Here is a 72,089-nt window from a genome sequence, read left to right as displayed (position 1 = left end):
AAGTGCAATGGAGACACTTTAGGCCCGATGAAGCTACATGTGAGATGGTTGATTAGATGTAGTCTATCCTTCTCTATTTCTTGGTTGAGCGGATGTCTTTTGGTATATGTTTTGATGTTGTGTTTTGGTTATGTCTATATATGCATATCTATGATGTAAATACCACATAAAGTTGTGTTATAAAGATCCAATAAGCGGTATGGTGTTCATGATATGTTGGTTATGTCTTTAGTAGTATTATATGATGTAAATGTTGCACTAGGTTGTGTTATAGGGATCAATGAGCAACATGTGTTTTTATGGATTATAGGTGTCATTGAACACCGAGGATAGATTTCCCCCAAGGGGAGGTTCTGTAATAACCCCGGTTAAAAATCCATGTAATAAAGTTAATAAAGGAAAAATAAGACCAAGGACTTATGACATGTATTCCAAGATGAACGTTAGGAAAAAACATAGTGATGGGGATTGCTAGTGATTAATTAATGGCTATGGAAATTGGGAAAGGATTTGGAAAGGAAAAGTGGTATTTATTGGCATTTTATTTATGAAAATAATGGAAAATGGGAGAAAAGGAAGGTGAAAGGTCACATAATTACATGTGAGGAAAAATAAAAGAAAATGAAGAAAATAGAGCCCTCAATGATAAAAAGGTTTTTGAGGATCAATTCATAGATTTTGTCCATTTTATCTTGGAGCTCTCTCCTATTATCTCTCTCATACTCTTGCACACTTAGAAAAATCTTGGAGCATTATGGCATAATTTGGATTTGGAAAATGAAAAGCAGGAAAGCACAAAGGGGCAGTGGGTTTAGTAGCTATATTGGGATTTCTTTATAGGTATCGAGTTGCATATATGATTTCCTTGCTAGTTTTGGCATGCATGGTATATACATGTGGTTATTTAGTTATGATCTATTATTGGCATGGAGGATTTCCTAGATTAACAGTGGTTTTGCGTAGCCTTTTTGTTTCTTGGATAGCCATGGTGTTGTGGATTTCCCACTTGATTGTTATGATTGGTGCTCACGTTACTTATGGCTATGGGTTGAGTTACTAATTCGTAGAGCCTTAGTTGGATAAATTCCCTGGAATCCATAGAACAATTTGGGTTGAGTTACTAGTCTTGGAAGCCTTGGTTGGACAAATCCTCTGGAGCCCTTGGTGGGTTGAGTTACCAGTCTTGGAGCCCTGGTTGGAAAAAAACTCTAGAGCCTTGTGGTAGTTGTGGGTTGAGTTACTAGTCCCATATTAGGATTGGAACAAATGCTCTGGAGCCCTAGATATATTTGGTGGATATTGATTTGGTGATGGTTAGTGATGTCCAATCATGAGGTGGAATTACTCGTTAAGGGTTGAGGTGGTTTGGCCTCTGAAATCCCTAGTTTGTTTTTTCTTGGTTTATTCATTGAGATCCCATATTCATGCTTGAAATATGGTGCGGGGGTGATTGGATGAAAGAGTGATTTGGTTCAACCCAATATATGGTTAGGTGGTACGTGGAAGTCCCTGATTTGGTTGGATTTTTCATATGCTAATAAGAACTATTTTCCTCTTGTATTTTATGAGTAAATGTACTCATTATTATGTGGATTTGATGGATTTTATATCATTATTATTATTTTGGTTATATGTTGGTTATAAGCATGGTTTTGTGAGAGATTCTAGTTATGGATCTTATCATGTTTTGATTAGTAAATGGTCGGTTATTAAATTCATGACCTAATAGATGTTACTACAGCTATTATGAGATGGAATTATACCTTATTGATGATTTTCAGATAAGTATCAAAACCCTATATTCAGATATGAATTTATGACCCATAAATTACACGTTCACAATGTATTTGATGAAATGTATGTCATGGTCTGGCCTGGTGTAGTACCGGCTACAACCACCGTCCAAAATTTTTCCTTCGCTTTTTTTTGGAGCCTCCCTAACGACCATCCTTAGCATCATGTCTTTCACTATCAAGCACATTAGCTTCAGTTGTTTCATATAGTCCTGTCAGCCTATGCATGCAAGTTTGTTTCACCCCCTTCACAAGTTTCTTTACAGAATCAGTGTCAGTTGTTGGTTGAGAAGCTCCCTTTGGGAATTGCATAATTCTGGAGGGGAACCAACCTTCCCTCCAAAAATTTGACAAACCCAGTTGGGCTCTAGAATTGCGCAATTCTTCCTGATAGTATTCCTTTCAAAAATTGCACAATTCATCCCAGGAGAGCTGCTCAGCCGAGAAATTGTGCAATTTTGGGCAGTAGTCACCTTCTACTCCCAAAAATTGTGCAATCCTTTTGGGACATCCAACCCAACAACTATTAGAAATTGTGCAAATCCATATAGGCAGCCTGCTAGGTTTAGCAGTTGCGCAATACAGTCAGACAGGCTTCCTTGATAAAATTGCAAGGTCTGACCCAGGACAGCTGCTCAGCTCAGAAATTTTGACACAAAGTCAGACATGCTTTCTTGAGAAAATTGCATGGTCTGACCCAAAATAGCTGGTCAGCCTAGAAATTGTGCAATCCTGGGAGATAATCACTGTTGGCCCTCATTTTTGATCAAATTTTGCTTATTAAAATCCACCTAATTTCCATCATTTTCTACCATATACCATCCATATACACCTTATTTTGACCTTATTATGCATATTCAAGCAAATATATGTTTTTCAATTTTTAGTTGTTTTTCCAAAAATTGGGTTTTAAGAGTATTTTTGGACAGAATCCAAAATTCCCGTAATGGCTATGTGGATGACATATTTTCAGAACACTTGGGCTCGAGCTAGATATATTAATGGAAAGCTTGGGAACTAGGACTAAACTAATTTCAATTGGTTCGGTCAAAATAATCTAAAAAAAGCTCAGTTAAGGCTGGTCAAACATGATTAGTCAACTAGAAAATCCCTAGGAAATAGGGCAGTTTTAGGATTTCATGGGATTGTCCATATTTTTAGTGATGGATTGGATGGATTCGACTTAGATAGATGGATATGAATAGATATAGTTGTTAGAGAGACTTTAGATCAATTTGTTTCATGATCTTCTATTTAAGCCAAGACTTTGAAGGCTGATGATATGTAATTTTGATATAACTTTATGCTGAGACATTTGAGTATTGGAGATTAATTAGAAGAAATTGTTCTACTTTCATTTTTCTGTTCATTAGTGTGGATGAGTGCTTGAAGTTTCAGCATTTGATATCAGCCTCAAGTGTGCAAGGCAAGGTTGGAGGGCCCCCACTCGAAGCTAAATACACTTCATTGTTAAACTAGCTTAATTTTCATGAACTAGTTGCTTTAGATTTGTTACTTGTTTTGTTTCAGATTTGCTTATTTGAATTAATGTGTGATGATTGCTGAATGGATATTGGTTTAATTCTAATCTACATATGAAGGGACACACAGGAATTTAAGTTAAACTCCCCTTCTATTTGATCTTGAACTAAAACTGAATTTCATTCTCCTTTTCTTATTTGAAATTATTTATGCATTTCTGGTTTGAAGCAATGGTGATTATGATAGATTAGAATTGTGATGAAGGACAACCTGGTCCTCCTTAGTTAGGAGCCTCTTCTTTTACATATTTTGCATCATAAACCATTGCTAATTAGTTCTTTTAGATTTCTCTTCATGAAAGTAGTATTGCAGGGAAGGACAACCTAGTTCTCCTAAGTTAGGAGCCTCATCCCTCACATATTACATAAGTGAATTATAAATTGTTAAAATAGGTTTATATTTGTAATATGTACTTCCTTAACTCTTCAAAATTTATCTTCTAAGCTTGGCTACATCTGATATCCATATACTGTGGACTTGCCTCCAAGTTTTATAGACCCGAATTGATAATTAAATACTTATGTTAATTTGTGTTAATAAATTAGCTCACTATTTTGGCGTCGTTGCTAGGGAGGCAATTATCAGCATAGTCAAATAGAAGATAAAGAAAAACACTAAAAAATTGATAAAAAATTTAGTTAATATACATTTCTCTTAGTTATGCTCCTTTACGCCTAGAAATAGAGATCCTAAAAGTAGATTCCCAAAACAAAACCCCCAACCAAAAAAAAATAAAAATAAAATAAAAACTGCAAAATCCATTTGCAAGACAAGATCTAAAAAATGATGTTAAAGAAATCATTTAGAGAAGGAGGGTATGCCACCACAAAACTATTCTCAAGTCCTTGTCTTCAATTTAGAATGCTCACTAGGGATGAATCTTTATGTCAAAGGATAGAAGAGCAACAAAACATCCATGAAGATGATCCACAGGAAAAGAATCTAGAACTTTCTTCTAGCGATCTTTGTGAGGAGGTGAATGAGTCATGGATCATATGCAATGAATATCAAACATTAGAGTCAGAAATTGAAGAATTTCTAGGATGTATATCACAAGATCCCTTGTGCATACAAGACTTTGAATAAGTACCACAAGAAGAGTTTTGTGCTATGACAATTAATGAGAGCCAAGAAAACAAAGATCATCTTAAAACTTGGTTTCAACTAGTCATTAGGTCACAACACTACTCCATTTTTCAACATTCTTTCTCATCAAATCTTTATGATCAGATAAATTTTCATGTCCAAACATTCATTAAAGTATATTTTTCAAATTTGGATATGAGTTTACTTATGATCTTGTTACGAAAATGGATGCATTGGAAATTCTCTTATACTTGAGAGAATGAATTATTTTTCTAAAATAGAATAGGATAGAATAGAATAAATAAACAAGTAGAATGAATTCACAATAAGACTTCCATAATAATTTTGTTTCAAACTCTCATGAATATTTCTTCAAATCATCGTTCAATATTTGTTTGGAAGGATTTAATGGCACCATGTAGGATCATTTTTAAAAGCATGTTTTCAAACAAGGTATCTCTTGAAATCTAGTTTTTAAATCTATTTTGAAAATTTCAATTTATATCACAAATAAAAATGTGATCAAAATCAAAACTAGGTCTCAAGTGAAATTTTGAGGACAGAGTTAGTACAACCTATATTTCAGGTGTCTAATGAAAACATTTTTACCTAAAATTCATAGGGAAGATAGCCCTTGGAATCTAGTTTCCAAATCAATTTGAATTTCCTCAAGCAGGTATCATATGAAAATGTTATTCTTGAAATACTAACTGGTGACAATTCTAGGTCATGACTGTTCATTGGCATATTTAACATACCAAATCATCTTCTTTTCAAAACCTGTTTATATGGGAGATATATATTCAAGTCTAGTTTAAGAAAAAATTTGAATCATCCCATTTGGAGGTGAAATGAAAAAGTTATGCCACATTTGGTGACTGCATGTCTTCAAAATGCTATAGTAAAACTCTGCCTCCTAGGCCTGTTCATCACCAATTTTCTGATATAAAGCCTAGGAATTTTCAAAACCTGTTTCTAGTTGAAAGATAAAAATTAATCTACTTTAATATCCAAGTGGAATCACATTGATCCGATCTTTATCGAAGAAGTTACACTTCAAATAGTGACTGTTGGTCTAGTTAAAAATTAACAAGCAGCTCGATCAAACATGGTACTCCTTATAATTTTTACCATATCATTTTAAACCATTTTGAAAAGCTATTTATCCTTGAGGAAGCCATATGAATTCACTTCAACTTGGATTTGGAATCACTCGAATTGGATATAAAACCAATATTTTGTAAACAAAATATCGCTAGGAGGTTTAGGTTGGTCACCATTCCCCAAGGGGTAAATAAATGCATTTTGTTTGTATATCATATTTGGACTTGTTTTCTAAGAAATTTTTGTAATGATTTACATATTTATTTGAAGAAGAGAGACTGTACACCTCTCTTCCTCCATCATCTAATATTGTATTGCAGGAAAGTGCTATGTTTTTGCAGGTCATAGGAAAAATGAAGGAGTGAACTCCAAGGATAAAGTACTTTTCAAAGTCAATTTTAAATTCATACTTAAGAATATGTATACAAATTTTCAATTCAAAGAAAAGTTAAAATTCACTTGATGTTGAGTTCATCCAATGAAACTCAAACTCTTGAAGCTTGTCTTTAGTTATTGACCAACAACACCAACAAACCCTACAACATGATTGAGATCGAGGCAAAAGACATGAAGTTAATCATCAGAAGAAGAAGTCAAGTTTTTTTTACCATGTCAAGTCACATCAATTTCTAAAGAAGCCTTTCATAAGCCATATTGTTCATGATTTCATCCATCATCCATGTTGCATGTTAAGTTATGTGATCATGCATATTGAAGTCCAGACTTATTATCTATCCATCTATTACTAAATCATGACTTCAATATAACCCGTTTTCATAAAATTTTCATACTTCCCTACTCCATTACACCCCAACTCCATCCAGAAAAGGAAAAAATTAAAAAAAAAAAGAAAAAGATAAAAAATAATAAAAGAGTTTGGTTGTGAAAATTTAGGAAATTAGCACAACACAAACTCGAATTCATATCGGAAAACCATCTTGTTTGGCCAATATGAATTCTCTATTTTGTTTTACCATTTCTTCAGTTTGATTTTGCAAGAATCATCCTCCAGAATAAGCAAGACGTGGGGACAAGTCTTAGAATAAGCAAAGGGGGAGATTCGTAATAAAACTATGCAAATAGTTTGAGCAATGGTTTGATAAGGGACCTGAATAAAGACCCTGCATTCACATTTATTAGTTAGGGACTTGAACACAGACAATATAAAAGGGACCTAAATATCAGATGCAGAAACTAGTGTCTACATTCCATCAAGGAATATCCTTGAAGAACTATCATCATGAGTCAAAAACGAACCAACAAAGGACATCATCAGTTAGCATTGATAACAAGCTATTATGGAAGAACAAGTACAGTAAGTGTAAAAAAATTGCTCTTAGAACCTTTGATTTTTGAAAAATATTCTAGAAATTGTTAAGACTAATTTAGCTTGATATGCATTCTATTACATCCTATATCCTACCTTCATTTATATCCATTTATATCCATACCTACACTCATTTTATTCATTACCCTACCATACCTATACTCATTACCCTATCCATCATAATCATATTTCATTCATTATAATCCCTACAAAATTCCTATCCATTATCCTTTCCTACATTAACCCCATTCCTATTCATCATTCCATATACCATTACATTAATCCTAAACATTTTATAAACATTTTTTATCAGAAATAAAGGACTCAATGTTTCTCCCCTTCAAAAAAAATTGGTTGACCTATACATACTATACAAAGGTTAATGTCATAATAATACTAATTTGATTTTTTTTTTTTAAATGACCTATCCTATGGTCATTTTTAAAAATAAATTAAAGTGCATATTATGAAATGATACAAGTCATAAGAAATTGAAATAATGAATTTCGATGAGACATAACCAAAGCACATAATAAAAAACAATGATGCAACGCAATGCCAAATCAAATGATGCAAATAATTCAATGAAATGCAAAGGTATGAAAGGTATGAAATGGTGGGCACAAGGCATTTCGAATGGATATGAAGGTAAGTTATAATGCATTTCATTGAGCATGAGGCTATGCAATTGAAGAGCATGATGAAAATTCAAAGAGCATTAAAAAATGATGAAAAGTAAATATGCATAAAAGAGGAGAAGGACATTTAAAAAAGAGTTATATGCATAAGAAAAAGGGGCAAGTGAAATATATGATGGCGCATATTAAAATTGATTTTCAAAATTGATTTGGGTTATATGCATTGAAATGTGTATAGGTAGCATTTTCCATGGGTAAAAAAATTCAAACTCTGGTCAAATGTTCAGATTGAGTTTCATAAACAACAAAAACGTTCACTACACAGAGAGTAAGCGTTCATAGAAGCAAACAGTCAAAAACATTTTCAAAGTATTGAACACTGCCTATGTATTGAGGACAATACATAGCTAAACCTAGCTCAAAATTGAGGACAATACTACGTATTCATCCATAGCTTAAGAAAAAAAAAAGAAACCCTATCTGAAAGAGAAATATGTAGAGAGAAAAACCCAGAAAGTGAAGGGAATTGAGTGGGAAAGGACCCTGTGCAGTAGAGGAATTGTGTGAAAATTGCATGGAATTGAAAGAAGGGATTGAAGGAATTCCATGGAGAATAAGAAGAATCATTTTTAAAGGAGAGAGCAACCAAGATTTCCTCTACGCTAAGCTAACAATTCACTCCAGAAATCCCATGAAAGAAGGTAAGAGATCGCCTCAACAGATTTCAAGGAGAAAAACTCGTGTTAAGCATTGCATTGTCTCATGTTCAAAAGGAGCTAAAACTTCAGTTAAACAACCTGAGCGATTGCCAACATTAAACATGTATTTGCCATTAATTTAATGAAAGAATCCTTGCAAATATCGAAGGCAATTTTTTATTAAATTGGCATTGTCTAAACACAGGAACTCAAAGATATCTCAGAGATATTACAAAAGCACTTCTAGATAAGGAAATCTCGCAAATTCCTCATGCATAGTTATGGTCTCGTGTTTGTGATTTTCAAATTTGATTTTGAGAACATAATTCTTCCTATTTTTTTTTATATATATAGTGGGCATAATTCATATCATCCACGTATGGTCTGTATGAACAAATTCATTCCATTTATATGCATAGTGGGAATTTTCATGAGAAACAGAGATTGATTTGTGAATCGAGCAATAAAAACATGGTCAAATGTTTTTATACAGAGAGATTTTTTTTATCAGAGCAGCAGACTCCTTTTTGCAACAGAAGAGAGAAGACACAGAAATTTAAGGCAAAGAAGGATTATTTTTATTTTCCAGATTTCAATTTTTGAGGAAGATTATGTAGCTGAGCATAATTATGATCACCTTGTAGGTTGATTTTCATTTTCCAAAGTCAATTTCTCAAAAGGTAGTGAATGAATGAGTGGTTATGTTGCATGCAGTGGTTACCTTGAGAATTCTCCAACATTCAATGTCTCCCAATAATATCACCTTCAACATTTTGATTCTCCAACTTAAAGTAAATCTCCAGCATTCAATTTTTGAGAAGGTGAAGAAGGTGAATTTGAAAACAATTGTTCAAATTTGTGAAAATTGTTCATTTCAATAATTTGATTTCAATTTAAGAGAGAGTTAATAATTCCTATAATTGAATTTTGAGTTCTGAAAAGACAATGTATAAATCAATTTTGATTTCTGAAAGTGCAGTAAGTTCATATTTTTGAGGATTGATTTCATCTCTTTGTCAAGGGCATCAAAAAAGAGGTAAGTAGGATACTGGAGAAGCATTTGAAGAGAAAAATTGATTTCAAATTTAATGATCATGAAATTTTATTTAGTCCTAGAAATGCATTTCGATTTTTGAAAGCCACTATTTTTCTTTGCTTTTTCCGAGAAAAATAAAATGAAATTTGAAAAACGAAAACGTTGGTTTTCTTCAGAACGATCCTAATTAAGCTCCACGTGGACAGTTTTCTCAAATTCATTTCTATTTGGGATATTTTTATGGTTCTTTCGACTCTTATTTTACAGATTCCGTGGGTAAAACAATGGCTAAATTGAGAGTAAATGCCTAGTCATAAAAGGGATTGGCACAAGTTATTTTGTAGAGGAATTATACAAGAGGAAAACCACCTGCACAAGTGAAAGAGGCTTTAATTTTTTTTTATTGGTGTTTTCTCTATGACTGTGTGACATTGCAAGGTTGGCTTCTTTCAGTGAAGATGTGAGGGAAAATGGATATTGGTTCCTTTAAGTGAAGTTGTTGATGTTGCTAATTTGAGAGGGACATGAATCCTGTGTTAGAATGCATTACAAAATTCAAGTTTTATTTGTTGTCTTCTCTGAAGCTGCTCATCCAGAATGATTTATTGGTGTTTTATCATCAGAGGAGAAATAGTGTAAATTTTTTGTATATGTATGTTGATGGTGAAACCTCATCACACATCAGAGACACTCTTGTTCCCATCACTCCAGAATACAAAGCCCAAGCCATAATTTTTCCAATGATAGGTGAAGAATATTACAAAGAGCAACACTTCAAAGAGAAATTATGAAATTTATTTTTAGAAAAACAGAGGAAAGGAAAGGAGAAAAAGTACATGAAGGCATAGATATCCTTTTACGGGTAGCTCAAGAGAAAGCTTCATCTTCAAGGGTTAAAGCCACAAGTACATCAGCAGGCTAGTCAACATATATAAGCAAAAGGTCAAGGAGACGGAGGCAATCATGAGGACATTGTTAAGGGAGAATGTCCCCTAGGGTCTTGGGTTAGTACCCTAGCAGAGCGGGGGATATCTATAAAGAAAAACATACATTCCACATAGCCATGATGCTAATATAAACAAACTACGTGAAGAGGGGTGCACCTGGGGGTCCTTCATTTTGGAAGATCCAACTAGGGTCCAAACCCTCTTGGAGTTCCTTTTGCTCCTTCAACCTACAAAACAATCAATTCAAGAAAGCACAACAGTACATGGACTAAACATCATAAAGAAATCAACTTCATATCATATTGAAAGTTAGTTATGCAACTGAAATAATCATTCATTTGTAAATCATAACATTGATATCATAAACATGAAGAAGATTCATATCAGGAACAAGACACGTGTTTCTTTTATTATAGATAACTAAAGTATAGAAAGGAATTAATTCACCTGAGTCTTCCTTCGCAGGCTCCAAGCGGAACCATCCTCCGGATTTGTCCAATCTCAAGCCTTCAACAAGGTCCTTCCATAACTCACTCAAAGATATCTCAACAAAAGGACATCATAACTCAAGGAAACAAGGGTTTCCTATAATGGGGGAAGTGTTAGAAGCACAGAGATCTTCAGACCTGATCTGGGATAATCTTAACAGAGTGATCTTTCTCTCTATTCTCTCCTCCCTTAGGCCTTCCCATTGAAGCACTTTTATACTTCTCCTAGAGTAGTTATTTAGTTGGGAATTCGTTGGGAACAGTTGGGCCATGGGAACTAATAGGTGATCAGCAGGTAAACCCGCAATCTCCGCCCGAAATTAAGGAGATTTAATTTTTTTTAAGTGTTTTAAGACATATACGTGGGTTGGGTATACACATACCCGCGTACACAAGCATTTAGCTCAGGGAATTGTTGCGTATAGGGAGTAAAACATTTTTTTTTAAGTATTTGGACCAGGTCTGGAAGGAGGGGTTGCCCTAGGCCATGAGTGCAGCATCATAAACATCAAGAGTGATATTTGGAGCTATAACAGACATGCTTGAGAGTAAGTAAGGGGGAGATGTTTGCCCTTGTTTTTGATCAAATTTTGCTTATTAAAATCCACTTAATTTCCATCATTTTCTACCATATACCATCCATATACACCTTATTTTGACCTTATTATACATATTCAAGCAAATAAATTATGTTTTTCAATTTTTAGTTATTTTTGCAAAAATTGGGTTTTAAGAGTATTTTTGGACAGAATCAGAAATTCCTGTAATGGCTATTTGGATGAAATATTTGTAGGACACTTGGGCTCAAGCTAGATACATGAATGAAAAGCTTGGGAACTAGGACTAAAGTAATTCCAATTGGTTTGGTCAAAACAAGCTAAAAAAGGCCCGGTCAAGACTGGTCAAACATGACTAGTCACCTAGAAAATCCCTAGGAAATATGGCAATTTTATGATTTCATGGGATTATCCATATTTTTAGTGATGGATTGGATGGAGTCAACTTAGATAGATGGATATGAATAGATATAGTTGTTAGAGAGACTTTAGATCATTTTTTTTCATGATCTTCTATTTAAGCCAAGACTTTGAAGGCTTATGATATGTAATTTTGATATAACTTCATGCTGAGACATTTGAGTATTGGAGATTAATTAGAAGAAATTGTTCTACTTTCATTTTGCTATTCATTAGTGTGGATGAGTGCTTGAAGTTTCAACATTTGATAGCAGCCTCAAGTGTGCAAGGCAAGGGTGGAGGGCCCCCACTCCAAGCTAAGTACACTTCATTGTTAAACTAGCTTAATTTTCATGAACTAGTTGCTTTAGATTTGTTTACTTGTTTTGTTTCAGATTTGCTTATTTGAATTAATGTGTGATGATTGTTGAATGTATATTGGTTTAATTCTAATATACATATGAAGGGACACACAAGAATTTAAGTTAAATTCCCCTTCTATTTGATCTTGAACTAAAATTGAATTTCATTCTCCTTTTCTTAGTTGAAGTTATTTACACATTTCTGGTTTGAAGCAATGGTGATTATGATAGAGTAGAATTGTGAGGAAGGAAAACCTGGTCCTCCTTAGTTAGGAGCCTCTTCTTTTACATCTTCTGCATCATAAACCATTGTTAATTAGTTATTTTAGATTTCTCTTCATGAAAGTAGTATTGCAGGGAAGGACAACCCGATTCTCCTAAGTTAGGAGCCTCATCCCTCACATATTACATAAGTGAATTATAAATTGTTAAAATAGGTTTATATTTCTAATATGTACTTTCTTAACTCTTCAAATTTTATCTTCTAAGCTTGGCTATATCTAATATCCATATACTGTGGACTTTCCTCCAAGTTTTACAAACCCGGATTGATAATTAAATACTTGTGTTAATTTATGTTAATAAATTAGCTCAACAGTCACCTATTCCTCTTAGAAATTGTGCAATCCCTATAGGAAAACCATCTCTGCTCAGCCCAGAAACCGCGCAAATTTTCATCTCATGCTCGCAGACTGATGCATATGCCTTCAGGTTGACTGGTTCCCTTCTGTATCGAACAAAATTGATTTTCATGCATAGACTGCTTTTCCTAAGGTAGCATGCAAAGGCATCCTTTGATTCAGGGATTTATTTTTAGCAGATGGAGGTTACATGCAAGGATCATTTCAGAAACCTCCACTAAGTGTCGCTTTTCCTAGATTTGTGGCATGCATGTCACAACATCGATTTTATTAAAACTCCTCAATCGGACACTATAGAGCTCATTCCTCACATCGACCTTGCAACTTTGACATCCCACATTACATCTAGGAGTCGTCGGCACATTCAACTCAATTGTTTTAGGGTAAGCCCGCTTTTCATGTCTTGCTCTGTGTTTTTGTCGCTTTTTGTGTTTTTCTTTGTGTGAGTATTGCATGCTTGATTTCAATGAGCGCTTGTTGTTGTTTTGATGTATGTTAGCTTGTAGGAGCACCGTTTCATTTTTTGTTCACATCTCACTACTGTCACATGCATGACACTATTTTTGCACGAACAATCGCCGTTGCGGTGACTCACTTCACACACATGCATGCTGTCCCATTTCCTGAATCCTGCACTTGTTGTTTACATGTATGATCATTCACTCTTGTTTGCACTCATCTCATCACCACCGTCAGCTGGTTTAGGTTGCCTTAGCCTGGACCATACCTTTCTCGGATAGCAATGTGCATTTCTGGAGGTGAAGGCTTTGCCTTCCCTCCAGAAAGTGCACAAGTCTAGCCTAGAACTAACCTCCAGGATTGCATTGCACAATTCTTGGAGGCACTGTCTAGCTAGCCCCAAAAACTGTGCAATGCAGTTTGCTGGTTGCATGTCACTGCTAACTAAATTGTGCATTGCGTAGTTTGAGTCTTAGCAGGCCATGTTGGACTATGCATTACACAGTTCTAGCAGTCAGTCAACCTCCCGATAGCTCAGACTATTCCTAGCACAGTTTTAGAAATCAATCTCCCGACCTCTCAACAAAAATTCCGCAACCTTCACGGTCAATCACACAGGTATGTTGCAAGTCAGTCCTCAAGTTTTTTTTTCTTTTTGACTGACAAATTTCTTGTCACAAGTGTTGCTATGTCTCTTGGCATCATAGTTGTTCGTCTATCTCTCAGCAGCACAAGCACAATGGATTTTAAGAGAGCAGAGTCAAAGGACATTGTTATGAGCACAACATGGGCTGCAACCAAGAAAGTGTCTATGAGATTGCCTACCTATGAATACATCAAGTTTTTCATATACAAGGACATCAAGATAAGAAGGCAACATGGTCACAGCAAGAAGCACCATCAGCAGTAGCAGAAGGTAGCACGCCCGCATGCGGCGAGTGGAAGAGGAAGGTTGTTGACAACATAGAGGCGAAGCAAAGCTACAAGTTCAAAGTAGAACCACTCATGACGAAAGAATCCTTGGAGATTGAGGCTATGAGGTGATGGCGTGACACAAAGATTGCGCGAAGGAAGAAAAAGAAACAAAGAAGGAGTTGCATGTACTGAAGTAGCAACTCAAGGAAGAACTGGATCTGCATAGACAAGAGAATGAGTTGCAGCAGGAATAGGTATAGCAGGGGGAAAAATATGCATAGATGGATGAAACAATTGCCACACAAGTTATAGATCCATCCTAGTAGCTTGCATGGAGTAGTCACTGTTGGCTCTCTCTTTTGTAAATCAAGTCCTGATGATGAGTCTTGGTCTAGACTCGAAACGTCGACAAAGCAAAAATGAAAACTGTGGAATATCCGAGTGAAAATACTAAAAAACCTAACCACAGAAATCTACAATCCATCAAGGTGAGAAGTGTTGTTGATCGCATACAATGGAATTCAGCAGCATGCATGTAATTGTGTGCATGCATGCGATCCTACCCATTTGGCACACTCACCGGGGCAAAGACAAGAAGCAAGTACTTCGACAAGTTCATGTGCATGGTCACCAGCACACACTTGGAGATCAGCACAGACACTATGCCACAACATGTTGTTGGTTCAGTCGCATCTAGGACGACCATGCACATGCTATCAAACGAGTTGGATGGAGGAGCCATACTAGTGTACACGAATGCAATGGAGGCAAGAGTTTTCTTTTAACAGGATGTCACCATTGAGCACATGGACATCGTCATGGATGACCAAGTTTGGCATCATTTTTCCACCATTGACCATGAGAAGGATGTCAAAGAGTGGTCTTACCATAATTGTCTAAGTGTTAGTGATGTCTTGCATGGCTTGCTCAAGCCATTTTGTCTCACATGGGTACATGTGTAGATTGTATGTAACTTCTTGTCAAGTGGAAGTTCAAGTGTTGATACTTGAATGTAACAGTCATAGAATAGTTGAAGAGTCATGATGATAGATGAACGGTCACAAAGGGGAATGTCAAGGGTCACCCTACCCTTTGCTATATATAGTCCCTCATAACTCATTGTAGAGACTTTTGGTCAGCTAAGCTTCCAATAGGACTATCTTAGAGAAAGCTTGGACAGTGTTGTAACGAGCCTTGGCTTCTCCACTGTGCAGAGCTAGTATATCTCTTTGAAGGAGCAAGTGGTTGTGACTGTAACATTCCACTATTAGAACTAGTGGTTGGACAAGGATGTATTGTATGAATGGAACTTACACTTCTTAATATAAGAGAGCCAACACGTTTCATGCATATGTCATATTGTATTCCATCTATCTTGTTTACTCTAATTGATATATGTATTTGTTTCCTTATGCATGTATGTATGGACTATTCTGTATAAGTATGTATGAATCTTACTGAAATGTGCTAATTGGTTTAACCATCACTTTAGATTGCTCACTAACTTTATTTCCTGTTTGTTATGTATCTTCACTCATGTGTTCCCTTCCAAGCCACATCCTATTACAGGTTTCCAAGTGGCACGCTCACCCCACTATCCATGTGTTAGAACCATTCATGCACTTTCCTTGACTTGCTGCAGTCATCACACCCTTGCTACCAACATGGACATCTTACTTGCCTCTGTGTGAAACCGCAGTTAAGGTGATACCGTATGACCCACTGCGAGGAATCCTACACCAAATGCTCTAAGGTCATGGATACTGTCACACTCACCCCTCCATGATTTTTTTCATATGCATTCCTTAAAGACGAGTTCTATGTAAATGAGGCCAACATGATGCTTGCATACACACTTCGCGAATCCCAACTACAGTGGTGGTGGAGTCTACCACCTGATAGCGTGCAATCACTTGAGTAGTTATGTGATCTCATTGAATATACTTTCCATCATTTTGATCTAGAACCTCTTAACAAAAAAATGTTAGAGCAATGGAAGGCTCCTCAAGAATCTCCTGATGATTTTTGGTAGTGATTCCATGTTTTGCAGTTACAATCTCCAAAAAGCCAAATGAAATTCTGTTATCTCATTGAAAGATACGAATATTGTCTTATCCAATTTGTCAATCCCAAGCCCTGCTTAGCATAATTCGGTGATGGATTTGCACAATCACAAACGGGCATGGTCGTTGTCACAAGTGACTGTCTGTCATCCCCTCATCAAACAAATCCACCATTGTAGAGTGATGTGGGAGAGAATGAACACACATCTGTTCAAGCATCACATCCTCCTGACATCGCTCCTTCCGATTTTCGCACAATATTTGTTGCAAATAGATTCAGTTATCACATGTATCTTTTAGCTCAACCTCTATCTTCGTACTCGGATAATCCTTTGGATGACACTGTCTTTGGTTCTTCCATTCCAGACTCTACATTTGTTGTGAACAAGGATCAAGCCATCGACGGAGTTGGTGTTACATAACCGACATGCACTGTCATTCACGAAGAGTATGACTGGGAGCTTGAACATCCATTGGCAGCAGAGGACCATCCATATCGATCCGTAACTCCTCCGTTTTCTCCTGACCTCCTTGGTGATCCGGCCATCCCAGATTTTTCATGTGTATCTCTGTCCATGGATGCACCCATTGTTGATCATTCGTAGGACACAACAAATGTCAGTCCATCATCTGACAATGGAGAGGACCAATCATTCTTTGAACATCCATTTGATTTTTCATCTATCTTTTTTGGAAATGTAGAGGATAAACATTCTTGCTTCTCATCTACCCCTCTGTGCAATTCATCAAATCATGAGGATGCTGACCAACATCATGAGTTTTCTGATCTTGGTTGTCATGATCTCTTTACCTCATCATTCAATCACGATGTTGATTGAACTATTTTTAATCTGTCTAAGACATTGATCTAAGATGATCTATCTGTCAATGAAGTCAAAACCCCACAGACTGCCGAGGCACTTTAGCCTGAGTTGATGGTTATGTTAGGTCCTTGCTGTCCTAAGGTTGGTTTCACTTCCGATCAGGAAATTGTTAAAACACCTGAGGCTCCTCATTACTCATCTGTTTGCATTAAAGATCAATCCAACACTCAGATTTCTCTTCCTCCACTCGAACTACATGATCCCATCGCTCATGCATTGGAGAAATCTTACTCAACAAGCACACTTGTGCAATGTAAGTGGTCTACCTTCCTCACATGTGCTTGGATGTCACAGTCAAGAGTATGCGTATGCTTCACAGCTACACGTAGTTTCATACAACACCATGACAAGTCCATGGAATGCATGTCATGCACTTGCACTCACTTATGTTCTGTGGACACATTGAAACATGGAGTGTGTTTGTCTTCATTGTTATATCTTTCTTGTTTGCTAGTTTGCACAAATGGGTTTCTTGTGGACCATGCCTTCACCAACATGGGTCAACCAATGCGCCGGTGGCTGCATTGGAAGTATTACTTCACGTGATCAGGCCCATCCACCATTAACTTAGGTGTAGGAGTAGTGTTTGGTTTTTGAGTTGTTTGCTTTCATGCATGTTTGATTCTTTCTTTGTGTGTTTGTTTGCTTGCATTTTTTTTTCTTACTCGCTTTGCTTTCACATTTTCTTATGCTTCTTGATTTGCATTTTGGCTTGTTTGCTTGTTATTTTTCATAGGATAGTTTCGCATGGACCATGTGTGACTCTTGAAACAAGCTAGGTAAAGTACAAGAGGACTTGTATAGCTATCAACATTTGGTTATCTGTTGTCTGCTCTCTTATGTAAGAACTTGTTGTCTTCAGTCCATGATACATCAATGGAAAATTTGTACTATTTGAAGTGAACCCTGCTGAAAACACAACGCTTGCACCCTAACTAGTATCACCTACTCTAGTCAGTTGTTTTTGGGTTAATCCTTGTCAGTTTAGTCAAGCAGAGTAAGGTGAGGGGGAAAACAATAACAAGCATGTCAGAGGTATATATAAACTACTTCTCTTAAGGAAGAACCTCTTCTACTCCCAATAAGTTGGGATCCCTCTTTTTCCTCTGAAATGAATAAGTGCTATGCACAATTATGAAAATTAAAAATGAAAAAATGAAAAAGTGAAAATTTTCAAAAAAAAGGAAAAATGAATAAAGCAAAGAAGAGAAAGGCTTCCTATGCAAAGAGGTGATGCAAGTAACTCCACTAAGGTATTGACTAGGCTCGCTGGTAGTGGATCAATGCTTGTGTTCCTGCATGACTCCACCGGGGTACTGTTCATCCCTTTTGGTAGTAGAGCAACACCAGAGATGAAACTAAAACTCTGATGACTATACTGCTTGTGCATTAATGTACCCCTCATCCCCAATTGAAACAATTGTGTTGGCTTGGCTTGGAATGTGTGTTGATTGACCAAGGGCTTGGCAGATTCTACATATTACAATCAAGAAAGTGTGGAAACCAAGGCTACTAGAGAATTGAACAATACTTCCGGAGGTGTTAAACATTTTTTTCACAAACAATGTCCATTCAGAGAGCTGGAGTTCTACTAGTGTGTTGCCAAGTGTTGTAGCAGCTACAAACACCATCCAAAATTTTTCCTTAGCTTCATTTTGGAGCCTCCCTATCGACCATCCTCAATAGCATGTCTTGCACTATCAAGCACATTAGCTTCAACTGTTTCATAGAGTCTTGTCAGCTTGTGCACACAAGTTTGTTCCACCCTATTCACAAGATGCTTTCTAGACTTAGTGTCAGTTGTTGGTTGAGCAACTCCCTCTGGGAGTTGTGAAACTCTGGAGGGGAACCAACCTTCCCTCCAGAAATTGTGCAAACCCAGCTAGGCTCCAGAATTGCACAATTCTTCCTAACAATCTTCCTCTCAAAAATTGCACAATTCATCCTGGGACAACTCCTCAGCCCAAAAATTTTGAAATTCTGGGCAATAGTCACCTTCTGCTTCCAAAAATTATGCAAGCCCTCTAGGACAGCCAACGAAAAAGCTAGTAGAAATTACAAAAATCCAGCCAGGTAGCTTACTAGGCTCAGAAATTACACAATACAATTAGACAGGCTTCCTTGAGAAAATTGCAAGATCTAACCCAGGAGCTCAACTTAGAAATTGTGACATATAGTCAAACAAGATTCCTTGAGAAAATTTTGAGGTCTGACCCAGGATAGCTTCTCAGCCCAGAAATTGCATAATCGTGGGAGATAGTGACCTATTCCTCTCAGAAATTGCGTAATCCCTCTGGGACAACCATCTTTGCTCAACCCATAAACTACACAAATTTTCATCCTAGGCTCGTAGACCAATGCATGTGCCTTGAGGTTGACCGGTTCCCTCCAAGACCGAGAAAAACTGATTTGCATGCATGGAATTATTTTAGCAAGGTAGCATCAAAGACATCCCTTGACTTAGGGATCTATTTTTAGTAGCTAGAGGTTACATGCAAGGATCATTTCAGGAACCTCTCACTAAGTGTCGCTTTTCCTAGAATTGTGGTATGCGCATCACAACCTCGATTTTATCAAAAATCATCAACTAGACACTGCAAAGCTCATTCCTCACATCGACCTTGCAGCTCTGACATCCCACATTGCATCTAGGAGTCGTTGGCACATTCAACTCAGTTATTTCACGGTAAGCCCACTTTTCATGTCTCACACTGCGTTTTTGTCACTTTTTGTATTTCACTTTGTGTGAGTATTGTCTTCTTGATTTCAGTGAGCACTTGCTATCATTTTGATGCATGCTAGCTTGTAGGAGAACCCTTTTAGTTTTCATTCACATCTCACTGTTGTAGCATGTATGACACTGCTTTTGCATGAATGGTCATCGTTGCTGCGACTCACTTCACACACATGCATGTTCTCCCATTTCCTGAATCCTACACTTGCTATTTGCATGTATGATCATTCACCCTTTTTTGCACTCATCTCATCATGCATTCAGACTTCTCGTGTTTTCAGTCACGCGTTGGCTGGTCTAGGTTGCCTTGGCCCGAACCGTGCCTTGCCTGGCTAGCATTGTGCATTTTTGGAAGCGCAGGCTCTACATTCCCTCTAGAAATTGTGCAAGTCTAGCCCATCACTGACCTCCAGGTTTGCATTGTGAAATTCTTGGAGGCAGTGCCCTATTGGCCCCAAAAACTGTGTAATGCAGTTCACTGGTTACATGTCACTGTTTACTGAAATTGTGCATTGCACAGTTTCCATCCTCAGCAAGCCAGGTTGGACTATGCATTACGTAGTTCTAGTAATTAGTCAGCCTCCTGATAGCTCAAACTATGCATTGCGCAGTTTTGGCAGTCAGTCTCCCGACCTCCCGATGGAAATTGCGTAACCTTCATGATCAATCACACAGGTATGTTACCAGTCAATCCTCAAGTTTGTTTTGGTTTTTGATTGACAGATTTCTTGTCACTAGTGTTGCTATGTCTCTAGGCATCACAAGTTTTCGTCTGTCTCTCAGTAGCACAAGCACAATGGATTTCAGGATATCAGAGTTGAAGGACACCTTTAAGAGCATAATGGGGGGTTGCAGCCAAGCAAGGGTCTATGAGCTTGCCTACCTATGAAGACATCAAGTTGTTCGTAGACAAGGACATCAAGATAATATGGTAGTAGCATCACAGTGAGTAGCACCATCAACAGGAGAAGAAGGTAGCACACCCACATGCAGTGAGTGCAAGAGGAAGGTTGTTGACATCATAGAGGAAAAACAAAGCTGCAAGTTCAAAGTAGATCCACTAATGACGAAAGCAGCCTTGGAGATTGAGGCTTTGAGGTGATGACGCGACACGAAGATCACCTGAAGGCAGAAAAAGAAAAAAATAAGGAGTTCCATGTGCTGAAGCAAAAACTCAATGAAGAACTAGAGCTGCATAGACGAGAGAATGAGTTGTAGCAGGAACAGATACAACAGGGGGTGCAATATGCATAAACGGATGAAACTATGCCCACACAAGTTATAGATCCATCCAACAGCTGGCATGGAGCAGAAAATGTGAGCAGTGTTGTCAATCGCATGCAAGGGAATTCAGCAACATGGATTTCATTGTGTGTATGCATGCGATCCCACCCATTTGGCACACTCACCGAGGTGAAGATAAGAAGCAAGTCTAACTGGAGTTGAACATGTACTTCAAAAAGTTCATGCGCATGGTCATCAATGCACACTTGGAGATCATCACAGACACTATGCCATAGCATGCTATCGGTCCAGTCGCACCGAGGATGACCATGTGTATGCTAGCAGACGAGTTGGATGGAGGAGCCATACTAGTGTACCCGGATGCAACGGACGCAAGTGTTTTCTTTCAACATGATGTCACCATTAAGCACACGGACACCATCATGGAAGAAAAAGCTTGGCGTCAGTTCGCCACCATCGACCATCACAAGGATGTCAAAGAGTCAGTCTCACCATAACATTTCAAGTGTTAGTGATGTCTTGCATGGCTTTCTCAAGCTATTTTGTCTCACATGGGTACATGTGCATATTGTATGTAACGTCTTGTCAAGTGGAAGTTCAAGTGTCGATAGTTGAATATAACAGTCATAGAGAAGTTGAAGAGTCATGAGGATAGATGAACGGTCACAAAGGGGAATGTCAAGGGTCACCCCACCCTTTGTTATATATAGTCCCTCATAACTCATTGTAGAGGCTTTTGGTGAGCCAAGCTTCCAATAGGATTATCATAGAGAAAGCTTGGATAATATTGTAATGAGCCTTGGCTTCTCCATTGTACAGAGCTAGTATATCTCTTTGGAGGAGCAGGTGGTTATCTGTAATGTTCTGCTATCAGAACTAGTAGTTGGACATGGATGTATTGCATAAATGGAACTTATCTTCTTAATATAACAAAGGTAACACGTTTCATGCATATTTCATATTGTATTCCAACTATCTTGTTTACTCTAAATGATATACGTATTTGTTTCCTTACGCATGCATGTATGGACTATTCTATATAAGTATGTATGAATCTTACTGAAATGTGCTAATTGGTTTAACCATCACTTTAGATTGCTCACTAACTTTCTTTCCAGTTTGTGATGTATCTTCACTCATGTGTTCCCTTTCAAGCCACGTACTATTATAGGTTTCGAAGGGGCACACTCACCCCACTGTCCATGTGTTATAACCGTTCATGCACCTTCCTTGACTTTCCGCAGTCGTCAAACCCTTGCTACTAACAGGGACATCTTACTTGCCTCTATACGAAACCGCGGTCAAGGCGATACTGTGCGACCCACTTCTAGGACTCCTACAACAATTGGTTTGAGGTCTAATTGGGATTTCTTACTGGGGAGATCCACTGACATGTTGGCGGGTCTAGCATTGTCAACACCTGGTTAGGTAAAAAAATTGACTAATTTTTGCACTATTTGCTTTGTCCTTATGTAATTCATCATTTTGGAAAATTCTATCAAGTTTAGGGCATAAGTCTAGATACTAGCCCTGAAAAAGTAGCTCAGATTTTGGGGTCGCATACGTAGAATTGGGAAATTTAGACTACAGTCACTAGGAAGCAGGGTTATCCATGCAACTGGAGGGTCAAAGTACCTAACTTGTATTTTTAAGAAAGTGACTAAAAAATCAAGTTAGCTCAAGGGTTGGGCACTTGGAGTGGTTTTTTTTCTCCTCTAGGTCTTGTAGCTCTTAAGGAAGGTTAGTAAGGTTTCATCTTATTAACTCCATTTCCTTAATGTGATCTAAGAGTTTGAGTTATAACATAGTATCTCCTATTGAGATATTTTGTCATTTATGGAAATAGGGTGATGGAAACAATGATGACAGGTTACAGCAGGAGGCACCATTGTCAAATAGATACCTTAAGGAGCAGGTTCAATCCACATAAGAAGGGAAAAAAATCAAAATCAATGAAGTGGATTTGGATCCAGTTTTGGAGCAATAGACCATCTCATTTGAATATGGAAAACAATTTTATGGATAGATATTTGCAATATCTTTCCAATGGTATATGGAAGTCCTGAAAAGGAATCTTAGATTAAAAGATAGAGCTAGTCAAAGTTTGGTGACCCCAAGGCCTTTAAGCAAAATTAAAAGTGGCTGGAGTCTTTGGTGCATAGTCAAAGTTGGCTTAAATTCCAAACTCAATGCTAATACTAGTGGAGCCTCTAAGAAAGAGCTGCAAGAAGATGTGGCAGCAACGAGTTAGGCCATAGATCGATGTTGAGAAATGGAAACAAGAAATTCCAGTTTAATTTGTCCTTGAATTAAACTGTGAATTAAATTCGAATTCTATTCTCATAGCAACTTAAAATAGTTAAATTAAGTTTATTAAATTTACTTAACTTAGGAAATTTGAATTGAAATTCTTCTTGAATCATGTATATGTTCTCCCTACTTTGTAGGAGTCTAGTGTGAGTTAATTATAAGTTGTAAAATAGAAGACTTAGTTTCATGAGTCAGCTCAGTTAAATTAGTTCTCAAATTGATTGAGAGAACTAATAATGAGTTAACTGTGAGTGGTGACACTAATGAACTCAACCAGTGCTACTCTAGTTAACTAAATATTTACTCATCAGAAACTCATGCATGTTGATTCTGAGAGAGACCCAGTTGAGGCTAGAGTGCAGGGGCAGTGTACTATTTTATTTAGATTTTTCTGAGTTTCACTGATATTGCATGCAATCAAGAACTGATCCTTGAGGGATTGCGCTATTTTTAGAGGCTTTATTTCTCTTTAAATACAAGCTATCCTTCATAGGAATTACACATTAGAATAGAGTCTTGGAGAGCTTGTGAAGAGGATAAGCTTTGCCCTTGAGCTTGCTTATGAGTTGGAGACTTAATTTGCTGAGTGCGGGATTGTTTTAGAGAGAACAAGCATTGTAATTTCATCTTGAATTTTTGGATTAATACAAAACAGATAGTGGGGTTTTTAGCTATGTCTTTCCCTAGATATTTATTGTGTTATGTGCCTTTGATTATCTTCCTCTATTGATTATTGTTTTCTCTATGTTTATGAGCTTCTGCTGTAAAGAGTAGAAGTAGATTCTTGTATCTTGATTTAGCAAATTGCATTAGCTTGTGTATACATGATTTTCTACATGGTATCAGGGGAAGATTGGTTTTTGGGCTGAGAGTTTTCATAGCATATCTGAGAATTTTTGTGCAAAATTTTTAGAAACAAATTGCAGATCTAGATTCCTTGGGAAAATATGCCCAAATTCAAAAAACAAATCGGATGAATCGAAGTTCAGATGAGGGAGATATCACTGATTTAAAATAAGCTCTCTAGAGGGGATTTCAAAGTTTTGAGTTTCTGGGTTATAGGTGAAAGTCAAATTTGTAATACATACTTCAAGATCGGTAGATGGCATTCCATGGGTTGAAGCTAGAGTATGCCTTGAAAGGAAACTCAAATTTTATAGCCTAGAGGGAAAGGATGGAGGTTGTGCTAGAGGACAATGGCTTGAAGGAATTTGTTGAATAAGAAATTCCCAAGCCAACAACTACTGATGCAGAAAACTTGTTCAAGTGGAAGAAGTGTGTGGTGAAGGCAAGGAATATAATCCTTGAGGGAGTTTGAGATCATATTGTCTCGAGTATCCATGGAAAGGAAACCCCACATGCTATGTGGAAAACATTGACGGACTTGTATCAAAATAACAATGATCAAAGGAAGTTGGCACTAAAGGATAAAATTCATAAAATCAAGATGGAGAAAGGCGAGAAGATTCCAAATTACTTGACCAGTTCACTCAAAGTCGGGATGAACTTAGAAGTGTTGGAATCATGGTTTTCAAGGAGGATATCATGAGCCTTTCTCTTCTTGAACTCCCAAAGAGTTGGAATAGTTATCAAGACTCTGTTAATGGTTGGGAGAAGCTTCCAGATTGGGAACGACTATGGTTAGATTTGATGTAGGATGAGATCATGAGGAACACCAGGGATGGATCTTCATCAAAGACTGATGATGAAGAGAACTGTGCCTTAGCGATTAAGGCGAGGAAGGGGAAAGGTAAACTTTCCAATTCCAAATCATATTCTTATCATGGAGGTAAGAAGAAGGACATGATGAAAGTTAAATGCTTTGATTGTCACAAGATGGGACACTTTGCTACAAATTTTACATTCAAGAAGTTGAAGGAGAAGTCCTTAGGAGGAGTGGCGGGTGAGTCTTTGGCCTCCCAATTCGAATTGGAATTTTCCCTCATTGCATGCATGGTGACTTCAATGATCAGAAGTGTCTGGTACTTAGATAGTGGAGCTTCCTTCCACATTATTGACGACAAAGAGTTATTCAGTGAACTGGAGGAGAAATATCTCAAGATTCATATCAAGATGGGTGATGATGGTAAGTATAGTGTTACTAGTGTGCGCACTATTACTTTTTAGAGGTAGAATGTGGCTCCGCTCACCTTGAACAATGTTATGATCTAGACTGATGAAGAACTTGGTATTCATTTCCATGCTTGAGGATAAAGGATATGATGTGATATTTTTGAAAGGAGAGGCATTCCTTCAACACATAGCCACAGGTCAAGTAGAGAAGATAGGGATTTGAGTTGAAAATCCCTATAAGATAGAGGTAGAGGATTGTGCTACCTTGAGTTCAAAAGAAGAAAAATATGTTGAGCCCAGACGTCGGTGAGTTGTGGCACAGGTGGTTGGGCCACTTGCATCATGGGGCATTGAATATATTGCAAAAAATCTCTACCGGCCTTCCCAAAGGTATGCTTGAGCAAGTTGATACATGCAAGGGTTGTACTTTGGTAAAATATACCAAGTCTTCCTTTGGAGATAGAGACAGTCGAGCAGAGTCTATTCTGGAGAGATTCCATTTAGATGTGCGTGGACCATTCCTGACAACATCCACGACCAAAAACAGGTATTATGTTATATTTGTTGATGACTATTCTCGTAAATGCTGGGCATTTTTTGTGCCAAAAAAGGATCAAAATTTCAAAAAGTTTTGTGAATTCAAAGCATTGGTAGAGAAAGAGTCTAGAAAGAAGGTTAAAGCTCTACGAAGTGATAAGGGTGGTGAGTATGTCTCCAATGAGTTTAATAACTTCTGTGCAACGGTAGGGATTAAAAGAGAGTTGACGACACCCCATAACCCTCAACAGAATGGGGTTTCCGAGAGGAAGAACAAGATCATAGTAGGGGAAGCAAGAGAAATGTTGCATGATCAGGGCCTACCACTACACTTGTTGGCTGAGGCATGCAACACAATGGTTTATGTTCAGAACCGTAGCCCACATTGGATACTTGAGATGAAGACACCAGAGGAGGATTATTCTGGTAAGAGTCTAGATGTTGGTCACTTTAGGAATTTTGGGCCATTAGTTTATTGCCATGTGACCAAAGATGCATGGAAGAATCTTAAGCCAACAGCAGAGTTAGGGATCTTTGTGGGGTACACTGATACACCCCACAACTATCATGGATCCATGCCAACTAGTCAGATGAGAGTGGTTTATAGGGATATCAGATTCAGTGAGGAGAAGTCCATGCGAGTTTCCCTTGAGAGGGAGCTTGAGCTACATGCAAATGAAGAGATTTTAGATCCTAAGGTTGAGGGGCCTCAAATTGATGTGGAGCAGTCACATGCAGAGGTTTAGAGTGTAGGTTTTAACCCTGTACAGAAATTACCTGCATACGAATTCTAAAACACAGAAAATAAACAATGTGAGGGCATAACACATAAAACACATATACATAGAGATTTTCCCCTGGATCCCAAAACCGGGACTACTGGATTGATTTTTCGTTGTGATCCTTTCAATGTTACAATACATATTTATACATGTCGAAGCATCCAATATTATGGACCAAAAACCATAGCATCCAAAACCATGTGCAAAAATCATGCACAAAACCATAGGTAGGTCTGCCCAAACTAACATAGGGTCCAAAACCAAAATTTTACAGGGTGCTACCCCGAACCCCATAGAGTGGTGTTACCTACACCCCTCAAACCCCTTGTGAATCCCCCCTCTATGCAATCAGCGTAACGAGGGGGGGCTCCGCCCCCCTTCTAACCCCCCAGTTAACTATGTGGGATAGTCGTGGAAACAATATAACACAACCCAACATTCTCTCACTTTTTGTTTTCTTTCCACAAGGGGCCACAAGAGAGCTTAGTCATTTATCCAGCCTTGCAATGCCCGTTGTTTCTCTACACCAAGAGAACTTCTCAGAGCTCACAGATTTTCTCAATGCATCTGCAGTATTCTTCAAAGTGTCCACCTTTATCAACAACACTTTTTTTTCTTCTATCATATCCCTTACAAAGTGATACTGAACATCAATGTGCTTTGTCTTTGAATGATATGTAGGGTCCTTTGCCAAGAAATTTGCACTTTGGTTGTCACAGTCTATCCTTATAGCTCCTTGTACTAACCCCATATTTGAACACAATCTTTGCAACCAAATGGCTTCCTTGCTTGCATGAGTGGCTGCCATGTATTCTGCCTTTGTAGTTGATAGTGCCACTACACATTGTTTCTTACTCATCCAACTAACTGCACCTCCAAACAGGTTAAACACATACCCACTTATAGATCTTCTTTGATCCAGATCTCCAGCCCAGTCTGCATCAACAAAGCCACGAATATCCAACACTATGTCCAATCCTAGTCTTCCTTGGTAGCACAAACCATAATCACTAGTGCCAAACAAATACCTGAAAACCCACTTCACTGTTGTCCAGTGCTCCTTCCCTGGTTTTGACATAAACCTGCTCAATACTCCCACTGCATGTGCAATATCTAGTCTAGTACAGACCATCGCGTACATCAGGCTACTGACTGCACTTGCATATGGAACACGGGACATGTCCTCTTCCTCTTCTTGTGTCTTGAGACACTGTTCAGTGGATAACCATACACCTACAGGAATAGGAACCTTCACTAGTTTACTATCCTGCATATTAAACCTCTGTGCAATATTGTTTCGATATACTTCCTCTGGTTTATCCAGAGCTTCCTCTTTGTCCGATCTCTTTTAATTTCCATGCCCAAAATAGTGTTTGTAGCACCAAGATCTTTCATGTCGAATTTGGAGGACAAATGGGTCTTCAAATCCTGGATAATTTCTTTGTCATTTCCAACTAGCAACATATCATCCACATACAAGACCAGATAAATAACACAGTCACCAATTAATTTAAAATACACACAGTGATCTGCTTTGCTTCTGGCAAAGCCAAGTCCCCTTATAAATGTATCAAATTTCTAATACCACATCCTTGGTGACTGTTTTAACCCATATAGAGACTTCTTTAACTTGCATACCAGTTCTTTCTTACCATTCACCACAAAGCCTTCAGGTTGCTTCATGTAGATCTCCTCTTCCAGATCCCCGTGAAGAAATGTTGTCTTCAGATCCATCCGTTCTACCTCAAAATCAAAAGCAACAACAACAGATAAAAGTAATCTAATAGAAGTTACCTTGGCAACAGGAGAAAAAATATCACCAAAATCAATTCTCGACACTTGGGAATAACCTTTTGCTACCAACCGAGCTTTGTATTTCTCCACCTTTCCTTCTCCATTTGTCTTCTTCTTGAACACCCATTTTCTGCCAATGGGTTTCCTTCCAGCCAACAACTCCAGCAGATCCCAAGCCTCATTTTTGTGCAAAGATGCCATTTCATCAACCATGGCCTCTTTCCAGAGTTTTCCATCCTATGAATCTACTGCTTCCTTCACAGTGCTGGGATCATCATCAGTAATAGATAAAGAAAAATTTTAACAAAAAGCAGATGGACTATACATTTCTAGTTGCCTTCTTTCTCGAACTGATCTTCTCACACCCAGAGTTTGTGGCTCTTCATCTTCTGATTCCCCCTCCGTTGTAGAGTCTGATTCTTCCTCCTTTAGCTCAAACTCTATCTTCTCAGGTTCCTTTGATTGGAATTCATATTTAATAACATCTTTTACCTCTTTGAACACCACATCTCGGCTGTACACAACCTTCCTTGTTACTGGGTTCCAAAGGTTATAACCCTTTAAACCATCCTTATACCCAATAAAGATGCACTTTTCAAATTTACTATCCAACTTGGTCTATTTATCCTTTAGAACATGTACATATGCATCACATCGAAATACCCTCAGATGTGAAAGAGAGGGCTTCTTACCAGTCCATACCTCTTGTCGAGTCTTATTCTCCAATGCTAATGAAGGTGATCTATTGACTAGGTAACATGTTGTCTCCACCGCCTCTGCCCAGAATTCCTGTCCTAACTCAGCACCACTGAGCATGCTTCTTGCTCTTTCCATCAATGTCTTGTTCATTCTTTTTGCAACTCCATTTTGCTAAGGTGTATATGGAGTAGTCTTCTGCCGTGCTATACTACACTTCTTACATAATTATTCAAATTCCTTACTGCAAAAATCTCCAACATTATCTGTCCTCAACACCTTTATCTTCTTCTTTGTCTCATTTTCCACCAGAGCCTTAATTTCTTTAAACTTGTCAAAGACTTCAGATTTCTTCTTAAGGAAATATATCCATGTATTCCTTGAGAAGTCATCTATAAATGATACATAGTACACAGATTTACCCAGTGATGGAACCTTCACAGGTCCAAACACATCAATGTGCACAAGCTCTAATATCTATTTCGCCCTCTTACCACCAGAGGGGAAACTCACCCGATTCTGCTTCCCATATACACAATTTTCACAGAAATCAAAATCCAGGGAGCTATTACTCATATCTTCTACCATACCTTTACCATGAAGTATTCGAAGGCCCTTCTCTCCAATATGTCCAAGCCTTTGATGCCATGGCATGGTCTTCTCTCCAGAGACCACTAGATTTTCTGCTCCAATTTTAGGAACCATAGAGCTGTTGCACCCATCAACAATAGTGCTACCTTGCAGCTTGTATAGAGTTCCAATATGAACTCCTCGCATCAATACCAGTGCTCCCCGAACCATCTTGCAGGTATCCTTCTCGAACACTATTTTTTACACCTGCATCATCCAACTTGCTTACAGAAATCAGATTTCTGGCCAATGCAGGAATATGTAGAACACCCGAAAGTGTTCTAACCCTTCCACCTTGCAACTTCAACTTTACTTTTCCATGACCAACGATTCTAGCCTTCCTGTCATCCCCCAAGAAGACATCACCACCATCATATTTCCCATACTCTTAGAACCACTCTCTATGGGGAGTGAAGTGAAAGGATGCACCTGAGTCAATCAACCATGCCTCACGATCTACATTTGTACTTGAAGAAGCCAAGTAGACATCTCCACCTTCATCTAAGGTGGTTTTCACCTCTGCAGAAGGAGCATCATCAGATCCCTTTCCTTTATCAGGAGCTTTAGATTTATAGTCCCTTTTGTAGTGCCCTTCCTTTCTGCATTTCTACCATACCACCTTTACAAGTTTTCCTGGAGATTTAGGTCTTCCTCTAGATTTAGACCTCCCACTCGATGACTTATTTTTGTTTCTGTTCTGGGACTGTCCTTGTATAGACAAGGCATCACCATTCTGGCTCTCCATATTTTTCCGTCTCATTTCCTTCGTCAGCAAGGATGATACTATTTCATCAAACTGTAAGGAAGTTGCATTGCTACCTATTGTAATAACTAGACTATCCCATGAATCTGGTAGAGAACAAAACAAACGGATGCACTTATCTTCATCTGAAATTTTAATATCAACAGATAATAACTGACTTAACACAATATTAAATGCATTTAGATGCTCTGTCACCGAGTCTCCATCTTTCATCCTTAAGTTATACAACTTTTTCCATAGGAACAGTTTATTCACCAAATACTTAGATTGGTACAAAGTCCCTAACTTGTCCCATAAAGCCTTCGCCATAGCTTCCACTGATACATTCAGCAATACTAAATCTGAGAGACACAATCGTATTGTGCTCTTTTCCTTCCAATCCAACTTCTTCCATTATTCATCAGACACTCCCATTGGTTTTAGTGCCTGTATCTACCATGATCCACTGACATTTATCCACCAACAAATCCTCCATCTTGAGTTTCCACAACTCAAAACTTTGACCATTAAATTTATCGATCTCTATCTTTCCACTGCTTGCCATCTTCTTTCACAACCAGAATCGATCTCACAGATCTCCCACTGAACAAGGTCTACCACAGGCCATAGCGAAAACCCCTCAGCAACAAAGGCATCCCCTTGAAGCCAAAACAACTCTGATACCAAATGTAGGTTTTAACCCTGTACAGAAATTACCTGCATACAGATTCTAAAACATAGAAAATAAACAATGCAAGAGCATAACACATAAAACACATATACACAAAGATTTTCCCCTGGATCCCAAAACTGGGAATACCAGCTTGATTTTTCATTATGATCCTTTCAATGTTACAATACATATTTATACATGTCAAAGCATCTAATACCATGGACCGAAAACCATCACGTCCAAAACCATGTGCGAAAATCATCCAAAAAACCATAGGTAGGTCCGCCGAACCTAACATAGGGTCCAAAACCAAAATTTTCCAGGGTGCTGCCCTAGACCCCATAGAGTGGGGTTACCTGCACCCCTCAAATACCTTGTGACTCCCCCCACTACACAATAAGCACAACGAAGGGGGTCTCTCCCCCCCTTTTAACCCTCAAGTTAACTACGTGGGCTAGTCGTGGAAAGAATATAACACAACCCAACACAGAGAGTAGATACGTCCACTTAGGCAGAGTCTTTTAGATAGGGAAGAAAGCGCACTAGAGAGGCTAATAGATTGTTGGATGATGCATAGGAGAATGTGGGAGCACGCTCTTCTTAGTGCAGACAAAGGAGGTCACTAGAGAGGTACAATGGATACATGGCACTTATGGGTGTATGTGTTGTGATAGATCCATCTTCCTTTCAGGAAGCAGTGCAACGACCAGTTTGGGTTGATGCGATGGTGGAGGAGTAAGACTCCATAGTTCAAAATAGTGTTTGGGATGTGGTCTCGAGACTAGAGAACAAGTCAATTATGAGCTCCTGTTGGCTTTACAAGGTAAAGAAAGGCGCATATGGTAGCGTGGAGAAAGGCCAAATTTATGGCCCATGGATTTTCATAGGTAGAGGGGATTTACTATGATGAGACGTTTTCTCCTATTGCAAGGTAATTGTTAATCATATCTATTTTGGCACTATTAGCACAGATGGGTTGGAAGATCCATCAAATGGATGTGAAGACTACCTTCCTCAATGACATGATTGAGGAAGAGGTGTACATAGAGCATCCTAAAGGTTTTGAAACCTTGGAACGTGAGTTGCATGTTTTCTGACTCAAGAGAGCATTGTATGGGTTGAAGCGAGCACCTCGTGCTTGGTACACCAGGATAGATAGCTACTTCACTAGGTTGGGCTTCATGAAGAGTGAAGTAGATGCAAACCTATATCACATAGTTGTGAAAGGTAAGTGGTTGATCATTGTACTTTATGTAGATGATGTCATACTGATAGGTGATGAGAATCTCATCAAAAATTGCAAGGAGTGCATTGCAAGAGAGTTTGAGATGAAGGACATGGGGCTCATGCATTACTTTCTTGGAATGGAGGTATGGCAGGGAGATGGGGAGTTGTTTGTATCTCAGGGAAAGTATTCCAATGAGATACTCAGGAGATTCATTATGGAGAGCAGTAAACCCATGGAGACTCATCTAGCTGGTAACAGGAGGAAGGAGGATGCTACTTCAGGGGAATTAGTGGAAGCTACTGTTTACAGTAAGCTTATGGGTTCACTCATGTACTTGGTGAACACACGACTAGATATGCACTATGCAGTTAACCAAATTAGTCAAATGATGGTTAGGCCTACCAAGCTATATTGGAAGGAAACAAAGCATGTGTTGAGATACATCAGAGGCACTACTCAGTTTGGGTTATGGTATAGATGGTCAGAGGGAGTGAAGCTTCAAGGCTTCATCAATGTAGATTGGGCAGGGAGTCCATTCGTTAGAAATAGAACATCAGGAGGGATATTTAGTATTGGGTCAATGACAGTTTCTTGGTACAGTAGGAAACAGAGATCGATTGCACTCAATTCAGCAGAGGCAGAGTTCATGGATGCAATTCAGGCAGCATGTGAGGCTATCTAGATTGGCTTGTTTGGTTAGCAGATGGATCCGACGGTGATTTATTGTGATAATCAGAGTTGTATCAAACTCTCTAAAAATCTAGTCTTTCATGATCGGTCCAAGCATATTTATATCCAGTAGCATCATCTCAGAGATTATGTATTGAGGTGGATCATGTTGTTAGATTACATTCCCATGGAGGAGGAAGATGCTGACATATTGACAAAGGAATTGTCAAGATGTAAATTCGAGTTTCACAGAGTCAGGATCGGGGTAGTTGATAATCCCTTTCTTGTTTAGAGGGAGTGTTGTGAAATGGCAACAACAAATTCTAGTTTAATTTTTCCTTGAATTAAACTGTGAATTAAATTCGAATTCTATTTCCATAGAAACTTAAAATAGTTAAATTAAGTTTATTAAACTTAATTAACTTAGGAAATTAAAGTTGGAAGTCTTTTAGAAGTCATGTATATGTTCTCCCTACTTTGTAGGATTCCAGTGTGAGTTAATTGTGAGTTGTAAAATAGAAGACTTAGTTTCATGGGTCAGATTACTTAAATTAGTTCTCAAATTGATTGAGAGAACTAATAGTGAGTTAAACGTTAGTGGTGACACTAATGAAATCCACCATTGCTACTCTAGTTAATAGAATATTTACTCATCAAAAACTCATGCATGTCGATTATGAGAAAGACCCAGTTGAGACTAGAGTGCATGGACAATGTACTATTTGTTTTATATTTTTCTGAGTTGCACTAATAGTGCATGCAATCAGGAACTGATCCTTGAGGGATTGCCCTATTTTTAGAGGCTTTATTTCTATTTAAAACAAGCTACCCTTCATAGGAATTACACATTGGAATAGAGACTTGGAGAGCTTTTGAAGAGGCTAAGCTTTGGCCTTGAGCTTGCTTATGAGTTGGAGATTGAATTTGGTGAGTTCTGGGATTGTTATAAAGACAACAAGCTTTGTAATTTCATCTTGATTTTCTGGATTAATACAAAATAGGTAGTGGGGTTTTGAGTTTTGTCTTTCCCTAGATATTTATTGTGTTATGTGCCTTTGATTATCTTCCTTTATTGATTATTGTTAGCTCGATGTTTATTAGCTTCCGCTGTAAAGAGTAAAAGTAGATTCTTGTCTTTTGCTTTAGCAAATTGCACTAGATTGTAAATCTACATGATTTTGTACAATAGAGCCCACCCAGTGGATACATCCCGAAAGAATGTTTTGGTGCCCAAGTCTAAGTGAATGGGAGGAAAGAGTCGCACACGACAACTACACACTGTCCAATGTGGACCGAGAAGGTGGAGCCCACCCTATGGGGAACCCCTGCATGTTCACACCAGAGGTTGGCTAAGAACACCTAAGTCTAAGCAACCAGATGGTAGTCACTAGGACATGACAACTAAGTGTTGTCCAATGACGAGCGAGCAGTGGAGCCAAAAATATAGGATGGCCTGGAGGAGGTAGCCTGAAAGATTGTGTAGGGCACACAAGGCTAAGCACTAGGAGGAAAGGGTTGTGCCACGTGCCAACTTTTTGAGGGCACTGGAGACAGCCCTTTTGATGGGATTTGTGGTCGTGAAAGTGGTTTCCTACACAAATGATCGTGCATATTGATGCAGAGAGCTACTCCTGGGACACTTCTGCCGAAACCACAATCCACTCAGGAGTGGTGTCGAAGACAAAGGGCATGGAACTTATGATTTTCAAAAAATGAAATAATAAAGGAAATGCTCACAAAAGAAATCCTCGGAGGACTTTTTCTCTCTCCTCCAAGAGGATAGCTGGCAGCTTGTAATTGGCCCAGACAATAGAGGGTAGTGATGTCAACATTATCCAATAAGGGGAGGACATTGGCAGCTAGATTCCACATTTTTGGGCACCCAAGGGGTCAATTTCTAAGTGATGTGTGTCACCACTCCAGAGACACCAGGTATCCTTGATGATGTCAGCATTACATCTTCCTAGAGGTACAACCCCAATGTTTAATAAAAATTTACAAAGGGAGTATTGGGAGAGGATTTCCAGGACACATTGGCAAGTTGGCATATTGGCAGTCAATTAGAAAGGTGTCAGGAGAACCCCATGAGATAGCTCATCCTGCACGACAAGAGCCCAAAAGGTTCAATTTTATGCATTTTGTGGTGGTGCCAAGTAGAAGGCACTGAGCCACAGAGGTAGAGCAGAAACCAATGAAATAGGCACCAGGAGGTCACCACAAACATGTCAACCTAAAGGTTTGACCTCGGTGGGTTCATAATGGTACATAAACTCATTGCATCAAGAGGAAGGGAGCTATAGGCTAAGCACCTGTACTTGGCTCTATGCCATACGTAAAGACCATGCACATGACACTTAGAAAGAGCTGCAAACTATCTTTGAATAGTTGAGTATTGGCATTTGTGATAGTCCTTGGTCCCCTCATGTAGAGTCTTGACCAATAGTGCAAAATCATTAACAAAAGAAGAAAAGTCTCCCAACAGGACTCAAAAGAGCTTAGTGCCTAGGGCCTAATCTAGTGGTCACAAAGACCCAGTATTATGGTGGAAAAATAGGTAGAGGGCAGAGAGAAAAGTGACTAAAAGGTAGAACCAAAAAATTTCTAGTTTAAGTGCAGTTTTTGGTAGTTAAAACAAAATTGAACAACGGATAAAGATAGTGAAGCAATGCTAAAACCTGTAAAAACTCCAAATTAGCTAAAATATGCAAATAAACATAGTTTAACTAGCAGAAAAGGTTGATTAAGGTATGAGAACTTGGTGAACAAGTGTAGAGGACTGAAATAAATATGTCAAAGGAAAAAATAAGGAAGCATGCAATAGTCAAATAAAACATAAACAAGGAAATAATATCAAGCAAGAATTCTATATAAGTAGGCCTAATCAAGCATAATATATACAAAGTTTTTTGGGACAGAGCTTATGGCACAACGAGGTGTTGGTATAATGGTTGCTATAGGTTTTTGTGAGAGGTGACTGAGATAAATTGTTTGTTTTAAAAGGAGAGAAGGCAATCATTAGTGCTATTATGAAAATGGATGAAAAAGGGAACAATGAGTGTCAAATCAAGTTGTAGCTTGCTAATCATGGGTTGGTTCTCCTTCCATTGGGTGTTGGATAATGGTTGGGGTTGTAGCTCCATTCAGTTGCATCTTCTAAATTTCGGACTTGTAGCTTCCTAATGGTTGTAGTAAAACATTATATTCACAAGTTGTAGCTAGCCCTATGAATAAAATGGAGAAGCAATGTTTGAATTTATTTGTTCCTTGAATGCTACATAAATTGTTGAAGTAATTGTTTGTCATATTTATTGCTGAAAGTTATATTCACTATCTTATTATTCTCACACAAAGTAAAAAGAAATTTTGAATTGGTAAAATTGCTAGAATACTAATTCAACCCACCCCCCCCCCTTAGTATTGTCATGGTTTCCAACAATTGGTATCAAAGAAAGTTTACTTCTTATTAGTCTAAGAGCTGGAAGAAAGATCAAAGACCAAGGAAAACTAAGAAGGAGGCTTTATTAATAAGGCACCTATGTTTAATGGAACAAAGTATGTTTTTTGGAAAGTAAGAATGAATACCTACATTCAATCACTTGGATCTAATGTGTGGGATATTGTGGAAGAAGAATATAAAAGACCTCCAATATTGGTTACCAGAGATAAAAAGTTGGATTTCACGTGAAATGCTAAAGAAATGCATGCCCTACTTGCTGGCCTACCTAAATAATAACTTGTCAATGTGATGGATTTCAAATATTCTAAAACAATTTGGGAGAAGATGAGCAGCTGTTATGAAGGAGACAACAATGTAAATAAAGATAAAATACAAAGTTTTAGGATAAAATTTGAATCATTGAGCATGCATGATGATGAAGATATTACAAAGTATTTTCAAAGAGTTTACGAAGTTGTGACCACCATTAGAGGGCTTGACAAGAAGCTAGACGAAGAAGTGGTGGTTCAAAAAGTGTTGAGATATCTTCCTGAGAGGTTCAATCCCAAGGTGTCAGCCATTGAAGAAATGGAAAATATGAACACTCCCACTCTAGATCAACTCGGAATACTCACTACCTATGAGATGAGGATTTCTAAAGGAAATTCCATAGCCAAAGAATCAACCTTCAAAGCATAAAAGAACTGCAAGGATGAGCATGTTGACACATGTTGTGAACTAGATGAAGAAGAAGCTAACAATATGAAGTCTCAAGTGAGGATCAAGCAAGTATAAAGGTAAGTTTCCTTTTAAATGTTTTAATTGTGGCCAAGTTTGTCATTATGCATCAAAGTGTCATGAAAAGAAGAAAAATGGTTATGATCCTAAAGAAAAAATTAAAAAGTTTCAAAAGGACAGAAAGGAGGCTAAGTCGAAGGGTTTATAAGATCAAGATGAGAGCTCCTCTGAAAGTGAGCCCAACCAATCCTCATATGAGGACAAAGATGAAGGGAGATCTAAGGAATTCATGTTGATGGACATTGGAAATCTGCAATTTGAGGCTATTAAATCTGATGATGATGAAGGAGAAGTTGAACTTGAAGGAGAATTGGTAAGTGCACTTGAGGAAATAGAGAGGCTGACAAAGAAAAACAAAACCTAGAAAAAATCATTGATAAAAGAAAAGGTTGAGGTTGTTGAGCCATTACTTTTGTAGTTAGAAGAAAGTAAGAAAATCAAATAAACCTTGAACCAACAGTTGATTAAAAAGATAAAATGTGTGAGAAGCTAGAAGGTGAAATTGTGTTATTAAGGAAGGAGATTGAAAAGGGCAAAACACAACTTAGTTTCAGTCAAAATTTTCCAAAAGGGATTGAAGATCTCATTGAGATATTAGAAGCATAGTGATCCTCCTCAAATCGAACTGGTCTAGGCTATGAAGCCAAGTCTAGCGTAGCAATTGAATTAAAAGGTAAAAAGGGAATTACCTTTTCTCCCCCAATAAAATAAGAGTCCATGCAGAAGCTAAAATACAACGAGCATACCGAGAAAAGTCAAAATATTGGAAAAAGGAGAATTTTTTCCATGCTATTCGAACTACCCAAAATTATACTCAGCACAGAAGGAAATCATTAAGGAATAGGGCTATCTTCCTAGGGTGTTGTTTTACATACACCAATTATGGACACAAATAAGCAAACTGCAGAGTTAATCTGTCTTACAGACAACTCAGATCTAAGAGAAGAATTCAAAAGAGAAGCAAAAGAAAATAGAGCCAATAATTGGGAAAATTGGACAAAAGTTGAGAGTATGGAAAGAAAAAGGAAAAACAAAGCAATGTGACATTGTCTTGTATGCTCATAAGGGTGGGAGCCATTGGTATGTGGAAATTGATTGTTCCAGGCACATGGTAGGAGATAGAAGAAAGTTCCTAAGTTGTAAACCTGTCAACAAAGGTAATGTGACCTTTGGCAACAACGCTCAGGGAAAAATAATTGGAAATGGAGTGGTTAGTCTATACAATGGCCAAAGTAAAGTCGACAATGGTTTATATGTTTATGGGATGAAACATAATCTGCGAAGTGTGTATCAAATGTGTGATCAAGGGTATGATGTGGTTTCTAAAGCAAAAAATTGTCAAATCAAGTCCAAAGGCATAGGTGAGATAGTCGTTGAGGCTGTAAGAAAAAACAACAATGTCTATGTGTTGAAGGAGAAGACAAAATAGTATTGTTTAACCAAGATATATGAGAGTTGGTTATGACACAAAAGGCTTGGAGACCTGACCTTTGATAATATTATCAACTTGAGAAAGAAAAATATTATCAAGGACTTTCCCAAGCTTTCAAAACTAGATAAAATTATATATAAATCATGCAAATTGGGAAAGAAATCTCGAGTTCCTTTCAAGGCCCAAAGAAAAATTCTTCGGAAAAGTCATTGCAACTAGTACACATGGATTTATGTGGACCATAAAGAACTAAGTCAACCATAGGCAAGCTATATTTTATGCTAATAATTGATGATTTCAATAGGATGATGTGGGTTTCCTTTCTCAGAGAGAAATCTAAGGCTTTTGAGAAGTTTAAAGAATTCAAATCTATGACTAAGAATGAAACCAATTGAAAAATAAAAAGAATTAGGTCATATAATGGAGGTGATTTCACTTCAAAGGAATTTGATGAATTCTTTAAGACAAATGGAATCAAGAGATAATTTACCATAATAGAGACTCCTTAGAAAAATGGTGTTGTAGAGAGAGAAGACAGGTCAGTGTAGCAGTTAGCGAGAGAAATAATGATAGAAAAAAATGTTCAACAAAGGTTTTGGTTAGAGGTTATTCACATAGTTGTCATCATCCTCAAAAAATATAATTTTTGACCCAACAGTAAAAAAAATCCATATGAGTTGTGGTGTGGTAGACCTTCAACAGTCAAACACTTCTAAATTTCTGGCAGCAGATGCTACATTAAGAAAAATGATGAAGAACTTGGCAAATTTGATTCTAGAGCAGATGAAGAAATTTTTATGGGTTATTCACATAATGAGAAGGTTTACAGATGTTACAATAAATTCAATAAGAGAATCATTGATTGCATTGATGTAAAGGAATATGAGCACGATGATCAAGAAGTGAAACAACTCAAACAAGGCAGCATTGATGAACCAATAAGCATTGGTGATGAGAATGATGAGGCCAATGTAGGAGAAATTTAGTAACATCCATCTAGTCATTAAGCCAGAGATCCCCCAAGGTATGTACAAAAAAACCTTCGAGTTGATCATATTGTTGGTGAATTAAATTCTGGAGTGTAGATAAGAAGGAGGTTGCAAGATTCCCTCATAGAGGCACATATTGCACTAGTGTGCATGGAGGAACTAAAGAATATTGTTCAATCTAGTCAATATCAACATTAGCTAAAGGCCACGAATGAAGAATTGGACCAGATAGAGAAAATTGTACTTGGGAACTTGTTCCAAGACTTGCAAACAAGAATGTCATTGGAACAAAGTGGGTATTCAAGGTAAATTGAATGATCGTGGAGAAGTGCAAAGGATATGCTCAAATAGAAGGATTAGACTATGACGAAACTTTTTTTCCTGTTTCTAGATTAGAAGAAATAAGAATTATTTTCACATTTGTGTGTTTTAAAAAATTAAAAATCTATCAAATGGATGTAAATCTGTTTTTCTTAATGGAGAGCTACAAGAGGAATTTTACATAGAGCAGTCAAAAGCTTTTAGCTGACAGAGTAACCAGATTATGTTTTCAGACTTAAGAAGGCATTGTATGGCCTCAAGAAAACCCCTAAAGCTTGGTATTCCAAGCTATAAAGATACATGATTAAGTGTGGATTCAAAAGAGGAGTTGCTCACAACAATCTCTATGTAAAAGAAAAGGATGAAAAACACATGGCAGTGGTGGTATATGTTGATGATATCATCTTTGCAAGTAATTCATATTTGTTGAATAATGAATTTGCAGTTGATATGGAGGAAAAATACGAGATGTCCATGCTTGGATAACTATGATATTTCATTCGATTGTGTTGTAGCAGCTACAACCACCCTCCAAAATTTTTCCTTAACCTATTTTGGAGCCTCCATACCAACCTTACATAACACTTTGTCCTGCTTTGTCAAGTACTCAAGCTTTATTGTTTTCGTTGCACAAACGCAGCCTATTGATCCTAGTTGATCCATTCCCCTCACAAGCTACTCACCCGGACTTGGTCCAACTACAAGCTGAGCAACTTTCCCTTGAAAATTGCGCATTTCTGGAGGAAAAATAGCCAACCAACCCTCCCAGTAGGATTTGTGTAAATTTTTCCAGCAGCAGGTTATTCAGCCCAGGATTTTCACAAATCTAGGCAACAGTCAACTGCTATACCCAAAAATTGTTCAAATCTCCTAGTAGCCAGCCCAGCTCCCAGCCAGAAATGCACATTTTTCTCAAACAGTCGAGTAGTCTCTTGCATGTGTAGCTGAGTTGACCAGTTCCCTCCGGGATTGAGCAAGACAGACTTGCATGCATCGGTTGCTTCTCCCAAGGTAGCATGAAAAGGAATCCCTTGTTTCAGGGATATATATTTAGCAGTTAGACGTTACATGCAAGGAGAAATTTGGAAACCTCCAACCAAATGTCGCTTCCCCTAGATTCATGGCATGCACGTCACAACCTCGATGTTATCAAAACTCATCAATCGGAAGCTACAGAGCTCATTCCTCACATCAAGCTTGCAGATCTGACATCACACATCACATCTAGGAGCAGTCAACACATTCAACTCAACTGTTTTGGGGTAAGCCCGCTTCCCATGCCTTGTGCTACATTTCTGTCGCCTTTCGTGTTTTCTATTATGGGAGTATTATTTGCTTGATTTATTTTAACACTTGCTGTCCTTTACATGTATACTAGCTTGTCCTAGCTCTGTTTCATTTTTCATTGCTATCTCACTGTTGTCGCATGCATGAACCTGTTTTGCATGGAACTTCACCCAACCGGAGAACTGCCTCACCCACATGCATGTTGATCTGTTTGCTGAATCTTTTATTCATGTTTTGCATGGATTATTAATCTCTTCTACTATCACTTAGTGTTTCCATTCATTCACTGACTTACTTTCTTTCAGTTACCCGTCGGCGAGTTGTGCCAACCTTGGCTTGGGCTCCGCCTTCACCAAGGCTGCATTGTGCAACCTAGGAAAGGAAGGCTCACCTTCCTCTCCAGATTTGCACATTCCTGCCCAACACTGGCCTCCAGGATTGTTTTGAGAATTTCTAGAGGATAGTGTCTGCTTGGCCCAAGAAATTGCACAAATTTGTCCCTAGGCCAGTAGTCCTTCCCAGCTAGAATTACGCATTGCATAATCCCAGCAGTCAGCAGCCAGATTGGATTGTGCATTGTGCAATTACAACATTCAGTTAGTCTCCCGACAACCCAAACTATGCCTTGTGCAGTCTTGGTAGTCGGTCTCCTGGCCTCCTGGTCGAAATTGCGCAACCTTCATCATCATTCATGCAGGTATGTTGCAAGTCAGTTCTCATGTTCATTTTGGTGTTTGACTAATCGACTGCTTGCCATGAGTGTTTCCATGTCTCCAGGTATCCCAAGTGTTCATCTGCCTCTTAGCAGTATAGGTACAATGGTTTCCAAGACACCAGATTCGAAGATAGTTCAAAGCATACCTGGAGATGTAGTCGATCAAGTTTCTATGAGCTTGCCTACTTACGAATACATCAAGTTGTTCGTAGACAAGGAAATCAAAAAATAGAATCATAGCGAGCAACATCATGAACAAAAGCTGAAGGAAGCATACCAAATGCAGCGAATGCAGTGAATGCAAGAGGTGGGTTGTTGAAAACAGAGAGGCAGAACAAAGTTGCAAGATCAAGCAAATCCACTGATAATGAAAGAAACTTTGGAGACTCTGGCTATGAAGTGACGGTGTGCCATGAAGATCGCACGAAAGCAAAAGATGGAACAAAGAAGGAGTTGCATGTGTTGAAGTAGCAACTTAGGAAGAACATGAAGTTGCACAGACAGACGAATGAGTTGCAATAGGAATAGGAACAGTGGTGGGTGCAACATGCACTCATAGAGGAAACTGTGCCCGTACAGGTTAAGGATCCATCCCAACAACTGACAAAGAGCAGGCATGGTGACCATTTCTTTTGATCACATGCAAGGGATTCAACAACATGCATATCGTTGAGCACATTCATGCAATCCAATCCATTCAACACACTCACCAAGGCAAAGACAAGAAGCAAGTCCAACTGGGGTTGAACATGTACATCAGCAGGTTGATGCGCATGACCACCAACACACACTTGAAGATCAAAACGGAAACTATGCATCAATGTGTTTCCAGTTCAACTGTACCCAAGAAGACCATGCACATGTTAGCAGACGAGTTGGATGAAGGGGCTGAAGGGGCTGAACGAATGCATCGATTGCCATGGAGGGAAGAGTTTTCTTCAAGATGTCACCATGAGGTTCATGCACACCATCACAGATGACCAAGCTTGGCATCAATGCACCACCTTCACCATCACAAGCATGTCAAAGAGTTGGTCTCACCACAGTGGATCGAGTGTCAGTCACGTCTTGCAAGGATTTCTCAAGCCATGTTGTCTCACATGAGTACATGTGCATTGTAATGTTGAGTCATGTCAAGTGCAAGTTAAGTGTCAATAGTTGGATGTAACAGTCATAGAGTAGGCAAAGAGTCATGAGGGTAGTTGAACTATCACAAAGGGGAATGTTAAGGGTCACCCCACCCTTTGCTATAAATAGTCCCTCATAACTCATTGTAAAGGCTTTTGGTCAACCAAGCTTCTACTAAGACTATTTTGAAGAAGGCTTGGATAGTGTTGTAATGCGCCTTGGCTTCTCCACTGCATGGAGCTAGTACATCTATTTGGAGGAGTAGGTGGATGTGGCTGTAACGTTCCATTGTTGGGGCTAGTAGGTTTACATGGACGTATTGTATGATTGTGACTTACACTTATTTATATAATAAGAGCCAACACATTTTCATGCATATGTTGTTATTGTAGTTGGACTGCTCCGGTTACTTTAATGATATGTGTTGTTTAAATTATTTACTTTTGCATGAACTGATTCGCATGCAATTATATGAATCTTGTTATTAATGTGTTGCATATGTTGTTAATGTTGTCACTGTTTGTGTTGACTGCTCTGTTGGACACCATACAGACTTTTCACTTGAACCTTGCTATAACAACCGTTACACTCATCCCAGACTCATCCATGAGTGTTGTACATTTTATCTTACCTTGTATGATGTGACTACCGCATCCAAGTGGATAGCTCCATGGGAAGTTATGCATACCCTTTGTGTTGTGTGTTCCTGGCTGAGTTGGGATTGATCCCTTTCAACTTGGAACTCACCTTCACCTCCTTCCCCTTTCGAAGTGTTGGAACTTCTAATACACCTTCCTTGACTCACTGCATCAGTAACACCCTTGCTGTTGATAGAGTTATTCTACTTGCCTCTGTGCGACATCGCGGTCAAGGAATTACCTTACGACTCACTGCTGGGACTCCTACACCAAACAGTCTGAGGTCTAATTGGGACTTCTTACTGGCGAGATCCCCTTGACTTGTTGGTGGGTCCAACACCCTCAACAGATTGTAGATAGCGTAGACCCCTAAAGGAATTTCTATTTCTCAAGGAATGTATCTCAAGGAAGTGGTAAAGAAATTTGGCATGGAAGAATTCTCTTTAGTGAAGACTCCAAGGGTGACAGGTTGCAAGCTTATAGGATGGATAAATCTCTAGAAATGGACCATAACTTATATAGATACATCATTGGCAGCCTTTTGTATTTGATAACTTCAAGGCCATACATCATGCAAGTTGTTGCAATAGTTGGAAGATTTCAAACAACTCCTAAACAAAGTCATCTCCTTGCAACCAAAATAATTCTCAGATATCTCAAAGCAACAATGGACTATGGATTGTGGTACCCAAGAGGTAAATATTTTTCATTTACTATTTTTACTGGTGTTGATTAGGTAGGTGATGTGGATGATAGAAAGAGCACAAGTAGTGGTGCTTTGTTTCTTGGAGACTTTCTAGTCTCATGGTTGAGCAAGAAGCAAGCTTATATTTCCTTATCTACAACTATAGTGGAATATATTACAACAACATCTTGTTGTACTCAACTTTTGTGGATGAAGAAAAATTTGCATGATGTACAAGTATTTTCTGATAAGTCGAATCTCCATTATTTTTTACAACACAAGTGCAATCACCATGTTAAAGAATCTAGTATTTCACTCTAAGAACAAGCATATCCCCATCAAGTATCATTTCTTGAAGGATCAAGTTGCAACCAAGATTGTGAAGCTCGAGTATGTTCCCACAAAAGAGCAATTTGTTGATATATTTATAGATCCACTCCCTAGAGCACAATTTGAGTACTTGAGGCAAAGATTGGGGGTCATTCCTTTTTCCTCCCTTCACTAACTCCTCCTCCAAGAGGAAGCAAGGCATATAGTATATTTTTCAACCTTTATTTGTGAAGCTTCTATGTCCACGAGGATCAACATGACATACATAGTATGGTAATAGGGGGAGCATGATGGTTTCTTTTGACATTGATTTGACATTGATGTCAAAGGAGGAGTGATCTAGTCATAAGAAAAATAGGGCGTGAAAGATGGTAATAAAACGAGAGCTAGCATAACAAGCATAAAAACAAGATCATCAACATTACTACAACAACAAAAGTTTATCTCAGGGGGAGAAGAACTCATGTTTTGCTAAGGGTCTTTCTAGAATATAAAAAGGCATTTTGTTTGATTTTGGTGTTGCCATCAATGCCAAAGGGGGGTATTGTTGAGATATGTTGTCATTGATGGAAAAAGGGTGATGGAAACAATGAAGGTAGGTGGTAGTAGGAGGCACAGGTGTCAAATAAATACCTCAAGGAGTAGGTTCTAGGCACACATGAAGGGAAAAAAACTGAATTATTGTAGTGGCTTTGGAGCTAGTTTTGGAGCACCAGACCATCTCAAATGAAGATGGAAACCACCTATATGGATGGAGCTCTAAAAGCAATTTCCAACAATAGATGGAAGTCCTAGAAAGGCCTTTTCGATTAAAAGAGAGAGCCATAAATTTTGGTGACCCCAAGCCCTTCATAACAAAGTTAAAAGTGGTTGGAGTCTTTGGCTCATAGCCAAGGTTGGCTTAAATTCCAAACTTAGCACCAAGATTGGCAGAGCCTCTAAGAGATAGCCTTGGGAAAATGTGGTAGCACTGGGTTGGACCATAGGCAGAGCCCACTCAGCAGATACATCCCAGTAAAATGCTTTGGTTCCTAAGTCTAAGTGACCGATAGGAAAGAGTTGGGACACAGCAACGACAAGATGTCAAATGGGGACCGAGCAAGTGGAGCCCACTTGTTGGTGGTACCCTAGTGGGTTCATCCCATAGGTTCGCTAAGAACTTCCAAGTCTAAGCAAATGGGTTGTGCTCACCGAGAAAAAATCGCTAATCATTGTCTAATGTGGAGAAAGAAATGGAGCCCACTGTATAGGTTGGCCTCGAGGATGTAGCCTAGAAGACTATGTATGGCACACATGACCATGTGCCAGGAGGAAAGGGCTCGGCCATGTGCCAAATTTTTTAGAGAATTTGGGACAACCATTTTGACAACCTTTGTGGTCAAGGAAATGGTTTCCTGCACATTTTATCTCACAAATCAATGATGAAGAGCTAATATGGGGACACTCCTCCCAAAACCACAATTTGCACAGGAGTGGTGTCAAAGACAAAGGGATTGAACTTGACAGTTTACAGAAAAATGAAATAACAAAGGAAATCATCACAAAACAAGGTATCGAAGGAAATTTTCTCTCTCCGCCAAGAGGACAGGTGGCATCTTGTGATTGAACCAAATAGCCGTGGATAGTGACGTCAGCATCAACCAATAAAGGGAGGACACATGGTAGGTATATTTGAGATTTTTGGGCACCCAAAATGCCCATTTCCAAGTGACACATGTCACCACTCTGGAGGCATTAGGTGTCATTGGTGATGTGAGAATGACATCATCCCAGAGGTATGAACCTGATAGTTAATAAAAAGGTGCATAGGGAAAGTGTCAGGAGAGGATTGCCAGGACACATTTGCAATTTAATAGATTGTCAGCCAATCAAAAAAGTGTTGGGAGGACCCCATTAAAAAATGCAGTCTATAGGAAAAGAGCCTGAAATATTCAATTTTATGCATTTTGTAGAAGTGCCAGGAAGAAGGCACCAGGCCACTGAGATAGAGTGAAAAAAAATGAAATGGGCAATGGGCGATCCCCACGAACACATCAACTTAGAGGTTTGACCCGGGAATGTTCATAACGGTACACAAATTCAATGCGTTAGGAGGAAGGGAGTTACGGGCTAAGAACCCACACTTGACTCTATGCCATAGGTAAAGATCACGGGAACAACAATTAGACAAATCCGCGGAGGCTCTTGACACAAGTAAGCACTAGCCTTTGGGTTGGTCCTTGGTCACCTTGCATAGAGGTGTGACCAACGATGCAGAATCATTAACAAAAGAAGAAAAGGTTCCTGACAGGACTCAAAAGGGCTTAGCACCTAGCATAAGTCCATGGTCATAGAGACCCAGTCTTATGGAAGAAAAATAGGTAAAGTGTCGAGAGGAAAGGGGCTAAAAGAAAGAACAACGGAACTCCTAGTTTAATTGCAGTTTTTGGAAGTTAAGCCAAAATTGAAGAGTGGAAAAAGATAGCGAAGCAGTACTAAAACCTGTAAAATCTCCAGATTAGCTAAAACATGCAAATACAATTAGTTTAAATAGCAAAAAACGTTAGATAAGGTCTGATAAATTGGTGAACAAGTGCAGAGGACTGAAATAAACATACCAAAGTAAAAAATAATGAAGCATGTAGTAGTAAAAGAAAATAGAAAGAAGGAAAAAATATCAAACAAAAATTTTATATAAGAAAGCCTAATCAAGCCAAATATATACAATTGTTTTTTAGACAGAGCTTATGGAGCAGGGAGGTGTTGGTATTGTGATTGTTGTAGGTGTTTGTCAGATGTGATTGAGATAAATTGTTTGTTTTAAAAGGAGAGAAGGGAATCATTCATCCTATTGTGAAAATGGATGAAAAATGGAATAGTGAGTGTTAAAGAGAGATGTAGTTTGTTGATCAGGGGTTAACACTGTTTCCAATGGGTGCTACAGAATAGTTGGGGTTATCGCTGTTGGGATAGGGTCCGTGGGGTCAAGTTTGAGTCAAATTTTGGTTAAATTTTGTAATCATATTTTGTAAGCATGTAAAGTGTCCATGAAATATGGAAGCAGAGCGTGAAGCTAGTATGAGCAAAAGGAGCTTTAGTCCCTTAGGTGGGCAAGTGATAGAGAGTTTTGAGACCTGCCCATAGTTCGCGGACCATGGTATTGTAAGAAAAATTTTATATATAGATAAGTCATAGGGAGTCTAGAGAAGTAACTTTTGGAGAAGAATCATTGTATTGGGCAAAAGGCTAAGGCAAGATAGGTTTGTTTTCTGTACGTAGGTAAAAGGGGAAGGCTCCTGCAGTTGAGTGCGTGAAGACCTTGTTAAGTCCACAGGTTGAGTGCGCAGGACCCTGTAGCTGAGTGGTCAGGGAAAATAATTGTGTACTTGAATGATTCTACTTAATAAAGACAATTTTGAGCCAATTCTGATGCATCTGTGTCTTGTTTCTTACTCCTGCAAGTTTATGTATCTTTTCTTCGTGTTATAATTTACATTAATTAATGCTTATTTGTTGGATGAAAATAATATATCTATAATATTTATGGATGTTATGAATGAATATAACCCTTCACAAAGATCTAGAAGTTGTTTAAGTGCATTTACATTAATTGTCTGTTCGAAAGGGTTAAGGGTGAGCGAAGGTAGATATGAGCCATAAGGACCGCATAAACCTATTAAACATGCCTCTGGGTGTAGAAACCTATTTTTGTCATACCCCAACATTGCTTCGAGTGAGACTATAACCTCCTCTATGCAGGCTATTTCCGAAAGGGCCAATAGTTAGGGTTTTGTTGGTTGGCCTAGATAATGCTGAGCTTGGGTCAAGCCCCATCTAGCCAACAAAGGATTCCATTTCTAGGATTGGGATCTGTCTGAGGAATGTGTGATGTCGAATAAGTATTTCCCCACTAAGAAAGAAACTGAAAAGTGGATGGATCAAAAGTTTTATGCATTTGCGGCTCAGGAGAACAAAAACCCATGGTTATCCAAGGAATAATGGCTGAATAGATACATGTACACAAATGAGTTTGAAGCCTTCTTATGTTTCTCTCCTTGCGAATTACACGAGTGGCTATCCAGGTTAGTGGATAGCCAGGGTATGTGGAGGCTTGATGGCCCTATTGTGTGAACCCAATAACTGGTTAAGCGCTTGGAGGCTTTAGAAAATAACATTTCCTGAGCCGTTGATCACTAGATTGATCATATCTTAGGAGGATTCATCACTTAGCTCGCGACCAATATGACCATCAGTTATAGTGAAGCAGAGCACAAGTTCTTAAAAGGCCCAAGAGGTGAGTACTTAAAATATCTGAAAACTTGAATTAAGATGTTGTGTGAAGAACAATTTATACCATTACCTTGATGTTTGGGACTACGCGAAGTGGAAAATCCTTCAGAATAAATTGAGAATCAGGCTTTGAATACAGTCTGTTGTTAGGATCTTCTTCTAATGATGATGAAGGAACTATTTTGGGTACAACCTGAAGTGTGCTATAGTTGGTAAGTTAGGGTATTGTGGGGATACCTCATCCATCCACTCCACCTTTGCCTCCACCTCCACCGTATATAGCTACACCTTCACCCTGTACAGAAATTACCTGCATACGAATTCTTAAACAAAGAAAATAAACAATGCGAGAGCATAACCCATAAAACACATATGCACAGAGATTTTTCCCTGGATCCCAAAACCGGGACTACCAGCTTGATTTTTCATTATGTTCCTTTCAATGTTACAATACATATTTATACATGCCAAAGCATCCAATACCATGGACCGAAAACCATCGCGTCCAATACCATGGACTGAAAACCATCGCGTCCAAAAAACATGTGCGAAAATCATGCACAAAACCATAGGTGGGTCCGCCCAACCTAACATATGGTCCAAAACCAAAATTTTCCGGGGCCCTGCCCCGGACCCCATAAAGTGGGGTTACGGGTGCCCTTCAAACCCCCTATTAACTACGTGGAAAGAATATAACACAACCCAACAATCTCCCACTTGTTGTTTTCTTTCCACAGGGGGCCACAGGAGAGCTTAGTCATTTTTTCAGCCCTGAGATTCCCATTGCTTCTCTACACCAAGAGAATTTCTCAGAGCTCATAGATTTTGTCAATGCATCTGCAGTATTCTTCAAAGTGTCCACCTTTACCAGCAACACCTTTCTGTCTTCTATCATATCCCTCACAAAGTGATACTGAACATCAATGTGTTTTGTCTTTGAATGATAAGCAGGGTTCTTTGCCAAGAAAATTGCACTTTGGCTGTCACAGTCTATTCTTATAGCTCCCTGTACTAACCCCATACTTGAACACAATCTCTGCAACCAAACTGCTTCCTTGCTTGCATGAGTGGCTGCCATGTATTCTGCCTCTGTAGTTGATAGTGCCACTATAGATTGTTTCTTACTCATCCAACTGACTGCACCTCCAAATAGGTTAAACACATACCCACTTGTAGATCTTCTCTGATCCAGATCTCTAGCACAGTCTGCATCAATAAAGCCATGAATATCCAACACTCTGTCCAATCCTAGTCTTCCTTGGTAGCACAAACCATAATCACTAGTGCCACGCAAATACCTGAAAACCCGCTTCACTGCTGTCCAGTGCTCCTTCCCAGGTTTTGACATAAACCTGCTCAATACTCCCACTGCATGTGCAATGTCTGGTCTAGTATAGACCATTGCATACATCAGGCTACCCACTGCACTTGCATATGGAACACGGGACATGTCCTCTTCCTCTTCTTGTGTCTTGGGACACTGTTTAGCAGATAACCTCACACCTACAGGAATAGGAACCTTCACCGGTTTACTATCCTGCATATTAAACCTCTAGAGTATTGTCTCGACATACTTCCTCTAGTTTAACCAGAGCTTCCTCTTTGACCGATCTCTTTTAATTTCCATGCCCAAAATATAGTTTGCAGCACCAAGATCTTTCATGTCGAATTTGGAGGACAATTGGGTCTTCAAATCCTGGATAATTTCTTTGTCATTTCCAACCAGCAACATATCATCCACATACAAGACCAGATAAATAATACGGTCACCAATTAATTTAAAATATACACAATGATCTGCTTTGCTTCTGGTGAAGCCAAGTCCCCGTATAAATGTATCAAATTTCTGATACCACATCCTTGGTGACTGTTTTAACCCATACAGAGACTTCTTTAACTTGCATACCAGTTCTTTCTTACCCTTCACCGCAAAGCCTTCAGGTTGCTTCATGTAGATTTCCTCTTCTAAATCCCCATGAAGAAATGCTGTCTTCACATCCATCTGTTCTACCTCAAAATCAAAAGCAGCAGCAACAGATAAAAGTAATCTAATAGAAGTTACCTTGGCAACAGGAGAAAAAATATCACCAAAATCAATTCCCGGCACCTGGGAATAACCTTTTGCTACCAACCGAGCTTTGTATTTCTCCACCTTTCCTTCTGCATTTGTCTTCTTCTTGAACACCCATTTTTTGCCAATGGGTTTCCTTCCAGCCGGCAACTCCACCATATCCCATGCCTCATTTTTGTGCAAAGATGCCATTTCATCGACCATGGCCTCTTTCCAGAGTTTTCCATCCTCTGAATCCACTGCTTCCTTCACAGCTCTGGGATCATTATCAGTAACAGACAAAGCAAAATTTGAACTGAAAGCAGATGGAATATACCTTTCTGGCTACCTTCTTTCTCTAACTGATCTTCTCACAGCCGGAGTTTGTGGCTCTTCATCTTCTGATTCCTCCTCTGCTGCAGAGTCTGATTCTTCCTCCTTTGGCTCAAACTCTATCTTCTCAGGTTCCTTTGGTTGGACTTCATGTTGAATAACATCTTTTACCTCTCTGAACAACACATCTCGGCTGTACACAACCTTCCGTGTGACTGGGTTCCAAAGCTTATAACCCTTTAAACCATCCTTATACCCAATAAAGATGCTCTTTTCAGATTTACTATCCAACTTGGTTCGTTTCTCCTTTGGAACATGTACATATGCATCACATCGAAATACCCTTAGGTGTGAAAGAGAGGGTTTCTTACCAGTCCATACTTCTTGTGGAGTCTTATCCTCCAATGCTGATGAAGGTGATCTGTTGATCAGGTAACATGCAGTATCCACCGCCTCTGCCCTGAATTCCTGTCCTAACCCGGCACCACTGAGCATGCTTCTTGCCCTTTCCATCAACGTCTTGTTCATTCTTTCTGCGACTCCATTTTGCTGAGGTGTATATGGAGTAGTCTTCTGCCATGCTATACCACACTTCTTACAAAATTCTTCAAATTCCTTGCTGCAAAATTCTCCACCATTATCTGTCCTCAGCACCTTTATCTTCTTCTCTGTTTGATTTTCCACCAGAGCCTTAAATTCTTTAAACCTGTCAAAGACTTCAGATTTCTTCTTAAGAAAATATATCCATGTATTCCTTGAGAAGTCATCTATGAATGATACATAGTATACAGACTTACCCAGTGATGGAACCTTCACAGGTCCAAACACATCACTGTGCACAAGTTCTAATATCTGTTTCGTCCTCTTACCACCAGAGGGGAAACTCACCCGATTCTGCTTCCCATATACACAATTTTCACAGAAATCAAAATCCAGAGAGCTATTATTCATACCTTCTACCATACCTTTACCATGAAGTATTCGAAGGCCCTTCTCTCCAATATGTCCAAGCCTTTGATGCCACAACATGGTCTTCTCTCCAGAGACCATTAGATTCTCTACTCCATTTTCAGGAACCATAGAACTATTGCACCCATCAACAACAGTGCTACCTTACAGCTTGTACAGAGTTCTAATCTGAACTTCCCACATTAATATCAGTTCTCCTCGAACCATCTTGCAGGTATCTTTCTCGAACACCGTCTTTACACCTGCATCATCCAACTTGCTTACAGAAATCAGATTTCTGGCCAATGCAGGAATATGTAGAACACCCGGAAGTGTTCTAACCCTTCCACCTTGCAGCTTCAACTTTACTTTTCCCCAACCAATGATTCTAGCCTTCCTATCATCTCCTAAGAAGACATCAGCACCATCGTATTTCTCATACTCCCAGAACCACTCTCTATGGGGAGTGAAGTGAAAGGATGCACCTGAGTCAATCAACCATGCCTCATGATCTACATGTGTACTTGAAGAAGCCAAGTACACATCCCCACCTTCATCTGAGTTGGTTTTCGCCTCTGCAGTAGGAGCATCATCAGATCCCTTTCCTTTATCAGGAGCTTTAGATTTACAATCACTTCTAAAGTGCCCTTCCTTTCCGCATTTCCAACACACCACCTTTGTAGGTTTTCCTGGAGATTTAGATCTCCCTCTAGATTTAGATCTCCCACTCGATGACTTATTTTTGTTTCTGTTCGGGGACCGTCCTCGTATAGACAAGGCATCACCATTCTGGTTGTCCATATTTTTCCATCTCATCTCCTCCGTCAGCAAAGCTGAGACTATTTCATCAAACTGCAAAGCAGTTGCATTGCTACCTATTGCAATAACCAGACTATCCCATGAATCTGGTAGAGAACACAACAGACTGATGCACTTATCTTCGTCTGAAATTTTAATATCAACAGATAATAAATGACTTACCACAGTATTAAACGCATTCAGATGCCCTGTCACCGAGTCTCCATCTTTCATCCTCAGGTTATACAGCTTTTTCCGTAGGAACAGTTTATTCACCAGAGACTTAGATTGGTACAAAGTCCCTAACTTGACCCACAAAGCCTTTGTCGTAGCTTCCCCTGATATATCCAGCAATACTGAATCCGAGACACACAATCGTATTGTGCTCTTTTCCTTCCGATCCAACTTCTTCCATTCTTCATCGGTCACTCTCAATGGTTTAGTACCCGGATCTACCGCAATCCACTGATCTTTATCCACCAACAGATCCTCCATCTTGAGTTTCCACAACTCAAAATTCTGACCATTGAACTTCTCAATCTCTATCTTTCCACTGCTCGCCATCTTCTTTCACCACCAGAATCGATCTTGCAGATCTCCCACTGAACAGGGTCTACCACAGGCCCGAGCGAAACCCCTCAGCAACAAAGGCGTCCCCTTGAAGCCAAAACAGCTCTGATACCAAATGTAGGTTTTAACCCTGTACAGAAATTACCTGCATACGAATTCTTAAACAAAGAAAATAAACAATGCGAGAGCATAACCCATAAAACACATATGCATAGAGATTTTTCCCTGGATCCCAAAACCGGGACTACCAGCTTGATTTTTCATTATGTTCCTTTCAATGTTACAATACATATTTATACATGCTGAAGCATCCAATACCATGGACTGAAAACCATCGCGTCCAATACCATGGACCGAAAACCATTGCGTCCAAAAAACATGTGCGAAAATCATGCACAAAACCATAGGTGGGTCCGCCCAACCTAACATATGGTCCAAAACCAAAATTTTCGGGGCGCTGCCCCGGACCCCATAAAGTGGGGTTACGGGTGCCCTTCAAACCCCCTATTAACTACATGGAAAGAATATAACACAACCCAACAGTGTGAAGAACAATTTATACCATTACCTTGATGTTTGGGACTACGCGAAGTGGAAAATCCTTCAGAATAAATTGAGAATCATGCTTTGAATATAGTCTGTTGTTAGGATCTTCTTCTAATGATGATGAAGGAACTATTTTGGGTACAACCCGAAGTGTGCTATAGTTGGTAAGTTAGGGTATTGTGGGGATACCTCATCCATCCACTCCACCTTTGCCTCCACCTCCATCGTATATAGCTACACCTTCACCTCCGTATAAAACATTTAACATGGAAAACACAATGAAGATGCCTATGTTTAAGGGTGTGGGGATTGAAGACCCTAAATAATTTTGGTTCTTTGTAGATGCTGTATGGACAACACAATAGATTACTCATGATAATATGAAGAAAGAGTAGCTGGTGTTGGCTTAGGGGGGTCCTAACCCAGGTTTAGAGTTAGTTGTTCCAACCAAAAAAACCCTACACTACTGGCCCTTTCGGTAACAACTCGCGTAGCACAGGTTGCAGTCTCACCCGAAGTAGTATGGGGGGATGAAAGAACCAAGTTTTTGTATCTAGAGACTAGTGTGATGTCTTCCAGTGCCTTGGATCTGCCTCCATGCAGATCAATAAACTTCTAGGGCACGTCACTGCAACTCAGTAAAGTGGCCTTCAGACCTTTGCGAAGGTCGATGATCAGTCCTTGCGAAACCTTAACAGTTGATTTACCTACTTACATGCATCAAGAAATAACCCTTGATTGGTGTTCACGTAGATCTACTTTATTCATTAGAAAACATAAGACAAATGATCTGAAACTATGTGGAAGTGGCTAGGCATTCATTTCATACATGATTAAGATAGATTCAACAAATTCACATAACATTCAATCATTATTTCATAAAACATTTCATTCATCGAAAACATATAACATAAACAGATGCAAACGGAAATACTCAGTAATTATTTGGAAAAATGTCTTTATTGATCTTCAATTCAATGATTACAGACTCAAACTATATTGTGCACATAGTTACACCACACACTTACCTGCGGACCCTACCCAGGCCTCTGCGCACTCAGCTACAGAGCCTTCCCTTTTCTACCTAAGTGCAGGAAGCAAATCCTTCCTGCCTTAGCTCCTTCCCAGAACTCTTCAATGATCCCACTTCTCTATCAAAACTTGTCCTAAGACTCGCTAGGACTCGACTATTTATAGACTTTTCCATACAATGGCATGGTCCACAGACCATGGGTGAATCTCAAAACTGACTCAATACTTTACTTTAAACAAGGGGCTAAGCCCCTTCAACTCTTATTCATCTACATGCTCTACTTCCATATATCATGGATACTTTACATCTTTTAAAAAAATTGTGACAAAAATAACTAATTAATTCCATTCTACCCCTAGGGACCCCATCCCAATAGCTAGTCACATTGTTGCAGGATAGGGCGTTGACTTGGTATATCAAGTTCTGTACAGACAGAACAGCTTGATGATGGCAGAGACTCAGCAGGCATTGAACAATGTGTTTAAAAATCATAAGTCCCAGGTGTGCAGTCTATAACATAATTTAAGGAAATACAACAAAGGGTAAATGGACCCACGTGGGACTTTGATCAGAGGCTAAAGTTCTTGATCCAACAGGCTAATATGTCTATCATAGATTCTCAGCATAGGGATTGGTACATCACGTCTCTCCTTCCCCATCTAAGATTACCATTATTACAACATAAGATAGGAATGCAAGAAAACGGTGTGGATATCACAATGAGGTAGGAAGCCTCACCAGTGCAGGATATGAATGTTGGAGTACAACAGATTCAATCACTGTTTGCAAGCCTACACATGGAGTTACAGAGCTTAAAAACAGGAAAGGAATCCAAGCCTGAGGTCCATGCTTAAGTATGGTGCATCAAATGTAAAGAAAAGGGACGTGATAAGGATCACTACCCTGATTACTAGAATTACCTGATTAGAGGAGGCCCTATTACTTTTAAGCCTAAAAACATTGCGGGACCAGGTGCAGGAATACCCGTATTGTGCACTATCTTCCAGGTAGTTGGAAAGCATGCAACTGACCATTGTCACCTCTTGCGAAAGTTTGTACAGACACTGAAACAATTGTTTTGTACCTTCTATAAATTGGTTGGGCATGATGAGTGAAACTATCGAAGCTACGAATTAATTATGGAGTGGACCCCTACGTATAAAATGCAGGCATAAAATTGGCCTCAGGATTAGGGTGTAGGCGCAACGCGCAGAGGATTCCAGGGGCATGGAAGAGGAAGACGAGGGGCTGGTAGAGGGCGTGGACAAATCATTTGTTATAACTATGGAGAAGCTGGTCCTTTTGTGCATGACTGTCAGAACCCAACGCATCCATCCCATCAATATTGTAGAAAGTTTGATCATGCGATAGAAGAATGCCCAGTGCTAATAGAAAAGATGCAGGAGAAAAAGACACAACATGCCATGCAAAACATACACATGATGAGGGCAGAGCCTCTCAAAGAGGACCATAACACCAATATCATTACACGAAGTGGTATTTCAACGAGAGAGGATAAAGGAAAGAAGCCAGAAATTGAAGACTGGATGTGTAAGGCTACCGAAAAAGAGGTCAGATTTGTTCTTAACAAGGTTAAAGAAACTTTTATAGAGGCCAAGAAGAACTTTGCTGAGGCTTCTACATTCAGGAATCAAGAAAAATTGGCTGAGAACAATGAAGCGCAAGACGTGGATCCCTCGTTATTGGCTACTCTTTTTGAAAACCTATATGAAGTTGTTGTGGGATAGGAAGGTGGTGGAAGGGCTCCAAGAGCTAATTGACAACTGTACAGGTAAAATCAAGACTCCTCTAGAATAACACGCTGTGAGGAATTGGATAAACATAAGAATCGGGTAGAGCATGAAATGAGGCTACCCGCAGAGAAGGGAGAGTATGAAATGGATCAAGTCATATTGGACCTGGGATCTAATGTGAACTTGCTTCCAAAGCAGACATGGGAAAGGATGGGGAGACCTGCGCTACAATGGTATCCTATATAGATACACATGGCTAATCAACAAAATATCATTCCTATTGGACACCTCTATGGGGTAACAATAGATAATGAGGGAGTGAGCGCTCCAGCCAATTTTGAAGTAATTGAAATAGTCGATGACAACAATCCTTACACTACGGTCTTAGGTATTGATTGGGCCTTCGACATGGATGTGGTAATTAACCTGAAGAAGTGAAGGATGACATTTGAAAAGAAGGCACTTAAAGTTATTGTACCACTGGATCCCACTAAAGGAGTGTGCTACACTGAACCAATTCATGACTATGAAGAGAAAGACGATTTGGGTCAAATAGACAAGATTACTGTGTGTGAAAAAGATTGGATCAATACCACTGCAAATGGGTGAATCACGGGATAGAGATAATTCTTGTACGTCATATTCAGATGAAGAACTCAAGCATTGGTTGCACGAAGTTTCTATGCTATGTTGCAATATGATGACAAAATTTCTTTGGTGCGTATCCACAGAGGTAAGAAATCTTCCTCACTATGATGGCTTAGATCATGTTAGTTTATTTTTGGATAAGTTTGAAAGGGAGGTGCCAAAAGATAATTGATTCCAGGCACTAGGTCTAGCATTGTGTGCTATTCCTTCCTGTTGGTGGGGTATGCATAAGGGTAGATTCGTTGACTGGAAAGAATACAGGCAAATGATGAAGCTGAGATTTGGGTACGCCAATACCCGCATGATTGAAAAATACAACAGAAGGGATGATCCACGTGAGCACTTGGCGTGATGGACTAAATCTTGGGGAGAAGAACCTCAACCAGAATGGGTACATATATTTTGTCACACCCTAGATACTATTCCGATGAATTGGTACTTAGAAACAGAGGTACGCCATGGGATGGCCAAGTGGTATATCCCGCGGGAAATTTTCTTATTAACTTTGAATTTTAAAGATGGATTTATGTGCATTGATGAAGCACTCCAAAAAATTAAGGCCACAATCCTTAGGATGATTGAGGAGCTAGTAGAATGGGTTTAACCAGAATGGAATACATCACTACGCCATGCGCTGGAATGCTACAACGTGACTACCAAAGAAGAAGAGGATCCAAGAAATATCAACATTCTAGAAATCGAGGAACAATGCGAGGTTGAAGGCCCCAAGGAAGCGAACCCTAATATAAAATAACCTTTGAAGACTAGGCAATTAAACATTGGATCCGACGCATAACCTAAGTTTGCAAAGATAGGTGATTAGTGGGATGAAGATACAGTTGATAAAGTTGTGGAACTATTGCGCAAATATTAGGACTTGTTTCCTACCAAGTTCTTGGATCTAAAGGGAATAGTAGGAGATCTAGGTGTAATGAAGATCACTCTAAAGCCTGATGCGAAGCCCATGAAACAGAGACCCTAGCATCTAAATCCCAAGTATAAGGAGAAGGTGTGCAAAGAGCTGGACAAAATGCTGGAGGCTAGAATCATTGAGCCAGTAGAAGAGTCTAAGTGGGTGAGCCCTATGGTTGTTCAAGAAAAGACATAACAAGGTGAAATCAAGATATGCGTAGATCTGAGAAAGGTAAATGATGCATGCGTTCATGACCTATTTCCAACACCATTTACAGATGAAGTTTTAGAGAATGTTGGATGACAGGAAGCCTATTCATTCACTGATGGGTTAAAGGGGTACCATCAGATTAATATCACACCAAAAGATCATAGCAAGACCACCTTGGTGACAGAGTGGGGATGCTTCCAATACACAGTGATGCCATTTGGGCTGTAGAATGTGCCCACGATCTTCTCAAGGGTCGTATTTACAACGTTTAAAGAATTCATCCATAAATTCTTAGAATTATATTTTGATGACTGGATTATGTTTGGGTTGGTAACACACCATGTTGCAAGTCTACGCCTTAAGTTGGATACTTATCGCAGATACTAGATTTCCCTGAATTTTAAGAAATGTAGCTTTTGTGTGCCTTATGGGATCTTGCTAGGCTAGGTGGTATGTAATCTGGGATTAATGCTAAACCCTGCGAAGATAGATGTTATTATCAATTTAGAAGCTCCAAACAATGTAATCCAACTATGTGCAACACTGGGCCACACCGGATATTATAGGAAGTTTATCAAAGCTTATGCGAAGATAACTGCGCCAATGGAGAAATTACTGAACAAGGATGTGAATTTCTGCTGGGATGAAGAGTGTTAGCAAAGTCTGGATGTGTTGAAGGAAAAGATGGTGAATGCGCCCATTTTGGTGTTCCCAGATTGGAAGAAAGAGTTTCATGTTCATGTGGATGCCTCCTGTATTGTGTTGGGTGCAGTCTTGACCCAACTAGGTGAAGGTGAGATTGATCATCCTATAGCCTTCGCAAGCAGGAAATTATCAAAGGTGGAGAAGAACTAATCAACTATAGAGCGTGAAGGGTTGGCAATGGTATACACGTTGCAAAAGTTTCGACGTTACCTGTTAGGCACACAATTCAAAATGCACACATATCACTATGATCTCAAGTACTTGGTCAACAAGCCTGTGTTGGGGGGAATATCTATAGGTAGTTATTTCTTTTTCAAGAATATGATTTTAAGGTACTTGTGAAGTCCATATGATTGAATGTGGGACTGGACCACTTGTCCATAATTGAGACAGGAGAAGAACCCACTAGCTTGAAGGAAGGGTTACCGGATGCACAACTCTGTGTTGTACATGTCGTAGACGATCAATTTGTAGATATAATTCAGTTCTTAACTACTGGAACCACCCCGGAGGGATATTCTACACAGAAGAAAAAGGAATTGGTGGTCTGCGGAGCTGATTTTTCTGTGATCACTAGACACTTGTATAAGATGGGCTTCGATGAAATACTATGCTAATATGTTCCAGAGTTTGAACGATCTAGCATTCTCACTGAATCACATGGGGGAGTGGCTGGAGGACACTATGTAGGCAAAGAAATCAGACAAAAGATTATGCACAGAGGGTTGTGGTGGCCAACGGTGCATAAGGATTTTAAGGCATATTGCAGGGCATGTGATGCTTGTTAGAGGATGGGGAAACCATCGCGGAGGGACGAACTACCCTTAAACCCGCAAATTTCTTTGCAGGTGTTTGAAAAATAGGCAATTGACTGTGTTAGTCTGGTACAATCACTAGGGAAAAAGACACGTGCACGGTACATTATTATTGTGACTGAGTATTTGACGAGATGGGAAGAGGCACAACTTGTCAAAGATTGTAGTGATACTATAGCTGCTAAGTTCCTCTTTGAGTTTGTCTTGATGTGGTTTGGATGTCCTAAGATACGGATGAACAATAGGGGTATGCATTTCTTAAATGAAACAATTACAACGATGCTCGAAGAATTCCAGGTTTATCATTAGAAGAGTACGCCCTATCATCCACAGTCTAATGGTACAGTTGAAGCTTTCAATAAGATCCTTGAGAGCACACTGATGAAGGTGTGCATTATGAAAAGGAATGATTAGGATGTACGCATTCTAGCAGTCCTATGGCAATATAGGATGACGTGTAAAAGGTTGACAGACCAAAATCCGTTCATATTGGTCTATGGGATAGAGGTTGTGATGCCCATGGAGTATATTTTTCCGAGTCTATGGGTTGCAGCATTGACTGATATGGCAGATCGCGATACTATGGAGTAACACCTCACGTAGTTGCTAGAATTAGAAGAAGACTAGTTTTTAGCAGGATTTCACCAATCGCTGCAAAAGGAGCACAAGAAGGCCTTGCATGATCGACATATTAAGTTTCCCACCTTCCAGATGGTGACACAGTTTAGCTCAGATAGTCTTAGTACTTCGAGCAACTGCAAGGAAGTACAAGACTCTAAACTACAGTGCATGAGAAGTGGAAAAACAAAGTAAGGGGGTTGCATGAGGAAGCGAGAAGGGCTCCAGGAGGAGTTGCACCAAGAGAGCTACACCATGGGGATTGGTGTCATGTAGCAGGGTCACAAAATAGCCGTTGGATGCACTATAGATGATTGGATGGTAAATTTTCCATTAGGAGGAGAGGGGAGGCTACATTTATGGTGAACATCTTTGGAAATTTGCCAATGCATTTATGATAGAAATTTGGATGGAATGGTTGGATTTGAATTCAAATTTGCCTATAAATATGGCAGGATGGCCAATGTTAGAACACTTTTCTTTTAGAGAATTTGCCTTAATCTTTGCTGGTAGAGAGATTACTTTATGTCTGAGAAGATCTGGGAAGTCATTTTAGCCAAACCAGAATTTGCCAGGTTACCTAATTAGCACCGAGAGATCATATTTGAGAGAATGATGACCACTAACCCCGCAGAAGCCACAAGTTCTAAAGCCGCAACCCCTAAAGTTGCACAGGTAATAGAAGAAACACCCACTATACCTATGACCCCGAGGTCACCTAGGCCTAAGCCCTCTGCTTCTAAGAGAAAACAAAATAAACCACGGTCAATTACGATGAGGAAGTCACCAAGGAAAAACCCCATTGAGATTCACCAAAAGGGGAAATGGACAAGTAAAAACAATTGCATGAACCCCTGGATCTTGATGAAGAAGATCTTCATAGAGGCATTAAGGAGTTAGATGCTGAAGAGGGTGAGCCTATAACTCGGCTCCCAAAGTATACCCCACTACGAAAAGGTAAATCGAAGGTACCAAAGGACCCAAATACTGCAAAGTTCATGGTTTCTACACCACTGCTACCGGAGAAGGTGGTGTTTGAAGGCGCGCTATTAGGGAACATTCCACCACTTAAGATGGAAAATTGGGATCTGGAATATCATGAGAAATTGCCCTAGATTGTGTCGAATAAGTATTTGGAAAAGATCTATTATGAAGAGACCAACATAACGTGACTGGAGCCAATGAAATGGGTCACAGGGGTTTAGAAGGCAAGATTGTTGAACATGTTGTGCGTGCCAAATTTAAGCAAAACAATCATCAACACGGTCTATGTGTGACCATTTCTTACCCTAGTACATGATGGGTGTCTCTGGTTGGGAGAAGCCATCCCCATTATGGACATGTTGATCCACTGCATTACAATGTTTCCCTATCAAGGGGTAGATCCAACCGAGGCATTTGGAGGTAAAACCAAAGAAAAGTAGCTCGCAGACCAAATGAAGAGTGAGTTTGGCTTAGTGAAGAAGTTGTGTGGATATTCCATCCAATCTATTACAGACAAGGAAGTACAGTTTTCCGCATAGATCTTGGCCTTCGAGATCATGAGGAAGTGTCACGCAGATAAGGTTCCAATGCCAATAATTTCACTTGTTGCCCAATGTGCTAAGGGAGTGCAGTAAAACTGGGCACAATACCTCTGTAAAGATTTTTTGATAAATTGTCGCGAAGCATAGGATGAAGGAAAGACATTCCATTATGTCTGGCTATTGTTGTTGATTTCCCTCATCACATGGAGGTTGCCAGAAGGCATTCAATTCCCTCCACAGGATGTTGACTTACCAGAAGCCGCGAAGTTTGATTCACTTTGGGCCACAAAGGACCATATGAGAGTCATGGAGATGAAGATGTTTTGGGTGTTGATAGATATGTATCTTTGCGCAATGATCATCCAGAGGCCGAGGCTATCATCAACTATATTTGAACAGCTGGAAGCTTATGTAGAGTTCAAGGTGGATTTTAGAAAAGTGTTTATTCACGTGAGAAGGGATTTGAAGAAGACATGGTACAAGCTATCGTACATGGCAGGTGAGGCCGATGTACATGAGATTGTGAGGAAATAATCAGGAGAGTGGTTGCACCCATCAGATATCGACGAGGGTACAAATAAGGCTAGGGAGAGTTCCTCCATCCAAACCACAGCAGTGCAAACGCAGAAAGAGGTTGAGCAGGTTGCATCTCGAGAGAACGTTGCACAACAGAAGAAGGAAGATGCTTCCAAGGTGGCTGCCACTAAGGTAGTTGCTGAGAAAGAGTGCGTTGCTAAGGAGACCATTATCGATGTTGATGAGTCTGATTCTGGTCGCATTAAGGACAAAGGGGAGTTTGATGTTGAAGGAGGTGAGGGCGAGGAGTAGAGCACTCCATTTAGAGTAATTAAACAGCCTAAGGAGACAAATTCTAGACCTAGAAAGAGGCAAAAATATGACAAGCACACACATTGATCCAATGGTCCTCACTAAGGGGGACTTGCATGAAATTGAAGATAAGGTCTATGAAATCATGACAGAACTTTGGACGTAGTTTGAATATCAGTACCAATAGGTGCTGGGGAATGTGCAGAAGGATCTATGTGACCTGTAGATTCATACGAGATGAATGCAAGCGAGCGCTAGCCAAGCCAGCGAGATTCAAGCGAGCCTGTAAGAAGTGAGCATGACTGTGTTGCATACTCATCAGACGCTAGATCTCAGAGTCATTCCATTGCCAGCGGGATCCTTGTGTGCATAGTCAGAGGAAGGGAACACTAAGTTGTCATAGCTCAAGGACTTGGGTGTCAATCTCATGACACTTCCTATTCAAACCCTCCATGAATTACATCAAGGAGTATCCGATGAGTTAAGGGTCAGGGAGAAGTGCGCACTGCTAGTAATCAACAAAGTGAAAACCAACGATGAGTAGATATTCATAGAAAAGGCACAGGTGATGACAGTGGAGGAAGAAAATTGCCACGTGTAGCCAAAACTTGGAGGCAGTCATTACATAGGCATGTAATACGCTGATAGAACTCAACATTCTTAAAGAAACAGAGTCAACAACAAAGATTTGGAAGTTGGTTTCAGCAGTTAGGGAATTAAATGATGAAATTTGTCGATTTTGATTTGAACTTCAACTGCAGATCTCAGAGTTGCAGTTGAAGTTGCAACCGACTACTCTGCCAGAAGTCCGGGAGTAGCAATTAAATTGGGAATGCCCACTTTGGACATAGCAGTTAAGGACTGCACATATCCCTTTGAATAGGCCATGGAACCTTAGACATCTTTGTAGGAGGACCCCACTCTGCAGAATATTGGTATAGATATAAGGGAGAAGCAACAGTAGTTTGACGAAATCAGGTCAATTGTGCGCACTTTGGCACCCATCCAGCACTTTGCTCGATTAAGGAATGATAATAGTTGCATAAAGTGATTGAAGAATTGCAATGTAAAGAGGCCATCTTGAGGGCCAGGACACGACCATGGATAGAGAAAGCAAGCCGTCTCACTCTGGCCCTACTACAAAGCACCTGGTCGAAGAAGTACAATAGTCAGCGGTGTAGGGTACTCATGACTTGCAGAAGTTGAAGATGGAGTTCCATGAACTCCAAGCCAAGATTGTTGTGCCAGTTGAGTGACTTGATGGCAGGTCACCTAATTTGTGTTGGGGGCCTATTGGGATAGGGTCGCTGGAGTCAAGTTTGAGTCAAATTTTGTATTTTTTTGTAAGCATGTAAAGTCTCTAGGAAATATGGAAGCAGAGCATGAATCTAGTATGAGAAAAAGGAGCTTTAGTCCCTTAGGTGGGTAAGTGATAGAGAGTTTTGAGAACTACCCATGGTTTGTGGACCATGGTATTGTAAGCAAAATACTATATATAGATGAGTCATAGCGAGTCTAGAGAAGTAACTTTTGTTGAAGAATCATTGTATTGGGAAAAAGGCTAAGGTAGGAAAAGGTTTGCTTCTTGTACTTATGTGAAATGGGAAGGATCCAGCAGCTGAGTGTGCGAAGGCCTTGAAAAGTCCACAGGCTCAATGCACAGGCCCTTGTAGCTGAGTGTGTAGGGAAAATAAATTTATGCATATGTGTCTTCTTTCTTACTTCTACAAGTTTATGTATCTTCGCTCTGTGTTATGATTTACATGAATTAATTCTTATTTGTTGCGTGAAAATAGTAGATCTATAATATTATGCATGTTATGAATGAATATAACCCTTCATGAAGATCTAGAAGTTGTTTAAGTGAATTAAGAGTACTTGTTTGTTTGGAAGGGTTAAGGGTGCGCGAAGGTAGATCTGAGCCATAAGGACTTCATAAACCTATCACACAGGCCTCTCAATGCAGAAACTTGGTTCTATCATCCCCCAATACTGCTTTGGATGAGACTGCAGCTTGCGCTACACAGGTTGTTGCTGAAAGGGCCAGCAGTTAGGGTTTTGTTGGTTGGCGTAGATAACACGAACATGGGTCAGGCCCAATCTAGCCAACAATAGCTACATTTAGTTTCAGCTGATAAATTTGGAAGTTGTAACTTCCCACTGGTTGTAGCTAAAACATTGTATTTGAAAGTTGCAGCTTGGCCTATGAATAAAATGGAGAAGCAGTGTTTGAAGTTATTTGTTCCTTGAATGTTCCATTGATTGTTGAGGTGATTGTTTGTAATATTTATTGCTGAAATTTCTCTTTACTATGTTATTGTTCTCACTTAATGTAACAAATAAATATTGAATTAGTAAAATTGCTACAATATTGATTTAGTCCCCCCCGCCTTAGTATTATCCTGGTTTCCATCAACTCCTCCTCTCATGTTTACCCTGGCAGGATGGTGGAATTGGGTAGATAGGGAAGGGTGGTTACATTGAATTTTCATCTTAGATAAAATGTGTAATTACCTGAAATATTTTCTTCTTGAAACTATAAAATATTTCTAATTAACTACATTCTTATTATTCTCACTTACCATTATTCAACATTGTTCCTCACTTTTCCTTCAAACGAGGTAATAGAAAACAACTACTATTGAAACTTATTTGAGGTTTAACACTCCATAAGTCACAATGATTGAGTTTGGAGAAAAATACTATTAATATTGGAGAGAAAGAGAGATCAAGTATGATGTTTACAACAATAAATCGAGTTAAATATTTGAATGATATACAATTTTAATTTCACTTTTCATATCATCGATATAAAAATATGGCAAAATTAATAGGTGTGACAATAAAAATAGTAGCAGAAAATAGTTTGAGATTGATCACAATGAAGACTATTTGTAATTGAACACATTTTTAGTATTCACTTTTTCTATCATTCAACACTATTACATTGTCATGTTGCATTCAAAATTTGCATTTCATCAATTTTCATCATTCAAGTTATTAACAATCTTTATCATCCTAACTATTGGGTGTGTGTTATATTCTTTTCATGACTAGCCCCACGTGTGATGTTGAGGGGTCAAAGGGGAGGGAAGATGCTCCCCTGCATGGGGTCCAGGGAAACGCCCCGAGATTTTTTTTTTTGGACCCCATATTAGGTGGGCAGACCTACCTATGGTTTTGTGAATGGGTTTCACACATGGTGTTGGGCATGATGGTTTTCTACCCATGGTATTTTTTATATTTGGTCAAGGGAACTATGGTTATGTTCTAATCCATGGTTGATGGATTGGTTTTTATGAATGCTTCGACATGTATATATACGTATTGTAACATTGAAAGGAATATAATGAAAAATCAATCTGGTAGCCCAGTTTTGGGATCTAGGGGAAAATATCTGTATATTTTTTTGTGTTTCTTGACATTGTATATTTTTTGTTTTTAAGAATTCGTTTTCAGGTAATTTTTTGTATAGGGTTAAAACGTACATTTGGTATGAGAGTTGTTTTGGATTCAAGGGAATGCCTTTGCTATTGAGGGGTCTTTCTCAGGCCTATGGTAGACCCCTTTTAGTGGGAGATCTACGGGATCGATTGTTGTGGTGAAAGAAGATGGCAAGAAGTGAAAAGATAAAGGTCAAGAAATTTAATGGTCAAAGTTTTGATTTGTGGAAATTCAAGATGGAGCATTTGTTGGTGGATAAAGATCAGTGGATCGTGGTAGATTCAGGTACTAAACCAACGACAATGTCCAATCAATACTGGAAGAAGTTGGATAAAGAGCACAATACGGTTGTGTATCTCAGATGTAGTATTGTTGAATGTATCAGGGGAAGCTTTGGTGAAGTATTTGAGGGACAAGTTAGGGACTTTGTACCATTCTATGTCTCTAGTGAATAAATTGTTCCTATGGAAAATTTGTATAACCTGAGGATGAAGGATGGAGACTTGATGACAGAGCATTTGAACACCTTTAATACTATGGTAAGACAGTTGTTATATGTTGATATTAAAATTTCAGATCAAGATAAGTGCATCATTTTTTTGTGTTCTCTACCAAATTAGTGGGATATTCTAGTTGTTGCAATAGGTAGCAATACAACTACCTTGTGGTTTGATGAAATAGTCTCATCCTTGTTGTTGGAGGAGATGAGATGGAGAAATATGGAGATCCAAAATGGTGATTCCTTTTCTGTACGAGGATGGTCCCATAACAGAAACAAAAATAAGTCCTCGAGTGGGAGATATGAATCTAGATGGAGATCTAAATTTCTGTGAAAACATGTAAAGGTGTGCTAGAAATGTGGAAAGGAATGGAACTTCGAAAAGGAATGTAGATCTAAAGCTTCTAAGAAAGGAAAGGGAGATGATAATGCTCCTTCTTCATAGGTGAAAACGACCTCAAATGAAGGTGGGGATGTGTAATTGGCTTCTTCTTCAAGTACATATGTAGATCATGAGGCATGGTTGATTGACTTAGGTTCATCCTTTCACTTTAGTCCCCATAGGGAGTGGTTATGTGAGTATGAGAAATATGATGGTTGTGATTTATTCTTATGGGATGGCAGGAAGGCTAGAATTGTTGTACATGGAAAATTCAAGATGAAATTGCAAGGTGGAAGGGTTAGAACGCTTCAGGGTGTTTTGAATATTCCTACATTGACCCAAAATTTGATTTCTATAAGCAATATGGATGATGCAGGTGTAAAAATAGTGTTTGAGGAAGATACCTACAAGATCATTCGAGGAGCACTGGTATTGATGTGGGGAGTTCGGATTGGAACTCTTTACAATATTTTGTGTAGCATTGTTATTGATGGGTGCAATAGTTTTGTGGTTCCTAAAAGTAGAGCAGAAAACCTTGTGGTCCCTGGAGAAAAGACCATGCTATCACATCAAAGGCTTGGACATGTTGGAGAGAAGGGCCTTCGAATACTTCATGGTAATGGTATGGTAGAAGATATGTCTAACTTCTCTTTAGATTTCGATTTCTGTGAACATTGTGTATATGGAAGAAAAATCGGGTAAGTTTCCCCTCTGGTGCTAAGAGGGGAAAAGGGATATTGGAGCTTGTGCATAATGATGTGTTTGGACCTATGTCAGTTCCATCACTAGGTAAGTCTGTGTACTATGTATCATTCATAGATGAATTCTCAAGGAATACAAGGATATATTTCATAAGGAAGAAATCTCAAGTCTTTGATAGGTTTAAAGAATTTAAGGCTTTGGTGGAAAATAAAATAGAGAAGAAGATAAAGTTGTTGAGGATAGATAACAGTGGAGTGTTCTACAAGTAGGAATTTGAAGAGTTATGTAAGAAGTGTGGTATATCAAAATAGAATACTACTCCATACACACCTCAGTAAAATGGAGTTTCAGAATGAATGAACAAGACGTTGATGGGAAAGGCAAGAAGCATGCTTAGTGGTTCCAGGTTATGATAGGAAATCTGGGTAGAGACGATGGAGACTGCATGTTACCTGGTTAATAGATCACCTTCATCAGTGTTGGAGAATAAGTCTCTACATGAGATATGGACTGGTAAGAAATCCTCTCTTTCACATCTGAGGGTATTTTGATGTGATGCACATGTACATGTTCCAAAGGAGAAAAGAACCAAGTTAGATAGTAAATTTGAAAGGTTCATATTTATTAGGTAAGGAATGGTTTAAAAGGTTACAAGTTTTGGAACCTAGAAACAAGGAAGGTTGTCTACATCTGAGATGTGGGGTTTAAAGAGGTGAAATACGTTGGTAATCTTTAAGTCCTACCAAACAAACCTGAGAAGATAGAGTTTAAGCTAAAGGAGGAAGAATAAGACTCTATAACAGAAGAGGAATCAGAAGATGAAGAGCCATAAACTCCAGTTGTGAGAAGATCAATTTGAGAAAGAAGGCAACCACAAAGGTATAGTCCATCTGCTTTCTAATCAATTTTTTTATTATTATCTATTATTGATGATGATCCCAGAATTGTCAAGGGAGAAGTAGATTCAGAGCATGCAAAACTTTGGAAAGTGGCCATGGTTGATGAAATGGCATCTTTGCACAAAAATGAGGTGTGGAATCTCATGAAGTTGTCGGCTGGAAGGAAACCCATTAGTAGAAACTGGTGTTTAAGAAGAATATGAATACAAAAGCTAAGGTGGAGAAATACGAAGCTCGTTTGGTAGAAAAAGGTTATTCCTAGGTGTTGTGAATCGATATTGGTGATATTTTTTTTCCTGTTGCCAAGGTAGCTTCTATTAGATTACTTTTATTTGTTGTTGCTGCTTTTGATTTTGAGGTAGAAAAAATGGATGTGTAGACAACATTTCTTAACGGGGATCTAGGAAAAGAGATCTACATGAAGCAACCTAAAGGCTTTGCAGTGAAGGGTAAGAATGAACTAGTATGCATGTTAAAAAAGTCTTTGTATAGGTTAAAACAGTCACCAAGGATGTGGTATCAAAAATTTGATACATTTATATGGGGACTTAGCACCACCAGAAGAAAACTGGATCACTGTGTATATTTTAAATTAATTGATCATCATGTTATTTATCTGGTCTTGTATGTGGATGATATGTTGCTGATTGGAAATGACAAAGAAATTATCCAAGGATTGAAGACCCAATTGTCCTCCAAATTCGACGTGTAAGATCTTGGTGCTACAAACTATATTTTGGGCATGGAAATTAAATGAGATCAGACAAAGGGGAAGCTCTGGTTAAACCAGAGGAAGTATGTTGAGACAATACTGCAGAGGTTTAATATGTAGGATAGTAAACCAATGAAGGTTCCTATTCCTGTAGGTATAAATTTATCTGTTGAACAGTGTCCCAAGACACAAGAAGAGGAAGAGGGCATGTCCCGTGTTCCATACACAAGTGTAGTCAATAGCCTAATGTATGAAATGGTTTATACTAGACCAAACATTGCACATGCAGTGGGAGCATTGAGCACGTTTATGTCAAAACCAGGGAAGGAGAATTGGACAACAATGAAGTAGTTTTTTAGGTATTTACGTGGCACTAGTGATTATGGTCTATGCTACCAAGGAAGACTTGGATTGGATAGAGTTTTGGACTTCCGTGTCTTTGTTGATGCAAATTGGATGGAAATCTGGATCAGAGAAGATTGAACAGTGGGTATGTGTTTAACCTATTTGGAGGTGTAGTTAGTTGGATGAGTAAGAGACAGTTTGTAGTGGCGCTTTCAACTACAAAGGAATAATACATGGCAGCCACTTATGCAAGCAAGGAAGCATTTCGGTTGTAGAGATTATGTTCAAGTATGGGGTTAGTATAGTAAGTAATAAGGATAGACTGAGACAACCAACATGTAATTTTCTTGGCAAAGAACCCTGCTTATCATTCAAAGACAAAGCACATTGATGTTCAGTATCAATTTATAAGGGATATGGTTGAGGACAAAAAGGTGTTGCTAGTAAAGGTGGACACTTTGAAGAATACTGCAAATACATTGACAAAGTATGTGAGCACTGAGAAGTTCTCTTGGTGTAGAGAAACAATGGGCGTTGCAAGGCTGGACCAATGACTAAGCTCTTTTGTGGCCCCCAATGGAAAGAAAACAACAAGTGGGAGAATGTTGGGTTTGTGTTATATTATTTCCATGGCTAGCCCCACACGCGATGTCATGGGGTTAGAGGAGTTATTTTTATGACTAGCCCCACACGCAATGTCAGGGAGTCAGAGGGGGGTAGCCAACCGCCCCCAAGGAAAATTTTAGGGGCTAATATTCGTAGATTGGCTAATTTTCCATTCATTTTCTAAAAAAAAAGGGTTGCCAATTTCCAATTTTTTTTCTAAAATGATTTCCCAAAATTTTATAGTACACCATTATTTTACCTTAAAATTTTCCAAAATATTATATCGACTAATATAAAATCATTGGAAATCTAAATATTTATACAAAAATATCAGTACAAATTTTACAATTTGCATATTAGGGACCATTAAGATTCACCAAGGTTTCTAAACTTTAAGATAAACTTTCATCCTTAAAATTTTCCCTGGCCCCCCCTTCATTTCACCGGTTCAATGGGGGGAAACAACCCCCCTTGTCGGGCGAGGTCCGGGGCAACAACCCGTTTTTTTTTTGGACCCTATATTAGGTGGGTGGACCTACCAATGGTTTTTTGCATGGGTTTCACACATGGTTTTGGGGATGATGGTTTTCTGCCCATGGTATTTTATAGATCTAGTCAAGGGAACTACAATTATGTTCTAATCCATGGTTGACGGATTGGGTTTTATGAATGCTTCGGCATGTAAATATATATATTGTAACATTGAAAGGAATATAATGAAAAATCAATCTAGTAGTCCCAGTTTTGGGATCAAAGGGAGAATCTTTGTGTATTTTTTTGTGTTTCTCACCATTGTATATTTTTTGTTTTTAATAATTCATTCGCAGGTAATTTATGCATAGGGTTAAAACCAACACTAACCAATTGATGTAAATGAGACAATTCAAAATTGAAATGACTAGATTATTCTTATACATATTTAGCATACTTAAAATTATAGGAATAATTAGATGTTCAACAAAATAGTTGTGACGACGCACAAATGAAACCAGCCTAGATCCATATTAATCTCAGATCTATCAAGAATGGGAAGGTATCAAATCTTTCGAGGTGCAAACATTTCCTCAAGTTTTGCATTCAAGAAAGAGGTTTGCACCTTGAAATATTTGATCCCTCTCAGTATTC

The sequence above is a fragment of the Pinus tabuliformis genome, chromosome 4_2 (genome assembly GCF_031772625.1).
Source record: "Pinus tabuliformis cultivar Carrire ecotype Pingquan chromosome 4_2, CPIR1, whole genome shotgun sequence".
Lineage (NCBI taxonomy): Eukaryota > Viridiplantae > Streptophyta > Pinopsida > Pinales > Pinaceae > Pinus > Pinus tabuliformis.
This window is presented reverse-complemented; position numbering follows the sequence as displayed.